This window comes from Symsagittifera roscoffensis, chromosome 9 (genome assembly GCF_963678635.1).
Source record: "Symsagittifera roscoffensis chromosome 9, txSymRosc1.1, whole genome shotgun sequence".
Lineage (NCBI taxonomy): Eukaryota > Metazoa > Xenacoelomorpha > Acoela > Convolutidae > Symsagittifera > Symsagittifera roscoffensis.
In genome coordinates this window covers 31,151,231-31,222,730 of record NC_087070.1, presented here as the reverse complement: position 1 = coordinate 31,222,730, position 71,500 = coordinate 31,151,231, and the positions used below count along the sequence as shown (strand labels likewise).

The window sequence follows — 71,500 nt, the reverse complement described above, 5'->3', positions numbered from 1 at the left end:
GGTTATAAGGGCTTACTATCAAGTTTCAGGACCAAAACCTAGTTTCTGTTTTGCAATTATGAGCAAAAAAATGATGTGCTTTTGTAATTTCTATACAGTGGCGAAGCTGCGCTTCGCAAACACAAGCAAGGAAAATGCAAAAGAGAGCTCGAAGTAGGCAAAACAAAGTGAAATAAGGCAAAAAGAAGAGACTAAAATTACAACTTCAGAAAAACTTTTTGCAGGGATTTCAATCCCTGCAAAAAGTTTTTCTGAAGTTGTAATTTTAGTCTCTTCTTTTTGCCTTATTTCACTTTGTTTTGCCTACTTCGAGCTCTCTTTTGCATTTTCCTTGCTTGTGTTTGCGAAGCGCAGCTTCGCCACTGTGTAGAAATTACAAAAGCACATCATTTTTTTGCTCATAATTGCAAAACAGAAACTAGGTTTTGGTCCTGAAACTTAATAGTAAGCCCTTATAACCGGTTTATTCAGTTGTCTTGAACCTGTTCAGTTTATCGTTACTGTTTCTACTAATTGTAGCATGTGCCTAATCTCACTAACACCTGTGTAGCAAAATGGACCCCCAACTGAGCACACGAAGCAGTAAACAATGAACAGTTTACGAGTTCAGAAGTTACGAGGGTTTTCAGTTTACTGAACACTGAAACCCTAAATCAAGAATTTTCAACGTATATCTATAGTAAAGTTCCACAAAGATGTCTGACTCAATCAATTAAAGCTTGAGAGAATATTTTGGAAAGCGCAACTAGCTCTTCCTTTTTAGCCGTTTTTTAGCTGGTTAGCAAAATGCAGCTTCAAAGAAAATGAATTTTTCTTTGTGGTGTTCCCAGATCCTTTCAGTTGAAAGAATTCTTATTTCTATCCTTTTTCAGCGTTTCAAAGTTGCCACGTTGGTATAATTTTGTATGTTTCGTTACTTTCACTTGTATTGCGTTAGTTGTAAATATTTTAAGCTCAGAAAATCATTTCAAATTCAATTGAAGTAATAGATAAAAACCATTTGGTCATATCAATGTTTGCTTGACAAAAAGCAAATCACTGAGTACTTCAGAAAGCCATAAGGTAAAATTTTTTACTTTTTGAACTTCTTTAGTCTTCGATCAGAATTGAAAGAGTTTTGACAGCTCACAAAAATTCGGTTTCCACAGAGGTTAAGCATCAATTTTTCAACCATAAAAGTCACAATCAGGCGTGTATCGCTTAGGTTTTCACATCGTCACATCGTGTGTAAGGAAAAGAGTCAAGCTTTTAGTGTTCGATTTTGCTTTTTTTTCGGATTTACTGATGATGACTGATTTACCGATTTATTGATGACAAAGGAAGATTCGCCCCGATACGGGCACGCTTTATTTACTGATTTATTGATGACAAAGGTCAGTCGGAAGATTCGCTCCGATACGGGCACACTTTATTTACTGATTTATTGTTGACAAAGGTCAGTCGGAAGATTCGCCCCGATATGAATACAATTCCTCAGTGCCCTAGGAACAAATCATCTACATCTTATATATTAAATGAATGACATGTTTTCAGCATAAAGCTTAATGTTTAAGGGGCTATCGAGCGCAACGTTTAAACATGTGTATATCAGAACGTCTAAGAATCATTCACGGGGCCATCGAATATACTAAAATCTGGAATTTTCTAGAATTCTTTTCGACAAACGTGCGAAACTCTGTAAGCAAAATGAACTTGATTCAACTTCAAGGCTAGGAGGCATCATCTGCCCACTTTTTCTCTAAAATTTTAGCGTTTACAGATTCATCTCAGTCTGAAACGAATAAACTAGGCAGCAGCCTCCATGCTTTGAGAAACTATTTTTCAAAGAATGGATTCGGTCTATGAATTAACTTAGAATATTTCATGGTTTCATAACTTGAATAGCTTGCCTAGAAAAACTTGAACTTTTCACGACTCGATTCGGTCTATGAAAAAACTTGATTTGTTTCACAGATTGAATAGCTCGTTTAAGAAAATCTTAAACTTTTTATGAACCGATTCAGTCTGTGAATTAACTTGAAATTTTTCTAAGTTTCATATCTTGGATAGCTTGCTTACAAAAACTCAGATTTTTTGCGGACCGTTCTGTTCTATGAAGTAACTTGAAATAACTCAAAGTTTCATAGGCTGTGTAGCTTTCTGAGAAAACTTGAAAATTTTGCGAACCGATTCAGTCTATGAATCAACTTGAATTATTTTATAGCTTGAATAGCTCCCTGAAGACATCTCAAACTTTTCATGGACCGATTCGGTCCATGAAATAACTTAAAATAATTAGAATTATCATAGCTTGAATATTTGCGATATATTTCGATATAAGGTTTCGCGAAACACTTTGGTCTATTAAACAATTTGAATTGTATCGAATTTTCATTGCTTGAATGGTTTCGTTACAAAAATTTTTTTACCCTTCGAATCCTTTTCTCCGATAACGTGAAAAATTTTAAAGTATCTTAATTTTCTTTGAAAAAATTCAATTTTGCGAAGTGAGCGCTATAAAATAACTGGAAATATCTTGAATAGCTTGCTTAGAAAATTGTGAACCCGTTCGGTCTGTAAATATCTTTTTTTTGCTAATTTTTAAATTTGATTTGCTTGCTTAAAAAAAACATGAGTTTTTCGCGTACCGATTCGGTCCATGAATTGTTTCTTGAATTGAATGGCTTCAATAGAAAAAAATTTTCAATTTTTTTCGTCATGCGGTGCCTTTTTCTGAAGTAATTTGAAATATACCGAAGTTTCATAGCTTACCTAGAAAATTGTTTTTTGCGAACCGATGTGGATTAAGAAACAACTTGAATTTTTTCTCATTTTTATAGTTTGAACACCTTGCTGCAGAAATTTTTTTAAACAATTTTGTTCGCTCCTTAAATTAACATCAAGTAATTCCTGTTTGATTTATTAAACTGGTATTATGAAAACGTTTTTTTTTCCAGATGAGATCTGGTTTTTGTTTTTTTTTTTTTGAGACGCTTTTTCGAAAATTTCGCTTTCCCAAAAAACTACCAGTCAGATTCTCATAAAAGTGGTACCAATGGATTCAGTAGCGTTTCACCTACCTGCCTGCATGAAATTTAGGGCAATTTTTACCCTACCCACCCCCTACGGTCTTAGAAAAGCTTCACAACTCGGTACTTTTTTCACTTTTTGCCCATTTTTTCGGAAGTTTTCGATTTCCTCAAAAACTACCCGTCCAGATTTGAGATTAAGGGTTTAATCGATAGACCAGGTTGTAGGAAACTCCCATGCACAAGCGGCTGGTCCCTAATTTGCTTAGGGGAAGAGCTATAGACTTAGGAAAAGTCACTTTTTTGATTTTTTTGCCTATTTTTTTCGGAAATTATCGATTTCCTCAAAAACTACCCATCCAGATTTGGAATTAAGGGTTTAATCGATAGACCAGGTTGTAGGAAACTCCCCCGCACAAGCGGCTGGTCCTTAACTTGCCTAGAGAAAGAGCTATAGACTTAGGAAAAGTCACTTTTTTGACTTTTTTGGCCTTTTTTCAAATCTTTCCGATTTCCTCAAAAACTACCCGTCCAGATTTGGGATTAAGGGTTTAATCGATAGACCAGGTTGTAGGAACCCCCACCTACACAATCGGCTCGTCCCTAATTTGTCTAGGGGAAGAGCTATACACTTAGGAATAGTCAATTTTTCGGTTTTTAGGCCATTTTTTCAAACTTTTTCGATTTCTTCAAAAACTACCCATCCAGATTTGGGATTAAGGGTTTAAGCGATAGACCAGGTTGTAGGAAACTCCCCTGCCCAAGCGGCTGGTCCTTAATTTGTCTCGTGGAAGAGCTGTACACTTAGGAAAAGTTTTTTTAAAAGTTTTTTGGCATTGGAACAAAGATTCAATATACTTATTGTGTGTATTTTTTAGACAATGGAATTTGCTTCTCTTTCACTTTTTTTGCGTAGGAAGGGCGCTATCGACTTGAGAAACCTGAAATTTTAAAACAATTTTAAAATAATCAATATTAAAATAATCAAACAGGTCTCAAGGTTTCATCGCATCAATGTCTTGAGAATCGGAAAACTTTAATTTTCAGCATCTGATTTGCTTTGTTTCAGGTTTGTTAGTATAAAAAGCTTGCAAAGAAAAGTTTGAACATTTTTTCATCCACTTCTCTTCATGAAGTATCATGAAATTTTTTCACATTTCATAGCTTGACTAGCTGGCCCCAAAAACCTGACTTTTTTGCAAAACGATTTGGTTTAAGAAACAACATGCATTGTATCGAAGTGTCATTCTTTTAACAACTTGCCGAAGAAAACGTGATTTTTTGCGGACCGATTTGCTCTTTGAAATAGCTTGAAATAGTTTCATCTGTTCATCGCTTGAATGGTTTCGCTCGAACGCTTCCGTTTCTGCCATCCGATTCCCTTCTGATCAAAGTTTAATAGCTAGAGTAGCTTACTGAGAATAATTATAACTTTTCGCGAACCAATTTGGTCTGAAATAACGGTAGTATATAAACCAGCCGAAGTGTGAACAGCCAAAATTACCTGATTGTTTTGGAATAGTTTTGTAACAATTATATAACACTTACGAAAGTTTTGCAAATTTCATTGATATGACGTAACTTTTCGGCTGGCGTAACTAATCCGCGCATTGCTGATTTGTTTGTGCTTCAACTGGTTTATTTACTCTCGAAATAACCTATAGTTTTTCATATTTTCATCACTTGAATAGCTTGCTAAGAAGAATTAACTTTGCGCGAACTGATTTGCTCTATAAACAACCTGAAATATTTCAAAATTTCATAGCTTGAATAGCTTGCTTTGAAAAACTTTCAATTTTTGAGAGGCGATTAGATCTATGAATTGGTTTTTGTTTATTCAAACTTTCACCGCTTGAATGGCTTCAAAACAAAATAGTTCATTTTTTCGCCATCTGATTAGCTTTTTGAAATAACTTCAATTTTTCGAAGGACCAGCTTGCCTAGAAAAATTTAATCTTTTCGCGAACCTATTCGGTCTGAGAAATTTAAAATTGCTCAAACAGATTTGCAACATGGTTTTACTTATAATTTTCAGATGTTTCATAGCTTGACTAGGTGGATCAGACAACAACTAACTTTTTGCGAGTCGATTGATTATTAAAGACGGGCTTACTGGTTCAGAGAAAATTTTGACGATAATTCCGCTCATTATTGTAATTGTCGATCCGTTTTTAGGTAGAACAATGGACGCTCTTCTGAACACTTTGAAAGACTACAAGCCCGCGAGACTTTTAGTGGCGTGTCTGCTTCTGAAAAACACAGAGTTGAGAAAGAGTGGAAAACTTACGTACTGGCCAGACTTCCTCGGCTTCAAGATCCCAGACCACTTTATTGTGGGATATGCCACTGACTATAACGAGTTCTTCAGGGATCTCCACCATATCTGTATCGTAAACGATGCTGGCAAGGAGTACTTCAAACAACTGACAATCGACGAAGAAAAACAGGGAATACCCTTGTAGGTTTCAAATAAAAAGTTTGATAGAATTGATGAGGGCTTTTTTATGAAGTGGAAATGAGCGGACACTAGTGTTTTCACATGTATCAGATTTCAAGTTAAAGTACAGGCCAACTAATCATTTTTCAAGTCTGTTTCCAATGATATTTTCAAATCAGATTTCTCGATTTTGAAAAGTTTTCAATTGCAAGCAAGCGATTTCTTGCGATGATCATGTCTGCTTAATTATGACCTACATTACTGCCCTAGCCCTTTAGTCATAGGATTACTGTTTTGACGTCCAAACTGATAAATATTTGTTGAGCTTTGCAACTGCAGTAACTGATAACGAAAGTGTATTATATACATACATATTGCCTTTGATGAAATTTAACCGCTTACAGTCATGTCATGAAAGTACTGCCCTCCTACTCAAGTGAAGCAATCGAGATTTGCCCTTTTGTCACAATTTGATGTGAGTTGATTTGATAGTTAGCTAGCTTCTGTATATCTATTTTTATTGCATTACTTAAAGATGTAAAATGTCAGTAGCATCCTGGATCCCAGATTTGTTAGAGCTGAACTTTTATCTTGGCAATGCCGAATCATAGTTAGCACTGAGCGAGAAAATTGTATTGATCAAATCGATTCTTAGTGTTGAACCCTCATATAGCATTATAGATCTCTAACCCCTCCCGTTGAAAAAGGAGAAAATGAGCTAATTAGTTACTAGGTGAAATGTTCGCTTATGCTCAGTTTTACATGGGCGGATATTCAAGTTCTTTATATGGGTGATTTTTTAGGTGAAGAAATAAAATACTTGGAGATCCAATTTTACTAAAATGGTTGCTTCTAAGAGTCAAAGCAATTCAACGTTTGATTTAATTGATTTTGATTTATAACACATGTTAATCAAGCTATTGTTGTTGAAAGATGTCTAACTTTGCTTTTTTTGTTTTGCTCAAATTGTCTCTTTCTTTGATGCAATTTGAATTCTGCTTTTGTCACTTTCAGCCATCGAGAATCTAAAGAATAAATATTTTTCTACCGCTGTTGTTTTTCAAAACTAAAAGGGAACATCGGCGAAGTTGGAGAAATGAAGTAGATTTGAATCAAAATGGAACCGGTTTGTTACAGCATGTCAATTCTGGAAAATTATATCACCCCTTCCCCCCATAGAAGTAGTCGATTAAAATTCACAAGATCGTGAAATAGTAGCTAGTTGCTCTTAAGTACAGAAGTTCCCGATCACAGCTATCAATACTTAAAAAAACTGAGGATGGACCCGCGTAGTATTATAGTCCTTTAGATCAGATTTGTTAATTATTTCTTACAATAGAAAAGTACAAAGCTAAGTTTATATGAAGAAAATCAAATTATTCGGACCTGTCTTTTTCGCCGCTATTTGTTTTTTTTTTGGAATCCGAAGCAGAACCGAAAGGGAATTAATGTTTCTGTTCTGGGAGTGGTAGCTCAATAAACATCAAAAAATCTAAACGTTCTTATGAAAATAAGAGCCAATTAAAGTTTGAGCATGAATAGACTCAAGTTTGGGTATCATAAAACTTTTTAATACCCCGTATATTTATTGTCGTTAAATCATACAACTGATACTTTGCCTATTTTGTTTCCTAATCGATTTAAACAAATTTCTATATCAGAATTTTCGGTGTAATCAAATCTTTTTGCGCAATTTTGAAGGATTTTTAATAATTTTGTTGGTTTTCAATACTACGCTTCTTGGGGTTTAGAAGCGTCGTCTTGAATTTTGTTAGCATTTATACCTAGTTTTTTGTTTTCTTATTGAATCTTAGCAACTTATAGGTTCCTTCGCACTTGAGCTAGAGGTAACGCTGTTGTATTTGCAGCGCCTAAGTTCGGGGTTTCGAATCCCGGCCGGACCTTGTTTGTTTTCAGCACGTATGCAATTGAAAAATGTTTTCCGGTAAAAATTGATTTGTCGGACTTTCGTCTATCTGCTCGATTTTTGTCGGTGTAGATGCCACATTATGGATTATTTCTGCGCTGTGAGCAATCATCATATTAGTTGAAATCTTTTTAGTTGTAGTTTCAGGGTGCCTAGAAACTTTTAAAAAATTCTTAAATATATATTTTTTTCGACTAAACTGGTGTCTGCTCAAAGTTTGTCGGCTTTGTTTCCGCTTTATAAGTTTTTTATCCATTGCTAATTTTAAAATTCAATGGTCTTGCGTGGCTGTTTGCCTAGAATTGCTGTAAAATAAGAACAAAAATTATGACAATAAATAGTTTTTTTTCTAAGACCCTTTAAGCCACCGATTTTCAGAAAAGGGGTATCAATGGGAAGACTGCCTACATCCCTATGTGCTTGCATTATTCCTAGTCTCTTTTTATTCCTGTGCGGGCATTAAAACTTTGTTGGGGCAGTATTTGACCCATAATTTTTTTAAAAAAATTTGTTAGTTTTTTTTTCAGAACTACCCTCTCAAATCTGAGATTTTTGTTGCAATGAATAGAACGGGGTTGAAAAGCTCCCTAGCATTAACGGCTACACTCATTTTTTACGCAAGTTATCGCTGTCAGAAAAGTCTAGTTTTTGGTTTTTTAATCGTTTTTTTCATATTTAGGCTGTTTCAACGTAATATTTTTGCATGTTTAACAAAAGAATTCAGTGCCGACGATTCAGTGCAAAATAGTACAACTGTCAAACAGTGGTCTCCAATCTTTCTTTCTCTTTATCCTTTTCTGGATTTTGTATCTTTTTTTTCTGTCTTTTTTATCCTTCTTTTTCGATCTTCTTTCTATCTTTCGTCTATCTTTCTTTTTTTATCATTTTTTTCTATCCTTCTTCTCGATTTTTTTTCTTTTTTTAATTTTTTTCGATCCTTTTTCTATCTTCTTTTTCTATTTGTTGATCCTTCGTTTTGATCTTTTTCTATCTGTTTTTTCGATACTTCTTTTTAAATAACTTTTTTATATCACTTTTCTGATATCACTTTTTATATCACTTTTTTATATCACTTTTCTGATTTTATTTTTCTTATCACTTTTTTCTATCACTTTTTTGCATCACTTTTTTATATCACTTTTCTTATATCACTTTTCTTATATCACTTTTTCTATATCACTTTTTCTATATCACTTATTTATAACAACCTTTATATTACTTTTTTATTATTCTATTATACTTTTAAATACGGGCTTCACTATCTCGCCATGTTTAAGCTTCTTCAACGAAATTTTTTTACATAATTAACGAAAGAATTTTTTCACGTTTAAGCTATATCGTATATTGCAATGGTTAAGATTTTTTTTTTCGATTTTCCAATTTGATTTCAGTGGTTATTCCACCCAGTTTAAAAAAAAGCAGCCCAATGATGGGATGCTGTCAGAGTTCACAAAGTGGCTGCGATTTTGGCGTCCAATTAAGAATGCTCAAATTTTTTTAGTGTACGAGATACGACGATTTTTGATTTTGTTTTCAAAGATTTTCAGAAAACTCAATTTACAAACTTTTTATGAACCGATTCAGTCTGTGAATTAACTTGAAATTTTTCTAAGTTTCATATCTTGGATAGCTTGCTTACAAAAACTCAGACGATTCGGTCCATGAAATAACTTAAAATAATTAGAATTATCATAGCTTGAATATTTGCGATATATTTCGATATAAGTTTTCGCGAAACACTTTGGTCTATTAAACAATTTGAATTGTATCGAATTTTCATTGCTTGAATGGTTTCGTTACAAAAATTTTTTTACCCTTCGAATCCTTTTCTCCGATAACGTGAAAAATTTTAAAGTATCTTAATTTTCTTTGAAAAAATTCAATTTTGCGAAGTGAGCGCTATAAAATAACTGGAAATATCTTGAATAGCTTGCTTAGAAAATTGTGAACCCGTTCGGTCTGTAAATATCTTTTTTTTGCTAATTTTTAAATTTGATTTGCTTGCTTAAAAAAAAACATGAGTTTTTCGCGTACCGATTCGGTCCATGAATTGTTTCTTGAATTGAATGGCTTCAATAGAAAAAAATTTTCAATTTTTTTCGTCATGCGGTGCCTTTTTCTGAAGTAATTTGAAATATACCGAAGTTTCATAGCTTACCTAGAAAATTGTTTTTTGCGAACCGATGTGGATTAAGAAACAACTTGAATTTTTTCTCATTTTTATAGTTTGAACACCTTGCTGCAGAAATTTTTTTAAACAATTTTGTTCGCTCCTTAAATTAACATCAAGTAATTCCTGTTTGATTTATTAAACTGGTATTATGAAAACGTTTTTTTTTCCAGATGAGATCTGGTTTTTTTTTTTTTTTTTGAGACGCTTTTTCGAAAATTTCGCTTTCCCAAAAAACTACCAATCAGATTCTCATAAAAGTGGTACCAATGGATTCAGTAGCGTTTCACCTACCTGCCTGCATGAAATTTAGGGCAATTTTTACCCTACCCCACCCCCTACGGTCTTAGAAAAGCTTCACAACTCGGTACTTTTTTCACTTTTTGCCCATTTTTTCGGAAGTTTTCGATTTCCTCAAAAACTACTCGTCCAGATTTGAGATTAAGGGTTTAATCGATAGACCAGGTTGTAGGAAACTCCCATGCACAAGCGGCTGGTCCCTAATTTGCTTAGGGGAAGAGCTATAGACTTAGGAAAAGTCACTTTTTTGATTTTTTTGCCTATTTTTTTCGGAAATTATCGATTTCCTCAAAAACTACCCATCCAGATTTGGAATTAAGGGTTTAATCGATAGACCAGGTTGTAGGAAACTCCCCCGCACAAGCGGCTGGTCCTTAACTTGCCAAGAGAAAGAGCTATAGACTTAGGAAAAGTCACTTTTTTGACTTTTTTGGCCTTTTTTCAAATCTTTCCGATTTCCTCAAAAACTACCCGTCCAGATTTGGGATTAAGGGTTTAATCGATAGACCAGGTTGTAGGAACCCCCACCTACACAATCGGCTCGTCCCTAATTTGTCTAGGGGAAGAGCTATACACTTAGGAATAGTCAATTTTTCGGTTTTTAGGCCATTTTTTCAAACTTTTTCGATTTCTTCAAAAACTACCCATCCAGATTTGGGATTAAGGGTTTAAGCGATAGACCAGGTTGTAGGAAACTCCCCTGCCCAAGCGGCTGGTCCTTAATTTGTCTCGTGGAAGAGCTGTACACTTAGGAAAAGTTTTTTTAAAAGTTTTTTGGCATTGGAACAAAGATTCAATATACTTATTGTGTGTATTTTTTAGACAATGGAATTTGCTTCTCTTTCACTTTTTTTGCGTAGGAAAGGCGCTATCGACTTGAGAAACCTGAAATTTTAAAACAATTTTAAAATAATCAATATTAAAATAATCAAACAGGTCTCAAGGTTTCATCGCATCAATGTCTTGAGAATCGGAAAACTTTAATTTTCAGCATCTGATTTGCTTTGTTTCAGGTTTGTTAGTATAAAAAGCTTGCAAAGAAAAGTTTGAACATTTTTTCATCCACTTCTCTTCATGAAGTATCATGAAATTTTTTCACATTTCATAGCTTGACTAGCTGGCCCCAAAAACCTGACTTTTTTGCAAAACGATTTGGTTTAAGAAACAACATGCATTGTATCGAAGTGTCATTCTTTTAACAACTTGCCGAAGAAAACGTGATTTTTTGCGGACCGATTTGCTCTTTGAAATAGCTTGAAATAGTTTCATCTGTTCATCGCTTGAATGGTTTCGCTCGAACGCTTCCGTTTCTGCCATCCGATTCCCTTCTGATCAAAGTTTAATAGCTAGAGTAGCTTACTGAGAATAATTATAACTTTTCGCGAACCAATTTGGTCTGAAATAACGGTAGTATATAAACCAGCCGAAGTGTGAACAGCCAAAATTACCTGATTGTTTTGGAATAGTTTTGTAACAATTATATAACACTTACGAAAGTTTTGCAAATTTCATTGATATGACGTAACTTTTCGGCTGGCGTAACTAATCCGCGCATTGCTGATTTGTTTGTGCTTCAACTGGTTTATTTACTCTCGAAATAACCTATAGTTTTTCATATTTTCATCACTTGAATAGCTTGCTAAGAAGAATTAACTTTGCGCGAACTGATTTGCTCTATAAACAACCTGAAATATTTCAAAATTTCATAGCTTGAATAGCTTGCTTTGAAAAACTTTCAATTTTTGAGAGGCGATTAGATCTATGAATTGGTTTTTGTTTATTCAAACTTTCACCGCTTGAATGGCTTCAAAACAAAATAGTTCATTTTTTCGCCATCTGATTAGCTTTTTGAAATAACTTCAATTTTTCGAAGGACCAGCTTGCCTAGAAAAATTTAATCTTTTCGCGAACCTATTCGGTCTGAGAAATTTAAAATTGCTCAAACAGATTTGCAACATGGTTTTACTTATAATTTTCAGATGTTTCATAGCTTGACTAGGTGGATCAGACAACAACTAACTTTTTGCGAGTCGATTGATTATTAAAGACGGGCTTACTGGTTCAGAGAAAATTTTGACGATAATTCCGCTCATTATTGTAATTGTCGATCCGTTTTTAGGTAGAACAATGGACGCTCTTCTGAACACTTTGAAAGACTACAAGCCCGCGAGACTTTTAGTGGCGTGTCTGCTTCTGAAAAACACAGAGTTGAGAAAGAGTGGAAAACTTACGTACTGGCCAGACTTCCTCGGCTTCAAGATCCCAGACCACTTTATTGTGGGATATGCCACTGACTATAACGAGTTCTTCAGGGATCTCCACCATATCTGTATCGTAAACGATGCTGGCAAGGAGTACTTCAAACAACTGACAATCGACGAAGAAAAACAGGGAATACCCTTGTAGGTTTCAAATAAAAAGTTTGATAGAATTGATGAGGGCTTTTTTATGAAGTGGAAATGAGCGGACACTAGTGTTTTCACATGTATCAGATTTCAAGTTAAAGTACAGGCCAACTAATCATTTTTCAAGTCTGTTTCCAATGATATTTTCAAATCAGATTTCTCGATTTTGAAAAGTTTTCAATTGCAAGCAAGCGATTTCTTGCGATGATCATGTCTGCTTAATTATGACCTACATTACTGCCCTAGCCCTTTAGTCATAGGATTACTATTTTGACGTCCAAACTGATAAATATTTGTTGAGCTTTGCAACTGCAGTAACTGATAACGAAAGTGTATTATATACATACATATTGCCTTTGATGAAATTTAACCGCTTACAGTCATGTCATGAAAGTACTGCCCTCCTACTCAAGTGAAGCAATCGAGATTTGCCCTTTTGTCACAATTTGATGTGAGTTGATTTGATAGTTAGCTAGCTTCTGTATATCTATTTTTATTGCATTACTTAAAGATGTAAAATGTCAGTAGCATCCTGGATCCCAGATTTGTTAGAGCTGAACTTTTATCTTGGCACTGCCGAATCATAGTTAGCACTGAGCGAGAAAATTGTATTGATCAAATCGATTCTTAGTGTTGAACCCTCATATAGCATTATAGATCTCTAACCCCTCCCGTTGAAAAAGGAGAAAATGAACCATTAGTTACTAGGTGAAATGTTCGCTTATGCTCAGTTTTACATGGGCGGATATTCAAATTCTTTATATGGGTGATTTTTTAGGTGAAGAAATAAAATACTTGGAGATCCAATTTTACTAAAATGGTTGCTTCTAAGAGTCAAAGCAATTCAACGTTTGATTTAATTGATTTTGATTTATAACACATGTTAATCAAGCTATTGTTGTTGAAAGATGTCTAACTTTGCTTTTTTGTTTTGCTCAAATTGTCTCTTTCTTTGATGCAATTTGAATTCTGCTTTTGTCACTTTCAGCCATCGAGAATCTAAAGAATAAATATTTTTCTACCGCTGTTGTTTTTCAAAACTAAAAGGGAACATCGGCGAACTTGGAGAAATGAAATAGATTTGAATCAAAATGGAACCGGTTTGTTACAGCATGTCAATTCTGGAAAATTATATCACCCCTTCCCCCCATAGAAGTAGCCGATTAAAATTCACAAGATCGTGAAATAGTAGCTAGTTGCTCTTAAGTACAGAAGTTCCCGATCACAGCTATCAATACGTAAAAAAACTGAGGATGGACCCGCGTAGTATTATAGTCCTTTAGATCAGATTTGTTAAATATTTCTTAAAATAGAAAAGTACAAAGCTAAGTTTATATGAAGAAAATCAAATTATTCGGACATGTTTTTTCGCCGCTATTTGTTTTTTTTTGGAATCCGAAGCAGAACCGAAAGGGAATTAATGTTTCTGTTCTGGGAGTGGTAGCTCAATAAACATCAAAAAATCTAAGCGTTCTTATGAAAATAAGAGCCAATTAAAGTTTGAGCATGAATAGACTCAAGTTTGGGTATCATAAAACTTTTTAATACCCCGTATATTTATTGTCGTTAAATCATACAACTGATACTTTGCCTATTTTGTTTCCTAATCGATTTAAACAAATTTCTATACCAGAACTTTCGGTGTAATCAAATCTTTTTGCGCAATTTTGATGGATTTTTAATAATTTTGTTGGTTTTCAATACTACGCTTCTTGGGGTTTAGAAGCGTCGTCTTGAATTTTGTTAGCATTTATACCTAGTTTTTTGTTTTCTTATTGAATCTTAGCAATTTATAGGTTCCTTCGCACTTGAGCTAGAGGTAACGCTGTTGTATTTGCAGCGCCTAAGTTCGGGGTTTCGAATCCCGGCCGGACCTTGTTTGTTTTCAGCACGTATGCAATTGAAAAATGTTTTCCGGTAAAAATTGATTTGTCGGACTTTTGTCTATCTGCTCGATTTTTGTCGGTGTAGATGCCACATTATGGATTATTTCTGCGCTGTGAGCAATCATCATGTTAGTTGAAATCTTTTTAGTTGTAGTTTCAGGGTGCCTAGAAACTTTTAAAAAATTCTTAAATATATATTTTTTTCGACTAAACTGGTGTCTGCTCAAAGGTTGTCGGCTTTGTTTCCGCTTTATAAGTTTTTTATTCATTGCTAATTTTAAAATTCAATGGTCTTGCGTGGCTGTTTTCCTAGAATTGCTGTAAAATAAGAACAAAAATTATGACAATAAATAGAGTTTTTTTCTAAGACCCTTTAAGCCACCGATTTTCAGAAAAGGGGTATCAATGGGAAGACTGCCTACTTCCCTATGTGCTTGCATTATTCCTAGTCTCTTTTTATTCCTGTGCGGGCATTAAAACTTTGTTGGGGCAGTATTTGACCCATAATTTTTTTAAAAAAATTTGTTAGTTTTTTTTTTCAGAACTACCCTCTCAAATCTGAGATTTTTGTTGCAATGAATAGAACGGGGTTGAAAAGCTCCCTAGCATTAACGGCTACACTCATTTTTACGCAAGTTATCGCTGTCAGAAAAGTCTAGTTTTTGGTTTTTTTATCGTTTTTTTCATATTTAGGCTGTTTCAACGTAATATTTTTGCATGTTTAACAAAAGAATTCAGTGCCGACGATTCAGTGCAAAATAGTATAACTGTCAAACAAGTGGTCTCCAATCTTTCTTTCTCTTTATCTTTTTCTGGATTTTGTATCTTTTTTTTCTGTCTTTTTTATCCTTCTTTTTCGATCTTCTATCTTTTTTTTTGTCTTTTCTATCTTTCGTCTATCTTTCTTTTTTTATCATTTTTTTCTATCCTTCTTCTCGATCTTTTTTCTTTTTTTAATTTTTTTTCGATCCTTTTTCTATCTTTTTTTTCTATTTGTCGATCCTTCGTTTTGATCTTTTTCTATATGTTTTTTCGATACTTCTTTTTAAATAACTTTTTTATATCACTTTTTATATCACTTTTCTTATATCACTTTTTATATCACTTTTTTATATCATTTTTCTGATTTTATTTTTCTTATCACTTTTTATATCACTTTTTTGCATCACTTTTTTATATCACTTTTCTTATATCACTTTTCTTATATCACTTTTTTTATCACTTTTTCTATATCACTTATTTATAACAACCTTTATATTACTTTTTTATTATTCTATTATACTTTTAAATACGGGCTTCACTATCTCGCCATGTTTAAGCTTCTTCAACGAAATTTTTTTACATAATTAACGAAAGAATTTTTTCACGTTTAAGCTATATCGTATATTGCAATGGTTAAGATTTTTTTTTTTTCGATTTTCCAAATTGATTTCAGTGGTTATTCCACCCAGTTTAAAAAAAGCAGCCCAATGATGGGATGCTGTCAGAGTTCACAAAGTGGCTGCGATTTTGGCGTCCAATTAAGAATGCTCAAATTTTCTTAGTGTACGAGATACGACGATTTTTGATTTTGTTTTCAAAGATTTTCAGAAAACTCAATTTACAAAATAAAGTACAAAAATTGAAATTCCCAACCCGGTAGTTGGGTGCTGTCAGAGTGCTCTCAAAGATTGCGAACCTTGCCTCCAAATGAGACGATTCAAGTTCTTGTAGTTTTCGAGATATCACGTTTTTAGATTTTTGTAAAACAATTTTCAGAAAACTTGAATTAATTATTGTTTTCAAAATTTGAAATTCTATACCCGTTATTTGGGTGCTCTCAGAGTTCTCTCAAGGATTGCGAACCTTGCCTCCAAATGAGACGACTCAAATCCTTGTAGTTTTCAAGATATGACGTTTTTAGTGATTCAACAAAAAAATTTCAAAAAACTTGAAATAGTTTTTTTAGAAAGTTTGAAATGCCTTACCCTATAATTTGGTGCTTTCAGGGTACTCTCTGAAGTTGCGATTCTTGTCTTCAAATATGCCTGTTCAAGTCCTTGTAGTTTTCGAGAGATGACGTTTTTAGTGATTCTTCAAAAAATTTCTAATTCGCAACCCTGAAGTTGGGGGCTATCAGAGTATTCTAAAGAATTGCAAACCTTGCCTCCAATTGTGACTGCTCAATTTCTTGTAGTTTTCGCGTTATGACGTTTTTTGTGATTTTTTTAAAAAGTTTTCAAAAAATTTAAATTGATCTTTTTTTCAAATTTTGAAGTTCCTTACCCTGTAGTTGGGTGCTGTCAAGGTACTCTCTGGAGTTAAGAATGTTGCCTCCAAATATGACTATTCAAATCCTTGTAGTTTTCGAGATATGACGTTTTTTTTTGATTTTTTTCAAAAAAAGTTTTCAAAAAACTAAAATTAATTATTTTTTCAAAATTTGAAATTCCTTACCCTGTAGTTGGGTACTGTCAGAGTACTTTCTGGAGTTGCGAATCTTGCCTCAAAATATGACCATTCAAATCCTTGTAGTTTTCGAGATATGACTTTTTTTGATTTTTTTTCAAAAAAAAAGATTTCAAAAAACTAAAATTAATTATTTTATCAAAATTTGAAATTCATTACCCTAAAGTTGCGTGCTGTCAGGGTACTCACGGGAGTTGCGAATCATGCCTCCAAGTATGACTGTTCAAATCCTTGGTTTCGAGAAATGATGTTTTTTTTATGATTTTTCCAAAATTTCAGCTAACTAGGCTAGAAAAATTCAAAAGTTTTTAATATCCCAACCCTGTAATTGGGTGCTTCCAGGGTACTCCCAGGAGTTGTAAATCTTGCCTCCAAATATGGCTACTCAAATATTTGTATTTTTCAAGATTTGACGTTTTCGAGATGACGGAAAATAGGAAGTAAAATAATTATCAAGTATGAAATTACCAACCATGTAAATGGGTGCTGTCAGAATACACTAAAAGCCTGCAGATCTGGTTTCCATTATATGCGGTTTTTCATGAGTCGTCAAAAATTCGAAGCACCGGAGTTACACGCTAGTTTTTTCATTAAAACAATTTTTAAACATTTTGCGCAAGATTTTGGAGATTATAGCCTTCTTAAACTTTGCTGGGCTACCTATGTAAGATGCTCACTGTGTCAGTGATTGACCCAGTGTGTTTTGTCAGTAATTGACCCAGTAGTTTTTGAGTAATTTTTGATTTCTAAAAAAGGTACGAATGATTCGTTTTTGTGGTAAAATTTTGGGCCCGACTTTCGTAAAACAAATAGCATCATATTAATTCTGCTTAGATTTTAACGAATTATGTCTTCATCATTTTGCACCTAACGTCAAACCAATTTGAGAAAAATGCCTTTTAAATTTCAAATTTTATGCTTTTCATTAGGATAATTTAAATCAGCACTGTAGATATATCGCTAGTGAACCTTCTATTAGACATATATGATATTTCAGTAAATTTCAATAAATGTTTGCATGAGAAAGCTAGTTTTTCGGACAAATATTGTAATAAAATTGCCTGTAAAAATCAAATTTGCATACAAAATTTGATCCGACTCGGAAGATGCCTCTTCCAATAAATTTAAAATCATTCTACAATAAATGTAGAATGATTATTTAGGCTGATGTTTTGCTTTTGCAGAGTAGGATGGGCGATGAGAGAGAAGAGGTTGTTGATTCAACATGCAACGATGAACAGCGCACAAAGGAGTCTCTCTTGTTAGAAGTCGAACTTCTCAAAATGAAACTGACACTACTGACTGCCACCACGTGCTCAAAGGTATGAAAATTACGAAAGGCCATTTAAATTACGATGTTACTGATATGGTATAGTAGATACCAAAAATGAAAAATTGCGTTTTGTTTGAAAAAGACTTTAAAAGGACCGAATTGCGACTGAGCTCGGCCGAATCGGCTTAAAATGATGTATTACTTGTCGAAGTGTGATTAAATTACCTGAAAGACTGCAAAATTTCTGCACGGCTTCTGTCATGGCTTGTATGAAATGTTGCAAAAGTTCTTCACTTGTATCATAACCCGCTACTAGCAACGGTTATTTCTGATAGAGTCTGTCTTTCCACAATATCCAATTCCTGTCGTCGTTAAGTTCGATTTCGTTGTCCAGTGTTGGTAGAGTGAATGATAATGGGAAAGATATAAGCAGCAGGCTTGGTAAGGAGAATCAAAAAATGAAGCGAAAAGTGTTAAAGGAATTTTACCTTAGCTGGGACAGTAACAAGAAAGCAGAACCAGTCGATTAAGTTGAAAACCAAAATGAAAGATTTTCCCCTCAAACTTTTGAGTAGGTTGTTGCGCATTAAAGTTGCTCATTGAAAGTTCGAATACAAGGTTTCCTCGTTTCTCTAGCTTTGTTGTAGTAACGCTCACTTTTGCTGGTTTTTTTTGTGGAGTTTGTTTTGAAAGATTTAGTTCTTGAAATGAAAATACTCCAATTAAATCAAGATTTGAAACAAGGGTAGCCGGTTACTATGCAAGTAGCACAGAATGTTCCGAACATAGTCTTAAAAATACAACAAAAAAGTTTCTCAAATTAGTATTGTTATTTTAAGCGTAGTGTGATAAAAGGAGGTGAACGTGAAACTAGAGAGTAGGCAAATTCGATTCATTGCAAAATAATGAAATTGAAAAATAAAACACTTAGCAAATTATCAAAAAAAATTCATTTTTTTGCAGTTCTTTGAATTTTCTTATTCAAAAAGCCGCTAAATACTCAAAAAAACTAACGCTACTCGATTAAAACTAAAAACAAGTTTTCACGGTTTAAATTACATTATTTTAAGCTTTTCAGCCATTAAAATTGGCTACTGTATGCCTGTTGGCTCGCTCGCCTTATTCCCCCGAAATAAGACAAAAAAGTAAAAATTTCTAACCATTTTTCCCGACTCTTTTTTTATTTTTAAATTTAGAATTAAGACTAAGAGGGCTTTTACAAGATATATCACTGAAATCTCTCCGATGATTACTTGGTAGCTGATTTTTCGTGAAAAACCAAAAAAGAGAAAAAAAACTAAAACGTATCCGAATACTAATTTCTCCCCATTTTTCAAATGTTCGGAACAATAAGTTGGTAGTTAGTCAACTATTTTTTGTCTTTCTGGCTTGCCTTCTCGCTTAGGTAATACCTCTTTTCTCGGAAGACAGATCAGATCTGTTTTAATTCAAAGGCAATGCACTGAGTTTTTGGAGAATTGTTGTTTTTTTTGCAACCAATACAATACATTCAGAGGCAATCAATTTTTTGAGAATATGCAGATTATTTTGATCATTTCGCGCTGCAGATCTGCTCACTGTAATTATTAAGGAAATGCTCTCAATAATGTTTTTTTTAGACTCTGTAGCCTTGAGAAAATTTGATGGTCTTGAAATTTCGATATGGATATTCTTGCGCAGTTTTGAGTTTTTTAAACAGCAGAGGGAATAACTATTTTAAGTTCGAGTGTATATCTTCATTTTTTGAAATTCATAAATCAATATCAATACTTTTCTTGCAAGATAAGGTGTAGTACTAATGCAGTGATCGATTACAGTTTTTTTGGGTTGAAAGATGTTCATAAATTTTGTGATAGTTTCAATCTGTTTCAGAAAAAAAAAGATTTCAATATAAGATAGAAATTTGCTGAAAAACGCTTCCATCTCTGTCGCCATATGTTAACCCTTCTTTTCTTGGCGCGTGTTTGTTAATGTTGGAGCGATCCTTTCAGGCTAATCCTCAAAAACACTGGACTTTAAGCTGTTCGTTCAATATTTTCTGTTGCAGCTGAAAAGAAATACTTGGTTTATAGTTGTACATACAGCTAAAATAGTTGGTGTATTTTATATCGGTAAGAAATAGTTGCAGTTTCTGATATCTAATTTAAGCCAGATAATTGGGTCTTTTTTCTAATTATCTATAAGGATCCTGACAGGCCAGCAAATTTAGACCAGCGAAAATCATTGCATTTAAGTTTTGGTAAATCGAATGTCAGAAAAGAAGATGAGAAACATTTTTTTTTCAAAGCGTGTTTTTTATTTTCATCCCATTTGAATTATCCCTATTGCCGTTTTGTCGCTGTTGTTTTCAATGTGCAGCTTCGCCTGTGTAAAATTCAACTGTAAATCATCCAATTTCTGAGTACAGTTCAGTTGCTGTTTTAGCGAGAGTTAAGCTATAGCCACCTGATTAAAGCCCATTTTTTGTTACCTGGTGTTGCTAGTCAAGCTTCTATGAAAGAACGCGAAAATTAGGCTCGGTGTAAGTAGTAGTATGGGATTTTTTAAGAAGCCGGAAATTCAAAAAAAAGTGCCTGGTTCCACGGGTAGTGAATTTGAACCAGGCATCAGAGATAGTGAAATCGCCCTAGCTCCGACCACTAGGCACAGCGGAGAGTGGCTTGAGATTTGAGTCCGGAGGGGACGTGCTTTTTTGCTTACTGGAAATTATCTGCTGTTCGAAAATCCAATCGAATATAGTGGTCTGCTTATTTTCGTCAGCTTAGTTCTTGCTGCATGTACGATGTTTTCAGATTTAGCAATTTTTACCATTTGAAGAGTGCTATTTCTATTATTTTTTTTTGGTTCATGTAATTGAGATCAAAGAGTTTACATAATTTGATTTCTGTTTTGCGCTTTTATATTTTCACCGGCTTATATTCTAGTGGCTTAGTTGCGTCATATTGCATTGTTTGAAGGGCATTATTTTTGTAAGCAAGTATCATGGTGTTTCAAGTGTTGTTTATTGTAGTTTCGGGGGGGGGGGGGGGCTTCAAGTTTAATTTAAAAAAAAATTTAAAATCATTTTTTTCCGGCTCAACAGCTGTCTGCTCGACGATTGTCGGCTTTGTTTCCGCTTAAAAAGTTTTTTTTCCGTTGCAAATTAAGTTTACAGTTGTTTTGCTTAGACTTTTTGCCTTGAACTCCTGTTTCATAAAACATGAATCATAAAAATGTATGGGATTGTGTTTTCTTATTTTTTTTTTGAGACCCTTTGGAAAAATTTTTTCACTTTTTGCAAAAAGTATAGTTTTCTTTAAAAACTATTCAACCGATTTTCAAAAAAGGTTTATTAATGGAAAGACCGCCTACTCCCCTTTCTTGCATACTCCTCCAGTCTCGTCGTGCGTAACCCCTCATTTTACATCATTTGCAAAACAAAGGCCGTGGGTTCTAATCCCGCCTCGGTCATGGTTGGAGGGGTCCCAGTGCCATCCGCCTCCTCAATATTTGACTCATATTTTCGATATTTTTTTCGTTATCTCAAAAAATACTCTCCCAAATCTGTGATTTTGTGTTTACTGAATAAAACGGGCTTGAGTATTTCCCCTGCATAAGCTACTACGCCCAATTTTTGTGACTCAAAAAGTTTTGGCACTGGGACCAGTCAAATTTTTGATTTCTTTTTGTAACTTTTTTTCGTTAACCCACCGGTCCAGCTCCCACCTTTCAACCTTAGACCTTTTATTCCGTGGGAGAGAGGGAGATGTCATCCGTTTTACCGTAGCCTGTCGCACCTTGAGGAGGCGGATGGCACTGAGACCCCTCCAACCATGACCGAGGCGGGATTAGAACCCACGGCCTTTGTTTTATAGGCCCCCGCGTCTTATCCACTCGGCCACGGCTGCTGCTCTTTTGAAAATTTTCGACTTCTCTCGAGAACAAGGCTCCCAAATCTGAGTCTTTGGGTTCAATCAAAAATATAGGTTGCGTGAATCTTTTCTGCATCAGTGGCTACTTCCAATCTTAATTACAAAAAAAGCTGTGATTATCGGAAATAACAAATTTTTGATTTGCAGACAGTTTTTGGAGTTTTCTCGATAACTTTTCTGCCAAATCTGATGTCATAAGTTTACTCGAAACAGGAAATTGTTGAAAGCCTATCATTTAAATTGACTACGCCCAATTTCTGTTAGAAAAAAGTTTTGGTCTACAAGCAAGTCAAAATTTTGAAACTCCGACCCTTTTTGGGAACTTTTTGACTTTACTCGAAAACAACCGTACTAATTTTCAGGTTAGCGTGCAATCGAGTAGTTCGATTTTGGGAATGTTTTCTGCTTTACCCGCCACGACCTTATTTTTGCAGAAAAAAACTATAGCTTTCGGAACGTTTTTGAATTTACGACCAAGTTTTAGAAACTTTTTTGTAAACAATTCAATCGAAAGAACCGGTTGCCAGAATTTTTCTTACATAAGCAGCGACTCTTTATGTTTTTGTAATAGAAATGTTGTGTCTTTGAGAAAACTCCAATATCTCAAAAATTTGCACTCTTCTCACCTATTTTAGTAGAAAAACAACTGAGGTTTTCGGCAAAGTTCAGTTTTTGAAATAACGCATTTCGTCCCGCATCAGTATAGCAAATTCTGAGAAATCATACATTTACTTCCAGTTTTAGCTGGGCCTCTAGTTTTTTTATCGAGACATACAAAAGTTTTGGTTTCATTAATTTTAGTTTCAACGTTTTTCGTTTTTTTTCGATTAAAGTTTCGTTTCATATTTGTGTTGTATCGCAAATGGGTATTTTTTACAATATAGGTCTTTTTTACTGTCTTTTTTACAATGTATATTTTTGATCAATCAATCAATCAATCAATTTTTTTTATGGTGCTATGCTTAATATACTCCAGCTGTGAGGGAAAGTGCGCGCTGAAAAATACACGTCAAAATTAAAAACAGTCTAAAAAGACGATATTAATTGTAAGCATGAACTGGCTTAACTCTGTTTGTTTTAGTGTCAGCAGAACTGCGACGGGAGTGATGATAAGGCGGAGTTAGATGTGAGACAAATGGTGGCAGAGGTGTCATCCTCGCCCCTGGATTTCAACTATGTACAGTCCCTGGACATGTACTACCACTACAAGACTGGATACTACTTCCACGATGTCAGTTCTATTTCTAATTTTAAAGTCGAAATATTTCCATGATTTCTTGAAAAGTTTTCGTCAATTAATTTTTCGACTTCTGCACTTTCGGCTTAAGAGTGTGAACCTTTTTTTTGAAGAAAGATACGATTAATTTCAAGTTTATAATTATAATTCATCCATCATGTTAAGCGCAACTGCTAGCGCAACATTGTTTTACTAAAAAATTGTAGCGATTTTTTTTTTCGTTCATCAAAGTTGCTTAATTAAAAGTTTTGTTTTGCTTTCACTATTGATTTCAGTAAATCACTATTATTTAAATGATCAAAGCACCAGCGGATTTCGGGGGGTGGGGGTATATAACAGTATTTAGACAACCGCGTATTTAGACTCCGTATAAACCAATCAGAATCGAGACAAGGAAGAAATGATTTTCATTTCTTCCTTGTCTCGATTCTGATTGGTTAATACAGTGTCTGAATACGCGGTTGTCTAAATACAGACCGCACTCCTAGGGAATTAGGGTCGAGGAGGGGAGCTCCGGGTCAAAATGTGGTTTTTTTTAAGTTGTTTGTGGCATAGGATTCATGTCTTTTCTTCGACCCAATTGCAAAACAATATCTTATGTTCAATCCGAGGACTTCGCAATATCAGCCGAGCAAGGTAAATGATAAGAATGAAGAGTCCAAAGAAGCTGTTGACAGCGTGATGACCGATATTTTAACACGTGAAATGACTGCTAATGATCATGAGCCAAAACACGAAGACGAAAAGGCGGAAGTGGTAAAAACTTCTCCTTCTAAATACGTCTACGACACAAATTCAGGATATTTCTTCAACCCGGTAAGCTTTTTTGGTCTATTATATATAAAACAAACTTGTGGCTTATTGTTCCGACTTTTGAAACAAGTCGCGTAATTCTTAGGCTCATGTGTTTTATCCAGACAAATTTCGAAGTTTTGAGTAGCTATTTTTGAAATATTTATACAGACTGAGAAATACTGATGTTAAAATTGGGATAATTAACGCTCGATATATTTCGTCTTATTAAAGAGTGAGTGAGTGGCAAATCAAATCATTCAAAGTTGAACTAAGGCACGAAATTTGCTCCTGTTAAGAATCGATTAACGTAATTCAGACTCATATAAAGGTCGCGATGATGTTTTTTCAGTAGAAGTCAAGTTTTTTCATGCTCAAATTTGTTTTTTTTTCGCGGTTTGACTTTTGATTTTTTAATTTCAGTTTATGTGACACCCCTAAAGTGGTGTCATTAATAGTCATTGTTTCTTTTCCAATTTTCTGTTTGCTATGTTTCGCTTAGGTTGTTGGGAAAAAGTATCAATTTTTTATCGAATGATTTGAATGAATTCAGCCCGCGAAATTTTCATTTTTTTCTTCAGTTTAGTGTGCTTCAGTTTTTGTTTAATATTTGTAAGCCAGGTTTGTATTAATAGTCAACTCCTTGTTTGATTTTGTTTGCAGCATTTCATGACACTTGTGAAGCAAAGTGTTTTAGTATGAACTTTCTTTTTTTCCAACCGAAGTCGCAAATATTGTTGCGACTTAAAATAACAATTTTTGCTGCATCGAATTGGAAATACAAAATGAAACACAATTAGTTGCACCTTTACAGCTTATTGATAACATGTGCTTTGACATTCGAATAGTTATAAGTTTACACAGTTAATGCATTTTTAATTCATCAAGTGAACCGAAGAAAGCTATTTGTTTCAAATAACATAACAATAGTAAAGTTTGATTTCAGAAACTTTCTAACTCAATATATCTCAAATTTTTCGAATTGCTTGTTCTTAGGCTTGTTTTTACTTTTCCTTGTGTCTCTTGATAGAGCTGCTTTTTGGTCGTGTTCTCGGAAGTGTTTGTGAAGCGCAAGTTCGCCTCTGTGTAACAACTGTGAAAGTTTTCATCGCCTGTGTTGAAAAAAGAGATTGCTGTTTTGAGAATTTTAGTTTACTGACAGGTTATACTGCGTGTGAAAAAAAACCTTTGTCTTCCAGAATGATGTAAGCTGCCCTGAAAGTTATTAAAACATTTTTCACGTTTCCGAATTTAGAGAAGGGAAGGGAATTAAACAAGAAGGGAAGGGAAAACAAGAAGGGAAGGGAAATTGTTTGAATTCTCAATTAAACAAGAAGGGAATAGAATTCTCAGGTAAACAGTCGGAGCTTAGTAAGATGTTACAAGGCTGCTTTAATTTGTTTTCAACCTAAGTGCTTTTTGGTGACATTTTTAAAGTAGGCGGCTGAATTGGCAATTCAATAGCATTTAATTTCAAATTTAGTTATACAGTGGTTGGTTCAGAGAAAGCTATTTATTTCATACAACAGTACAATTGTGCAGGGCAGCAACTGAAGAACATGAATGTTCGAGTACAGGTGCAATTGCCCTGGAGGACTTGTTTTTAAACTCATTACTTTTTTCTTTTGACCCCAGTTAAGCTACTTTTTGGCGTTTTTTCGCTTGTCTTTGCAAAGTGCAGCTTCGGTTTTGTGTTGATTCATCAAATGAAGGGAAGAAAGCTACTTGTTTCTCACAACTGTAGAATAAAAAAAACTCCTTTTCGGAAAATTTCGAGCTCAGTTTACTTCGTTAAAATTTGATAGGCACAAATTATACTCAATTTTGCATGATATTTTCCAATTTATTACATGCAAAGGTGGGTTGTTGCCTTCAGTTTATTGCAGTCCAATTTACTACATGCTAAAATGGTGTTTTTGTGTATTTTGCAGCTTTCTATAAGCGTCAGTGACAAAATTGAGTAATAATGTCAACTAGAAAACTTCAATGTTCGAGGAATGAATTTCAATTTCCGTTGAGGGCAGGCATTTATTTTTCAAAACTGATTAGCTTTTAGTTTTCTTTTCTCTCTTTTTTCACCCGTTTAAAACTACTTCTTAAAGTTTCTTACCCTTTTTGCGAAGTGCAGCATCGCCTCTGCGTTAACAGCATAAAATATGTTTTTAAATATATTGTGTAGTGCACAAGTCCTTATATTATATTTGTCGATATGAGTTTATTCCAGGTTTCGGGGATGTTTTTCGAGCCCATATCTCGCCGCTACTTCAAATACGACCCAGATTCAAACAGTCATTACGAAGTGCTGGAAACAGGCGAACGGGTTGAATCTCAAAACGGATCTCATCATACAAGTGGTAATTTTATAGCAATGATCTTCGAGACCTATTATTTGAAAATTGAGGTTTCTGTGTCTTCATTTCGAGAATTGGAGTTAGAAGCGAATTTTTGTTATTACGTGCTGATCTCATCACAAATGTCTAGGAGTTGTTTAATGATAGTGTCGCCTGAATACAACTTAAATCCTTTCCCTCTCATTACACTAGCAAGAGCAAGTGTCTGGTAATCGGGGACTAAAGTGTTTTCCCGTAAACTACTTTTCTTAAAAATTCGTAAGAAATTGATGCTGCTTTTCTTATCGAACCTAAGCACCCCCAAGGCCACCACATCCTGCTTGGGCTGGAGGACGCTATGTTCTAGGGTTGAGTTGACTCCCTGACCGACCTTGTTTTTTTTTCAGTGTCTGAAATTGAATTTTTTTTCCGGGAAAATATGATTAGTCGGCCTAAATTTTTTGTCTGCTTTTGTTTTTTGGCTTAGTTGCCACACCGCAATATCTTTTTTTTTGCGCAGGTAGTTTTTTTGTAGTCTCAAGTGTCGTTGATTAGCTCCTGTAGTTTGTAAATTTACTAACCCTTACTGGACTGGTGTGCTTTTCGTTCTTTTTTTTTCGATTAGAAAGTTTATTCGGCCTAAAAGATTTCGGTTTAAGTTTTGTCTGTTTAATTAATTTATTTAGCATCGCTTTAAGGGAAAAAGAATCTTTATTGTTTAAATCAGGTCGGTTGTAGTATAAAAGTTGTCGGTTTAGTGAACGCTCGGAAATTACTAAAAGCTCGTTTCATGCTAGTGATTGTGTTTCTCAAATGTTTTTCTGAAACTGTTGATTTTTCAAGTTTTTTTGACTTTTTTTTCCATCTCAATTTCAATTTGGTAGCTTCCAATGCTACGCTTTTGTCATTTGTAAAATGTGTAGCTTTATTTATCCCAATGTGTTGCGGAAAAAGAGTTTTTAAAACGTAGTATACAATCCACCTATAAGAAGGCTAACAATTTAATTGGGGAACATAAAGTTTGTCTCTTTTCAACAGATATATGGTAGAGTCGAACTGTTTTTGATGAAGTTAATGTACTTTAGAATTTACGTTGGAAACCAGCAGCATCAGACTTGTTGTGTTGGACTCACAAAGTCTCAATCTGGGAACTCTTTTCTTTGCATCTCCAACTTCAAACGAAAGTGATATTTTAATAGGAAAAAACAAGCGATGCAACATTTACTTGCCCTCATATTGCGTAGATAGCGTCGAGCAATTCCATTGCAAATTGCGACCGGATAAGGATGATAATGTGTGGACCATAAGAACCGTGAATGAAAAGTGTCGAGCTGTTCTGAACGGGAAAAAATTGGAGCCATTTTGGACCAAATTAACCCATGGGGTCAACTTGGAATTGGGCTCTTTGAAACTAGCTGTGCATATACATTGCGGGTACAATGTAACTTGTGATGGATGTGAACCAGCTTTGGTAGAAGCTTTCTTTGCGAAAAAGAAAAGACTCGAAACCACAAATTCGGAAACTAATGGTGCTGTGAATATGAACGGAGAGAGTGTAGGAATCGAAACACAGCGCAGACGGACAACCCATTTGATTAAAGAATCGCTAGGGTTGAATGTGAGTTTTCGGATCTTATGATTTTGTGATTATCAAATATGCGAATGCATGTCTAGTAGTTGCAAGCACGATACCTAGAGATTTCAATATCATTCTAAAATTGTTTTTAAGAAGTCAACTTTTGATCATCTCAATATCAATATCGAGTAGCAAAAGTTTTTTGAAAGTTTGGCCAGAAACTTTTAGAAACAAAAGTTTTCGGCTAGGCAAGGCTTAGCATGATTTATTTATCTTCTGTTTTGTGCCATTGTTCTAATTCTAGACTGGGAGGCGGAAACTTCCAGTGGGCTACGAAGACAGAGCCGAGACTCGTCGTCAGGTAGTCGGCTCCGAACCCAGCATCGGCTACAGCAAAGAAACAAAAAACTACTCAATGACTCTAGACGAGATCTGTGCCCAGCATCCATCCAGCACAGACAAGCCACTGGATAGTAACAATGTTGGTTTTAAACTCCTGAAAAGTATGGGTTACAAGGAGGGAAAAGGGCTGGGAAAAGAGGGAAAAGGCATCAGTGAACCAATTAAAGTGCAATTGAGGGAACCCAGAGCTGGTTTATCATCTGCGTCTGTTAAATTTTCTCTCGATGACCAAGAAAAGGCAAGCAAGTATCACAAACAGTGGGGAAAGGCCCTCAAACGCTTTGCAGAGCTCGAGAAAAATTGAAAAAGGTGCTATTTTTAATCTCGGAAGTTCAGTTTATTGTCAGCTGATAAATTAAATTTTAAATCAATATCTGGTTTTGGCCCAATCTATCAGAAGCAGGGGCGGATTTCGTGGGAGGTCCCCCTTTCTCCCTCGGGCCAGGGATTCGCCCCCCCTCAGCAACCAAAGGTTTCCCGTTTGGTATTATTTTCTGACTTCCATGTTTGGCCGACCAACTCTAAAATTTTTCTAAAGGCGAGCGCGCGACCAAAAAAATGCAATTTTTTGGGTCAAAATTGGGTCTTTATAGTATTCTGGGAGCGCTCAGAAAGACAATTTATTCGAGTTAAAGAAAAAAATATAACAAAAAATCCACCCCTTCTCCTCGAGAAAATACTAGATCCACCCCTGACCCGAAAGATAGCCGGCTCCGACTAAAGTATTCTAAGTGTAACTAAAACTAAATTATAGTTCATTAATTTTTTCATAATTTTTTTCCAAATACTCCGTAATTGTTCCGACAATTGAAAATGGATAGCAACTTTGAATTTGGGTTTTTTTAGTTTTTTTCCTCTTGCTATCCACGCAAAATCAACTACTACAAATACTCATGGGACTTTTAAGCAAGTGAAACTCGTTTTTGGAGTTTTTATCTCCATTTTGAAAAAAAAAACTTCATTATTTTTTTTTTATTTTTTGTCATTTTTCTACAAAAATTTTTGGCCAATTTGACTACTTAACTATGATTGTCGAATATGCCTAAATTATTAATTTAGCTCAGTTTCTTTTATCACAGCAAGCAGAAAAATTGCACTAATTTGGAAAAAAAACTTTTTAAACCGAATTTTTTTTTATAGACTGGTCGGAATATTCTGTGCTAATTGCACACTAACCGGCTATCGTTGCTTTTAAGTGTAAACAACTTTAGAAGTGCATTCATACACATTTGCACAAGTTTTATTCGAATGTTGAAACTATTAAAAACAAGTCAGTTCTGTTTCCTTGCGTTCATTACTCTTTTCCAATTGCTATTTGGCAATGTTCTCCTTTTTCCTTTTTAGGTAGTGGGAGCGCATTTAACTCTTTAATTAGTTTTCAAGAGTTAGTTAAAATGATGTGAAAAAAATATATACTTTTTCTTTTTCCGATCCACTTGCCTCCGTGTAATTAAGGCTGAAAAACGGATAAATTCTACTTTTTTCCGACACTGATAGAAAGTTTCGATCTAAGCAGTTATATTTATGCAAGTACCTACAAAACTGTGTTAAAACAATTTTCCAAATAAGCAAAAAGTGGTCGATTTTTGATTCAACTATTTTCTGCCTTCTTTATGCGCGGGAAAAATTTTGGCTTCAGCCAGTTGACGTTGAAAAATATCTTGTTTCAACGAAAGAATAGAAACATATGTTGAGACAATAATTATTCTTCTAATTTTTCTCACAGATAGTAATGTTACTCATTCTAGTAGTTATGGTAACATTTCTATCTGCGTGAAAAGTTAGAAGAATAGTTATTCGATAAACAAGCAATGGTTGATTCCTTTTTAATTTGCGATACAGATACTTAATGATTAAATTTATCAATCAATTTGGGCAAAATTGGTTATGCAACCTGAGCATTTTTTTCACAACAGTTTTTTCGCCCATTTTTTTTCTGTGTTGCCGCTCTTGCTGTTTTAAGAGTTTTGCTGAACAAAATGTTTAAAGCATCGACTGCAATAGAGCAAAATAACAAATTGTTGGTTTTGAGGTATTTTTAAAATACTAGTAAAAAATTTTCGGTTTCGTCTTTCACGATTTTACTTTCCCTAAAAGTTTTTCTTTGAAAATTCACGTCCCTTAAGTGAGGACGCTTGATAAAAATAGAATAATCATCCCTGAAAATCTGGTGCTCTTGTTTTTGTATCTCTAATATGCGGGATCTATGCAAAGATCGATGCATGACTCTGGCAAATCTGATACTCGTGTATCTTCTTTTATTGTAAATTCGAAGGGGTGTTTGATTCATTAACAGTCAGATATTTCAAGCTTCATGTTTAGTTTAACATTGATAATAGGCGATGAATGGCGAAAATGAAATTCAGATTAAAGCATGCCAACCAAACTTTGGAAAGAAAGTGAAAATCTCAAAGAAAGAAAACATTTCCTGGGAATTATTATGAATATTAGAATCAATTTCTCATATTTTTGTAAGATCAATTTAGCTTAGATGTTATACTAAATCAACTAATGAGACTCCGAGAGGTAGACAAGGGGACCGTCAGGTCCTCTAACCTCTACCTTATTGAATGATTAAAATTTTATAGAAATCATAATAAAAACTATATATTTTTTTATTTTTACGAAATTGATTTCACACAAATTTCCAAATTGTAAAAAAAGAGTGTTTAGTTGCAGAAAAATAAATGATTTACATTGACAAATTTTTGCAATGGAAGAACATGCTGCCGATCAGGTATCAAAATAATGCAGGTAAAAATCACAATATTCTAATTTTTTCTTTTCCTCTGTTCGCTCATTTTTGTTCCTTGAATGCTCTTTCTTATTTCTTGTAAAACATCTTTTGCTAAAATGGTGCACGCTTGTCTTCCTTTTAAAGACTTAGTTGAAAAGGGGATAGACTTTTTTGTTTTTTGAAAAATTCTTTCATGTGTTTTTGTGAAAAATCGAAAAATGGCCATATATCCTAAACTACACCACAAATTTTTTTTTCAATTAAGAACGCGTTGAATCCGGCCATTTAAATGAGATTCAAACCACTCTACACAATTTCCTCGGATACCATTGGCTTCCAGTTTAATCAGAAGTAATTTATGACCAAGGGTATCAAAAGCTTTCTTAAGATCCTGAAAAAGTATATATTTCATATCGAGAGTCATTTACGCTTAATTGCCTAGTTAATTCAGCTACAGCATCTATCGCGCGAAGTTTTTTTCACCAGCCAAACTGTTGATTGTATAGCAATAAGGAATTTTCACGGAAACAATAAACTCTATAATACATTATTCGTTCGTAATTTTTGCTCCAGAAAATTAAAAAAAGAAATTGACCTGTAATTGTTTTCATCTTGACTAGACTTTTCTCTGTGAATGGTAATGGTTTTTGCTTTTGAAAGTTCGGTTAGAAATTTTTTCTTTGAAAATTAGATATTAATAAGATAGGCTAAGATAAGTGCAACTAAATTTTTTGAAGATTTAACTATTTTATTACTGATGTCGTCAACCCCCGATGTTGATTTGTCATCAAGCTGCGAGTTAAAAAAATATCAGCTTTGATTACCCTATACAGAAACATGGAATGATTTACTTTGGGTAAGCTCGGCGGAGAAAGGGTAGGTAAACCTTGTTTTAGTTTTTCTCCAATGTTCAGAAAGAAATCATGGAATTTATCACCAATATTGGAGGCACTTAGCACAGTGGTAAGGCGTTCACTTTGAATTCGTCAGATTGTGTATTCGATCCCATGCCATGGCAATGATAGTGTGTGAGGACAAGCTCTCACTTGACCTCCAGCTTCAGGTCTACCACAACCTGACCAAATTTGGCTGCAATAGTGGTACCACGTAAAAGTTCTAGACGCAAAAAAAACGGCCTTGAGCCGCAAAAAACAGCTTCGCTCAGCAAAATAACACTGTCTGGAATGTGGGGAGATAATACAAATGGACTATCCTCGACAGGACTGTTAAGGCCTACTGATAGCTCCTCTGTGATATTAATTAATATCTTTATTTGAGGGTTTTTCTTTGACTTGCATTCATGAGTCTAAAACTGGTACTTGCATTCGTGATGGATTTTTACCATTTATATTATTAAGTAATTTATTTATTTGACTTGAGTCTCCAATACAGTTTTTAATTTTATTCCTTACATAAGTTTTCTTCGTTTTTTTTTATCGCGAGCTCGAATTTTTCCCTTGAGTTTTTGAAACTAATCAATAACATGTTATTGTTGGGCTTTGTTTCATTTTCTATGGGTACATTTTGCTTGCTTCTGTGATTTTTCAATCCATTATTTAACCAGGGCAGCTGATTATTATTTTGGGATGAAGATTCTTTTAGGAGGAGCCAACTTGTTAGAACTTGTATATGAAGAGTCTTTTTTGATATTCTTTATTGGCCATTCTATTATCATTGAATAATGATCTGAGAGTGTTTCGTGTTTCAAAACTACTGCACTGGGACTACTTATATGCTGGTATAGGAAATGATTGACACATTTTGATGATGTTAATGTTTCACGTTTTGGCTCTGATCCAAAACATTCGAAACCATTAGACATTATAGCGTTAAGATAATTCTTTTTGAGTTGGTTGTCTTGAGGTGTATTTTTATTTAAATCTCCGCGTACAGTAAATGGTTCAGTGGATGCAGTATTTAAGTCAAGAAACTCATCGAGTTGCGCCGTGAAAAGAAACTTATTTGTTCTAGGTGATATATTACCGCAATTTTAAGCTTAAAATTGCCTTTTTCGACCTCCATGAAAAGTGCCTCTTCAAATGAGATAGCGCGCTGCTTTAGCATATTGCAGTTTTCATGTAATTGGATCATCACTCCTCCTTCTCCTGATGCCCTTTCGATTTTGCAAAACATGTTGATTGTAACGGTTTATCAGATAAGTTGAATCGTCTTTTTCATTTAGCCATGTTTCATTAAAACATTATATCTGACTCAAGACTAAGAAAACGTGCTTCCAATTATTCAAAGTGATGTTTTAAAGATAGTATTTTAAGGTGCAGAACAGAAAATTTTTTATGACATATTCATAACTGTAAAATAAATAATTTTTTCTGCCTTTTTCGATGGGAGATTTTACCGAAGTTGATGGGTTTTCAACGTTAGTCGCGAAAACAACTCATGATATCATTCATATTGTAGTTGATGTTTGAAGCCTCGTTGAATATATTTTGAGTTTTATAGATTTGGTCATCGGTTGAAACAAGGCGAAAATTGCACCCTCTCTAGTCCAGGTTGAGCCAATTCGTTTTTCAGTTTTCATTTACTTTAAAAATTTCACCCTTCCTCTGCTGATATCTTGGAATACTTTGATGTTTTGTTTTTCTCGCAAGATACGCTTCTTTCTCTTGTTTTCAACTTTATCAATGCGTCTGGAGAATTTCAAATTGATTGGTCTGATCGATACATTATATGTTGGCAGACGATGGGCAATTAAAATGTCATTTTCCTCGACCTTTGCGTTAATTTGTTTATAAATCGATACGCTCTTCTGAATAGTATCCTCGGGTTTTTCTGGTCAACTTGTGTTATTGCTGGTTGCTTTACTTATGTCCAAAAGTTGTCCCTTCTATATTTCAAGTTCTATAAACCCTTCTGCATTTCAAGTTGCTCTACCTCGCATAATGTTCGTAAAGTGTCTTTAGCTTAGCTTGCTGCTTTTCATATCTATTATCTATTATATATTTAAATGCGGGCTTCACTATCTCGCCATGTTTAAGCTTTTTCAACGTATTATTTTTTGCATGTTTAAGCTATATCGTATATTGCAATGCTTAAGATTTTTTTTCGAGTTTCCAATTTTATTTTAGTGGTTATTTTACCGAATCTTTATATATTTAAATGCGGGCTTCACTATCTCGCCATGTTTAAGCTTTTTCAACGTATTATTTTTGCATGTTTAAGCTATATCGTGTATTGCAATGGTTAAGAATTTTTTTCGATTTTCCAATTTGATTTTAGTGGTTATTTTACCGAGTTTAAATTAAGCAGCCCAATATCGAATTAGGGGTTGCAAATTTGGCCTCCAATTTTGAATGCCCGAATCATTTTAGTTAACGAGATAAGACGATTTTTGAGATTTTTTCAAAAATTTTCAGAAATTTCAAATAACAATAAAGTACAAAAATTTAAATTCCCAACCCTGTAGTTGGGCGCTGTCAGAGTTCTCTCAAGGATTGCGAATCTCGCCTCCAAATATGACTGCTCAAATCCTTGTAGTTTTCGAGATATGACGTTTTTTATTGTTATTTTTTCAAAAGTTTTCAGAAAATTTAAATTAATTTTTTCTCAAAATTTGAAATTCCCAATCTTGTAGTTGGGTGCTGTCAGAGTAATCTCGAAGATTGAGAATCTTGCCTCCGACTATGACTTCTCAATTCTTTGTAGTTTTCGAGATATGACGTTTTTGGTGATCTGAATTTCCAACGCTATAGTTCGGTATTGTCAGGGTACTCTAAAGAGTTGCAAATCTTGCCACATGCGACTGCTAAACGCGAGCGACTGCTCAAATGCTTTTAGTTTCCGAGATGTGACCTTTTTTGATTTTTTCAAAATTTTTCAAAGAACTTATCTACAAAGAAATTCAAACAATTTGAAACTAGTAACTTGATGAAAATACAACCTTATTGTCAGCGTACACCCAGGCGTCTCAAATCTTGCTTCATAATTTGAATGCACAATCCTTTTAGTTTCCGACATAAGAAGTTTTTTTTTCTATTTTTTTTTCGGGAAACAGGTTTAAAAAAAATTAACAAAATCTAAGATTCCTAACCCAATAGTAGGGTGCTCTCAGGGAATCTCAGTAATTGCAAATCTGGCCTCCAAATTTCTCCAGAGGCCCATTAAGTTTTCCTGACGACGCTTTTAAAATGGGAATTAAAAAAGTTTAAAAGTTTGAAATTACCAACCCTGTAATTGGCTGCAGTCTGAGTACACTAAAAGTTTGCAGATGTTGTTTCCATTATATGCGGTTTTTCATGAGCTGTCGAAAAATTTCGAAGCACCGAAGGTGCGTTAAACGCTAGTCTAATTTTTTTTTGAGGTTTTCATATTCGACTCGTATTGCTATAACTGCTTGTAAGGTGTTCTATAAGTCAAATTTCAGTTTTTCCATGATTTTAGGGAGCGCTTTGTTAATAGCTTTTCAACTGCCTCTTCGATGTTAGTGCTCGACTTCTTACTTTCATTTTCATTGATTATACTTAGGACAGCACCTGACCTTTTCGAACTGGAACTCGCTTTTGGTAACGGAGTCTGATCTTGGAATCGCAGGCTCGGTGGATTTTCTTCAACTTGATTTGCCTCGTTGGATACTTTCAACTGCTCCTGGTTTCAAATGAATCATTTGAACTAGACATCTCTGTCTCTGAATTTATTTACTAAGTTTATCACCACAATTAGACTAGTTAGGCTTCCTCAATAGCATTGAACCTATTTATCGTTGAAATCTTAACCCTGCGGTTTCTAGAACTTCGAGCACTATTATTACCGTTTACTTACAGCAATAGGGATCATCTTGATGCGATAACCATAATTCAGTAAGACATGATATTGAACTGGAGGGGGTTCAATTAAGATACGGAAGACTGGAAAAGTTCTGTTCCTTATCAGCATTTTTTCCGCAGTTTTACATAAAGATGAAGACGACTGATAAAGTTATTGTTCATTGTTTGCGAATCTAGTTCAGTATAACCTGGTGTTGTAGTCTCCGTTAGTTGAAAAATATCTTAGCGCTCACACTCAACACTGAGTTTGTTTAGTAGATCTTGAAGTTCGATTTGATGTAGTTGGGTTTTTTTTCCAGAACCTTGCGTGTTTATCAAACAGTTTATCACTCGCTAATTCTGAAATAGCTGATATTAGAAAATCTTAAACGTTGGTAGCTATTGATTTTTTCTTCGTTTTTTTTGGAAGTACTAACTGCTTTGTTTTGGCTCCTACGGTTGGCTATTTAACCACGAGCTAAGATGTTTATGGCTACCAGAACTTAGTGCACCTGATCGCCTTGCTCCCAGCTTCTTCGATCGCTTTTCTGTTTCGAAAAAGCGCTGATTTTATCAATTGATCAACAATCTGGGAATCTTTTAAAAATTGTTTTATTAAAGCATGACACATCTAAATTTATTTTAATTGACTTGATGCCCAGAAAACAAAGTGGCCGCTTCGTTTAACCTTATTCGGGAAGATATTCGATCCATTCTTGCTGTTACGCATGCTCTTTGGCCAAGAACTCTTTCACGTAACATGTTTTTCCATGTGACTGTCCTTGCGATAAGCAAGAGTATTGCAATCGGGTACCAGACTTTTTTCGCGCAAATAAATTTGTACACAGGACTCATCTCTAGTGGTACCTTATTTAATAATTAATTCTCAGCCCACTTAGCTTGGAGATTATGAATACGGGAAATATTCTGTTTCAAATGAAATTTTTGGCCAACTATTTTTCTGCCTATCTTATGTCGGCGTTTCTGCCACATCTTGGAATCGTTTTTTTTTTGCGGCGGGCATTTTTTAAATGTTGTTTTTAGTGTTTGATTTACTACTGCAATTCGTAATTTTACTGACCTTGACTTCTTTTTTTTTGGTTTTTTGTTTCGCTGAAACCTTTTATTCGGCCCAAATTGTTTCGGCCTATTTTTTATTGGCATAGTGACCTAATTTTGGGTCGTTTCAAGGGAAACACAATTTTTACGCTCCCCTCCGCACTTTTTTACTTAAAATTTTTACATAGTGCAATTTTTTGTTGTTGTTTCTATACGTTTGCAATTATCAAGTGTTATCATATTGGAAAATTCAGTTTTTTTTAAGATAAGCAACGTGTTTTAAAAAATCTTTTGATTCATATATTATCCAATTTACAAAAAAAAAATCAAATTTTTTGTCTTTATTGGCGTTCAAATTGGACGACTCTACCTGGGACGGTGAAGGTCCGAGTATTGAATCCACTCAAGACTTTTGTTTTTCAAATTGTATTTATTGCGTTTCAAAATATTTAGACCTATCGTTCGTCAGATCTTTTCGGCTTTATTGCCATATCACAGAATTTTCTTGTTCTTTAAGATTTCTCTTTGTAGGCGTTATTGGTTTGCTCCCGTAAATTGTCGATTACCTTACCCTTCAAATTTTCTTTTTTGTTAGTTTTATGTTCTCGTAAAAGCTATATTCGGCGTAAATTGTTTAGGCTTGTTTTGTCGGCCCAGTGGCCTAATTGGCGATTCCTCGAAAAAGAACGTCCTCGAATTTCAGAACTTATCTCACTTTTTCACGATAGTTTAGTTTTTAGCTCAACTGCAGTTTACCCAAGTTCTGTTGGCTTTTATGCCCCGGTCAGTAAAGGTTTTCGAATACCTATTTTATTGGCGATTATTATACTGGATGTATTAAATTCTAATTGAACGTTATTTGAGGCAAAATTATTAATTGTTTTTTTAATTTTTGCAGAGTTTTATGTAGGTCACGATGATTTTTTGTTTCTTTTCAGGAAAAGTCTTAAAGTTTGTCCAGGCTCAATCTTACTTTTTCGCCGTTTGACTTTCGATTGTTTTTTAAGTTCAGTTCATATTCTTTGTTAAAAGGAAGGCAAAATCCACTATCTAATAGCAAAAGTGTAAAGATCACGAACAACGTGATTGACTACTAGTTTTGAAAGTGGAAATTGGTTTTCAGATTTCCCAGCGAAATAAAAAATAATTACCTATTTATCCTGTTTTCTCAAATTGGATTTATTTTATAAAAAAAGTGCTTGTCATAAATTGTTCAAGAAATTCAAAGGGGTTTAAGGGTTTAAGTAAAGGGATAGTTTACTTGCGTTTATAGACTCTTTTCCAACTTTGTTGGCTGTTTCGATTTTTTTCGTTTAAGGTGTTTTTTTTCTATCCTAGCTTGCTATGGTCACCTTTGTCTGAAAAAAATGAAGATTTACTACCGGTATCCCATTTTAGGTGTTCGCATATGAATGAAATGTTTTGACAAAGCGAAGTCCCGCAAATCGAGGGTGGGCCCCAGTGCTGAGCGCAGTGCCAATTATGACGTCATAGAAGCCAGACCCAAGAGATTCATAAGAGTTCATCACGAGAACGTTCGAAAAGCTGAAGTTGCCACTACGGATATTGATTCGGGTGATACTACTTTGCTCCAGCCGGAACGGAGCCTAGATTACGCAGCGCCATCTCTCAAACAGCCTAATGGGTCTCGTAATCCAAAGGATTGGGTTTTGTTTTTTGTTCACGGAGTTGGCAGCTCGTCACGTGACTGGTCCGCTCAGGTAACTTAATGTTATTCAGCTTTAATTTGATTTTATTCATATTTTGTTTTCAGTTGAGAAACAACATTATTCATCAAAGCAGTGCTAGAAACAGGTGTCGTTCCTCCTAAACATCGCCCAGCCCGCCTTTTCATGGGTTTTAATAGTGTTTTACTCGATCTCAAAAAAGGTCGAGAAAATTTATCAAATTTGAATTTTTTATGAGAATCCGCTGCCACAAGAAGATCTTAGATTCGCCCATGGTACCACAGAAAGTTTACAAACTTCCAGGGTTGGGGAAAACAGCGATCTTTATTGAAAAAATCAATTAAACAGCGTTTTTTCAATAAAAAACATGTTTTATTGTTTTTTTTACAGCTTGTTCAGTTCTAACTTTCTGCCCTCATACCCAGAGGTGGATCTAGGATTTTCTCGAAGGGGGGAGGGGGCGGATTTTCAAAAATTTGTCGAAAATTTTGTCCTTTTTTTTGGTCGACCAAATTGATTTTCTGAGCTCTCCCAAACCACAATACCAACATTTTGAAAAAACAGGTCAAAAAGACGTTTTTAGGCCTTTTGAAAATTTTGGCCCAAAAATTGCGCTTTTTCGGCGCGCGCTCCTCCCATTAAATTAGTATATATTGGCGCCAAAGGCGCCTTTAGAAAAAATTCAGGATCAGTCGGCGCAAATGGATATCTCAAAATAGCACAGGCAGGCTCATAAATGGAAGGCGGCTCATACCTCTATCGCAGCGGTTCGACTCCCAGACAATGCTAGTTTTTTGCCATAAAAGTTTTAAAATAAAAAACACTTGTTTTTTATATTGTTTTAAAACGTGTTTTTTTGCCTTTTTTAAAACATGTTTCAAAACATTCCCAACCCAGTAAACTTCGATTAGATTAAAAATGAGATTTTTATCACGAAAAAACATGGATTTGTAAAAGCTTATATTGTCCTTTATGGACAGGTAATTGTATTTGACTAGTAATTATTTTTTCGCTTTTCAATGATTGATTTTTGTAGAAAACTTGAAGTTCCTAAATTTTAGTTTGACGCTGGGCATAATGTAAAAAATATTAAGGTAGTGTTTGGGTTTAGATCGATCATTTTAAAAAACTCGGGTATCGTATAGTGGCAGTGGACCTGATCGGGCACGGTGGCAGCAGACCCCTTCCATCCTCCCCCTCATCTCCAGCTAGCTTAGTGGAGGAGGACTTCAGCTTCAAACAGATGGCGTCTGATGTGCTTGCTGTGTTTGATCATTATGCAGATGGGAGAGGCAATGTACTCATTGGTCATTCACTGGGGTAATGATGTTTTTAGGTAACCGGTCAGAGGCCTAACCCGAAGATTAATTACTTAAGGTTACGTAAGCTATTTATTATCTTACAAGAGCTCACCTTGTAAATTGCAGCGCACGTGCGGTTTGAACCCGCAATCATGTGATTGCTAGGCACCATCACTACCGATGCACCACAACGCCAATATCACACCTCTCCGATCTTTCACGTAGCAAAAAAGTAATTAAAAAAATTGACTCACTGTCGAGTTGATTCAGCTTTAATTTGTGGCTTCATTTTGCCCCCTTTTTCAGTCATTCGTGTAGCGAAGAGTGTATGAAAAGGATAGCGAAACTATTTATATATAACTATTATATTTACTATTTTCACAACCTATATAAACTGCTCTCTTATCTATTTTCAATGCAAGTTTACTCGAGCGATAGCAAGTGTTTTATGATCGGGTTATATGCTTTTTTTTCCAGCTAAGAACTGTCTACGGACGTATTTATGCTCGCACTTATGATAATTTTTATAGTATTACGTCTTATATTACTATTGAGCTTGCGTGCTTTGTGTTATATTACGATTTCGCTTTTTTCCAATTAAACTCGCATAAAATAGTGCTCATTTTGGTGTCTTTTATTGTTCCGACTTTCGATACGAAAGTAACGGAATATTTGTGCTCGGGGTGGGTTTTTTTTTCTTCAGACAAATTTCGACTTTTTAACTGGCCATTTTTGACGGAATTTTTTTTATATCATTCGAAAGGTATTGTTGTCCTGAGCTTGAATTTGAAAAGATATTTCACCTGTGATCATTTTTCGTAAAGTTACGGGGGTTTAAAGATTGCCATTTTGGCCAATTTGGGACAATTAACGCGCGATATATTTCGCGCTTTTAACGCGTAAGCGGAAAGTTAATCCGTCTTAGAAATCGTTCCAAATTGGGTGGAAGAAGCTTATTTGCCATAATTGATTTGTTACAAGGAGCGAAATTTATCCTTTTGTACTTAATATGGCGTGTGGGGGGATGATTTTCATAAAAACAATTCAAATTTTAAAAAAAAAATTTCATTTTGTTTTATTTCATTTAATTTCTTAAATGTTATTACTGCTCCATAAACATTAAAAGGCGGTCGGAACATTCAAGGCTTCGCACTGGTACGAGCAGTCTTGTTGGCTGTTTAAAATAATCTTTTCGCCGCTTCATAAGTGGCTAGTGTTTTGGTGCTTTAAGCGTCAGTAGCACCTTGACAGTTTTTTCTCATTATTTGTTTTTCCGTTTTTCTTGTTTTTTTTTGTGAAGCTAGTTTTTGTAGTTAAAATTATTTTTCTTGATCGCTGGCTGTCTCTATCCGCATTAGTTTTGCGCTATTTTTCTTTGAACGGGTGCATTGTTTTCTTTTAAAAAATAAGCGCTACTTACACTAGCTTATTTCTCTGTGCTTTGTGCAGCAAATTCATTTTCATTAAATGGAATAGATTGACTCCAGAGTTATCGGAAAAATGGTTTTGCTCCATGATAACATTTCACGTTTTCGATTCAATAATTCAAATTTTGAAAGTTAGTTTTTTGGTCGAAGATACTAAAATCGTTCACGAAATTCCGGAATTTTCCGGTATTTTTTTAACTGGATTCCGGAATTAACTGTGAAGTTTGCCGGCTGTGAAGTTTGCCGGAGTCCGGTGCATCTCTATTATAAATTCTATCTGATGATTTAGATGCTCCATTTGCACGTATGTGGCATCCAAGAGACCGTATGCAGTGTCCAAGATGAGTCTATTGTGTGGAGGGGGTCCTGATGTTCTGAATGCGAGGACTGATGGAAGGGGAGGGGGAGGAGGGTGTGGGTGTGGTTGTTGTGACTGTTGCTGTGATATTCTCTCCCTTCCAAATTGTTTCTTTTCACTCTTCAGGCCCTGCTGCTATTCATACGTCAAGAAGTTAGAGCAACGATGGCATCCTTCTTTGTTTTTTTCTTAAGCTAGCCCAGTTAAATCGAACCAATACCCATGCAACAATCGGAGAGGGGGTTCACTATGATGGGGATGGAGTTTTTTAGTGGGAATGGAGGCTACAATTGTTGGTAGAAGTGGGGACTATTAGGAAAAAGATATTTTTTCTTAAAGATACAGGGACTATAATTTTTAATGTATAAAATTTGAGACTAATGAATATCTGGACAAAAAGAATATATCATTGTGAATTTTCGTTTACTTCCAGCAGTGTGATAGCGGAGTTTTTATTTAGTATTATATATTATTCACAGCAGTAGAACTCCTGTTGTTTCTAGGCAGATGTTTTCGCAGAGCCATCTCAAGTCAACTCAACATCTGCATACCAGCTTAGACGATGTGTCTCCTGATGTCATCAAATACACGCTAAAGGTAATTTATCAATCAGAAACTCACTGCTGTCGTTTTTCGAGTTTTCTTTGAAGATTTTTTTTTAACTACAGCTGTTAGCATTTGACTTATGAGCTGAACTCATGTGACATGTATGAAGTTAAATACAATATTAAGTACAACATAAGATGTACTCAGTTTTTACTTTAAGAATCGGTGATAAGAACCGTCTGCGGTTGAGCGGAAAATTCTGATCATTTCCATCGGCGATGTTTTTAGTGGAGTGTTTTAGCGGCTGATCGCGGGCGACGGTCGTTTCTGAAAGCGTAGAAGTGGGTTGGGGTTAATGCAGGTAGTTCGATGCTTGAGCTGCCTGGTTTCTCAGCGACTTGATTTGGAAGAGACGTCGGCGATATCTCTTTGAAGGCGTGCTTTACTGGTCTGCCGAAAAGTGCCGTTTGTTTTTTCCTCATTTGAAGCACCCGAAGAGTAATAGTTGTCGCCATCTGCGCCGACTGAGGGGCCCTGATCTAGCCCGATCTAGCAGGTACAAATGAAATAGGGATAGGATATTTCGCTGCTAGCTGAATGTCCTCATCTCAGTAGATCAGTATATGATCTTGACACGGTTGCTGAGTCGCCATTTTCGGCGAAGGAACATTGATGGGTGTCGAAGCGGGACAGTTGTGCCGCCTGATATGGACGTTGAAAGTGTAAGGTCCACCACTGGATTGACCTGCTATACTCTGGGCAAATGCTCGGGGCATCAAACGACGGTTCATCAATCGTCATTCTTTTCTTGGCCGAAGATGCCCTCGATGAAGTTGACAACAACTCGTGAAGTTGAGCAGTTTATAACGTTTGACACTAATACCGTCTTTGCGCGTATTTTGTTCCGAGATGTAGCCGATTGGCTAAGAGGACGTCCATCCTCAGACGATGGAGATGAGCTTATGAGGCTTGGCGCCGTTGGTCGTTTGCGAGCTCTTTTTGCTGTCGAGGTCTGTTTGCCGTAACAACTAGGGACATTTGATTTCAGTCTTCTGGGCATAAAATTTTTCCGAATAACTTTATTGTTAGAGTTACTATACGGATTCCAAGTAACTTAATCAATTTTGCCCTTAAATGGCTTGAAAATTGCACGCTCCATTTTTCAAACTAGTATTGTCCGGAACATTTCGATCTTTTCTGGATTGTTTATAATCATAAATAAAACCAAATTACGACAGATGAAAATTTTTCAACAAAATGCAATGACACATCCGGACTGGACTGACCTTACGAAACCCTTTGATCCTGTGGCATTGCTCCCTCCTCTGTTCTGCTGTGAGCAAATCCCTCTCCAAGTGCAGGTTATCTAAGTCAAAACGATATGCTGTCAGCTGAAAAAGAGAGTTGGGTGTTCGGTTTGCGACTGAATTGTAATTCAAACGGAGAATACCATGTGACCGAGTTTTCGGTGACCTTGATATCCTCGATGATAGGGCGAAAAAAATTTTACTGGTATTTTTTCTAAAAGGCCTCAACTTATTTGTTTTTGAAACCCGAGTACTGATCGGTTTTGATGATTTTAGGAATGCGTATTGTTGTTTTCATGAACAACTTTCTTACCACCTGTTGACCGGTTCAACATTGCCAAAGGTTTTTTGAAAACCGGTCAATTGCGATCGATGCACATTTCATTTCCCGAATTTTCCTGTAGGAGTAAGCGTAATCGAGCTGGTCCTCATCATTGGGCAAGTGCAAAAAAGGTGCGGGTTGTGTGACCTAGAAGGTAGTCGGGTTTTCAATTTCTTGCCAAATTTAGGGCAAAAAGGACAATCTTTGCACATTTAGATATTGTTGCGATGCAATCGGACCACCATATGTACAGATCCCCTTAAGTTAGGGTTTTTTTTTCAGTGAGCTCTGTTAAAACAGCCTAATTCCAGATGCTTAACAATTCTGGTAGAGACTTCCTGTCTGATACGATTGGCTTTCTCATAGATCCCAAACTGAGTACTTCTGCACGACCGGGATGGTAGCGTACTGAATCTAGCTTCCTCGCCATCCCCCTTTGAAGTCTTTGATTGGCAAGCAGTTGGGCGTTCGTGCCCTTTACAGCCTTCTTTCTATCAGCTGATGACTGGCGCCTTGGTCGGACTGCACCTGATCTCTGCTATCGGCGGTATCTGCCTCCTTTGCCGAATAGTGGCCTTTCGATTGGTACAAACTGGTTCAGGAGTCTCTCAAAGATATTGTCCCGAAAACCAGAATCATGAAACTTTGAAAGGCTAGAGAATTTTTGGTCAACAAGAAATTGTGATAGATCTGAGACGTGATAATCTGGCGACAGAAGTACGAAAGTTGTAAAACTAGTCAGTTGTCTCAGAATTATGACTGAGAATAGCATTTTGAGAACATGCTGAGAAAGTGGAAAATTTGCATACTTTGGTAGCGGTGCAAGCCGATTGGAAGAAGGTTTGTGCATAAAGTACGTCGTCCCTGAGCGAATGCTAGCTCTTGTTGCATTTAATTGGCCCAGTGAATTGGCGAAAATATTGACACCCTCTAGCGATCTCTTGTCGGCCAAAAAAGTGGCAGACTACTGACGTGGCAGGGCTGCCAGCTCTTGATTTGATCCTGAATTTGGCGATTGAGATGATTTCATTCAGCTGTCTACGAAATCACACGATTGAGAACTTTTGCGATGCACTCGATCACGTATTTTAAATCAAATTCGCTCAGAGTTAGGGCCTTAAAGGTAGGATCACGAGATAGGATATGTACTATGCCTAATTTGATACCGGGAATCTGTACAGTAATAAAATCGAATGTGAGCAAGCGGTCGGTTCAGCGTAATAATCTTCACTGGTTGGTTTTTTTCCTCTGTTAATTTTCAACGCGGATATGAATACCTTGTAATCGGTTTGGATCTCGAATTTGTTTTCCAGAAGGTATTTACGGAAATACTCACGAGATCAGACAATTTCAACTAACTCCAATTCTTTGTTACTTTATTTTTGTTCTTGTGTGGTCAAGAATTGCGACGCAATCTGAACCCACTCGTCTTTATCTATTTCTTGCTCCAGGGCAGCCCCCAGACCATTATGGCTAGCGTCACATCTCATTGCTAGCTCGTGATTGATCCTATTGGTTCATTGTCGTAATTATGATTTTAAGAATATTTTTGATTTATGATTTTAAGAATATTTTTGAATGTCAGTTGTTGAGTATCCACCAGTCGAACTGTTGTTTTTTGCTTACTTTTATTGAAGAGAGCAGATGGTCGCAATGGACCTGACTATTCGGCAAGAACCTTGGTAAAGGTTGTTTTGGTTGAGGTTGCCTATAAACTATCTGAGTGACTTGAGTGTCTCAGGCGGATCCAAGGCTAATAAAGCTTCTATTTTAGACTGTTTAGAGGTAATAAAAACTTGCATCAATGTCGAATCCTAAGCAAGAGAAGGGAGAACTAGCGCTCTGACAGTTTGAGAGCAAAGTTTTCTTCCAAAAGTCTTTGAACACTTATTCTACTTGACAATAGTGGCCATCGGCTGAGCGTTTAGTAGCAATTAAATTATCATCTAGGAACGAGAATACGCTCGAAAGTCCTTGCAACCCATAGAAAGTCGTTTTAAATCTATGCGTTCCAGCATTTTACTACAGACGATATTGAAATTGACGTTGCTACTGACTTGCTTGCTAAGTTTGATGATTTGATTGAATGCATTTTTCAGTTCTAGCGGCGTGAACCTCTCTCTCATTTTTTTTTATTTTGAAGAGATGATCTGTGCGGTCGAGTCCAAAAGTTCCAAAAGATGTTGTATTTGTTTTTCAAGATCTGGTCGTTAATGGGCTTGGTGTCCATAGCCAATTTAACAGATCCATCGTTCTTTGCTGTAATAACGATCGGAGCAACAAAGTGATCACTTGCGCAACAAAGTGATCACTTTTCTGAAGAAGTTATTCAATTTTTCCCCACTTTTGACTGAATATGAACCGGGACTCTTTGTCCCTTTTCTCGGATGAAGGTTAATGGCGACTTAGAAGTTGAAAACAACTTGTGGTTTTTAGCATGTCCCACCCTCGTTAAATTTTTCCGTTTTTCTTTTTATAATACACTGTTCACCATTCCTAATTTGTATTTTGTTCAAATTAAGCAATTACTGCCAGCTTTGATTATAAACTGAGACCAAAAAAATTCTAATACGATTTTCATGATGAAGGAAATGGGCGGCCTCCACTTATCACTCCAGGGATGAGATATCCACCACCAGTGTGCCGAACAGGTCTATTTTTCGACGATTGTAATTGACATAGACTATCTATTAGACATACTCGGTCTGACAGAATCTTAGAAGAAGATTTTGAATTCACTATACGGTCTGCTGTTCCTCTGGCGACGAAAGAAGAAGGGCTGCCCATGTCCATACTTGCCTTGAAAAATGTATTGGAACATCTGATGATGATTTGGATACTCTGAATTTTCCCTGTGACTGCATTGACGACCTACCGTTTTTTCACTGAAGTAACTTCTGTGCTCGGTTATGTATAGATCATGGTCAGATAGGCTAGGATTTTCCAGACAATGGTACCTTACGGGTAAGTTGCCGTCTATTGCTGCAAATTCTGATTCTCTATCGGAGATAATGAAGTTGCAACCTTCCCCTTTTGTTTTGTCCGATTCAGCATCCATATTTGCCACCCTGCTAGGCTTATAGCATTTGGCAAAATGCCCATGGTGGTCATCAATTCAACACGTAACATTTCGGGCGAAACAGGGCTGTTAATAATTGGACGAAAGTTTGTCGCCGCAAAAATAGCATGGCTTGGAGTCTATTGGCGGACCCTTCAAACGAATTGTGATCGATTGTGCGCGAGTGATCCGATCTGATAATTTTATGTTCTGCGCCGAGAATACCGGCTCCTGTTTGATTGCGAAGGTTTGAGACGAATTGTTTCCAGACTGGGCTTGCGAGTGGAAGAAAGAAGCTTATTGGAGGTGTTTTTGCAGAGTAGATGCTGTTTGGGTTCTCTTTGTCGCACCTGGACGAATACACAATTCTGTCTGGATATCCTTGAACCTCATCTTGGCGATGAAATTATCTCTTACCACTTTAATGCCCGAAACCAACCTCACAGCGCGGCCTCGTCTGTCAGGTTAAGGAGAAATGACTCGGTCGGTATGTAACGTGTTATAGAATTATCGATAACAAAGTTTATCGATAACAAAGTTCTTCTCTTTCTTGAACAGGCGTTCGTCGCGCCTTTCAAAGCAGGCCTTGATCGCAATTGCGCTACGATCGGCGTGTTAATATTTTTGTGATAATCTTTGTCCCTCGGTACGCGATGAGAAACTTGTTCTTGTTTTGTCTTTTGGTCTGCTGCAAAGAAATATTCGCCGGGAGCTACCCTTGGCTCTTTTGCTCACCTTTCATTATTCGCTTCTTTCGTTTTCCTCGCTGCTGCAGCGCCACGGGCTATCCTATTAGTTGTTTTTGTATCACCTTCATCACTCCCGAGAGTTTCAGGTCTGGGAGAGAATCATCATGAAATGTGCCCGGAGTCTTGAGTAATTCCTTAAGTTCGATTTTCTCCCGAATAGTAATCTCTTAATTGAATCCTTCTGGTACGGTAACTGTTGGCTGAGCCATTTGATACCTTCATGATGTGATACTCGTGCCAAGTGATAACATTCGTTTTTGTAAATAAGTTGATTAAATAGAATAGATTAGATATTAGTGTCATGACAATTACATAACTAGAATTCAACTTAAATCTGCTATAAGCGGGAGAGTGAGAGTAGTTTCTAGCACCAAAGTTTTAATTGAGAATGGTGATGGCTGATTTTTTGTGCTGGTGCTTCGCTACGAGGCCAAACTGTGTATTTTGAGAATTCTAAGCGAATTCCGCTATAATACCGCTCGTTTTGGTCTCTTTGATCTCGGTTTGCTTTGATTGTGCCGACAAAAATTTTTTATGTTCAGAGACTCGTCACCTACACACACCAAATAGTGCGCATATCCAGTGCGCAGGTTGGTCTCGTAATGTTATTTGTTTGGTACCGCGACAAATCGCTACAAAGGACAACTAGCAAAACTTTAGGAACATGAAAACCCACGTTTAAAATTAATTAAATTAAAGAATTTCAGCTAACATCATCAATTTTGGGTATAAATTCCTTGCCTCTGTTGGTAAGCTCGCAACTCGCTGGTGTGACTGCAGCATTGCGAATTTTGCCAGTTGTCTTCTATTGCGAGTTGTTTTCGTCGGGAGTTGCCGTATTACGTATTTGCTTAATCGGTGTACTGATATCTTTAGGGTCAGGTGTGGATGGAGGCAAATGAGGCGTTCCACGAGGCACTGAGGATCCACTGTCAGTTGATTGGAGGAACCGAGGACCAATTGGTAGATGGTGACGACGAAGTTCGCATGTTCCAGGTTAGATGCATAACATATCTACGTCATCATAATTGATAGTTGTGATCATTTGATTATCAATGATAATTTACGCAGTTTTCGTGTAACCTGAGGGACATAATGAAAACAAAAAGAAAAAAAGAGGACAAAAAAAGACAAAGAAAAAAAGATAATGAAAAAAAGATAATAGCTCAATCAAATGGCAAATAAAATGTAATTCAAGCTGCGAAACCTGGATCAATTGCTGTTACTGACACGTATGGGGTAGCAACAGTGTCCTTCACTTAGAGAGATGCAAGCAAATCATTTTAACATTGATAACATTAGAAGTACGCCTAATAAAACAGAAATTATTATCTAGCCATATCAACAATGATGAGCTGCAATGACACCATTAGCTCATGGTCGGTCTATATTTTCTCTCGAATTAAAAAAACGTGCGTTCATTGTTCCTCGTTTCAGACGTTGAGGCTGTGTAGGCTGGACATGATAATAGGTGGATCCCATATGTTGATGATAGAGAATGCAGCCATAGTCAACTCTCTTCTCCAACAGTTCATACTGGAGCCCATACTAGGTTTGCGTTTCTGATAGAAAGATTTACAGTTAACCGTACAATCTCCCCCCATAAGTGACCTACCGTAGAATCTCCCCCCCCCCCTAGCCACGTATTAAATTTGAAAAATGATTTCGTATAAAATATTCATTTCAAACAAAAAGCGCAGAATAGACTGCTTGAGAAAACTTTTCAAAAGAAATACCTATTTTATACTGTTATTAACCAAATTATTATTCAGTTGTTTTTGAAATAAATTTTTTGGTTCTTAGATCAATTTAGTTGCCCTAAAAGTTGATTTTTGAAAAACGAGTATTTTATCCCCCCTAAACTAATAAGGGGGGGGAGGGGGGATTGTACGGTTGATCGCATTTTCATGTGCAATCACTTTTCAGTTAAGTTATTGGTGTTACTGAGTGTTTTTGTATGTTATAGTGTGAATTCGGTAACTGGTTCCAAATTGTGCGTGGGTAGTCAAAAAAGGGTCTGCTTTAGATGAGAAATGGTATGCACTAAGGCTTTCAAGTTTATTGGAAATGATGCATGTTTTTACATTTGCGAGCTTAGCGTATTAGTACGAACCTTCTTTTTCCCCAAGCTAACTCACAAACAAAAGTGTTCTTTGAAAGTGTTTATTTAAGGCTAGTGTTTCTGGTTTATTACGCGTCCGTGGCTGAGTGGTTATTGCGTGAAAATTAAAATATTTAGGTCGCAGATAGCATACGAGACGTAGCCGAATTATTACTACAGTCACGAGACATAAAGTTTGCCACTTTTTGAATTCAATAAGCAAATGAACGTTTTATGCCATTTTGTCTGCAACTATTCAAGATATAAAATTGAAATTTTGACATATGCTAGATGCAGTTAGTCGGAAGGGCTTAGACCTGCCAATATATCAAACGTAGTTTTTAGAGGTATTCTTGTTGTGGAAATATCCTCACAAACAATATAAGGAATTTTAGTTAACGGGCTCAAACTAGTTATTTGAGAAGCTTTTGAGCTAGGCTTATTATTCAGGCCGCCATTATTTGACAGTTAAGTGAATTTGAATTGAAAGAGCTATTTGGTCCGGCGTAACAAAACGGCCAAAAGTTTCGTGAATGGTTTTGCGCTGATGATCGAAAAAAGTCAACAAAAGAATTGTTCCAGCGAGTAATTTGGAAAAATTACTGCTCCAATCGATGCTCGGGTTTCTAATTAGCAGTTCTGTTGAGCGTAATTTTTGTCCAATGTTCTGGTATAAATTCTCCAGAGCTAACAAACAGCTCTTTCAATTCTCTTAACTGTCAATTTTTGGCGGCTTAAGAAGTATCTAGAATATGTAAAGTTTTCAATCTTATTTCCTAAAAGGATGCAGCGAAAATGGCAAGAACATAAAGAAAATTTTCGTTCATTTGCTCGTTGAAATCAAAAAAATTGCAGCTTCTATGTCCCGTGGCTGTAAGTCGAGGCTTATTAGTAATTTTTCTTATTGCACTTTATAAAGCTGATTTTATTGTGTTCTCGCTTGTGTTAGCGAAGCACAACTTCGCCTCTGTGTAAGAGTTTTGTGGGGATATATATATTGTTACATCAGTTCAACGAACGCTTTTATACACAAGCAATGCTTGTGTTATAGTATGAACTCTTTTTTTTCCAACCTAAGACGCAAATATTGTTGCGATAAAATATGTTCATTTTGAAAGTGTTCATTTTGATCAATAACCAGCTATTACGTACAGCCAATGCTAAGGATTTTAACAGAAACTTTTTTGTTCCGACTTTCGTAACGAAAAAAAAAAACGGAATATTTGTGATCGGGGTCGTTTTATTTCTTCGGACAAATTTCGACTTTTTAACTAGCAATTTTTGACGGTATTTTTTATATCATTCAAAAAGTATTGTTGTAATGAGCTTAAATTTGGAAAGATATTTCACCTGTGATCATTTTTTGTAAATTTATGGGGGTATAAAATTGCCAATTTGGGACAATTAACGCGCGATATATTTCGCGCTATTAACGAATAAGCGGAGATTTAATCCGTCAAAGAAATCGTTCCAAATTGGTTGAAGGAAGTTTATTTACCATAATTGATATATTACCAGGAGCAAAATTTATCACTTTGTACTTAATATGGCGTGCGGGGGGGGGGGGTGATTTTCTCAAAAAGTTTCAATAAAAATTTTCTTTTTTTAATTACATTAAAGTTTTTCATGTTACTACTGCTCCATAGACTGCTCTATTACTTGAGGCATGTTTGTTGGTAATTTTTTTTTTCAAATTAACTCGTACTGCTTATGCGTAATATTTGGTGTGCGAAATTTTGTAGACGCAAAGTTTTATTCATTCAGTTTTTCCCAGTAGCGTTATCGGGCATATTTTTGCATGTGTATGCGAAGTGCAACTTCGCCTCTGTGTCAAACATTTGATTAAGCCAATTGTTAAACAAATGGTGATATCGGGCATCAATGTCACGTATCAAAAATTTAGCTGTTTACGTTAAACCAAAAAAAAACCATAATATATTTTCGTAGGGCGTCGTTATGATATCAGTATTTTCGTAGGGCGTCGTTATGATATCAGTCGTTATGATGTCAGTATTAGGTTATGAGCTTTTTAAGTATTTTTAAGTTAATTTATGAGTTGTGTTCAGACGAAGCAGATTTCGCCAAGTTCAACTTCCCCTCAGATTCTAAAGACGTGCAGTTGGAAGAACAGGTCAAAAAGGCGAATTCGGAAATTGTTCGGAAATCAGTGCTGTTCCACAAAGATAGATAACGCCCATATCACTCAAATAATAAAATGACAAGTATGCCCCAACACAACATATCTCCAGAGCTGCCATCCCGTCTCTGCTGGCAGAGCAAATATATCGTCACACCGTTTTGTTTTGTAGAAGCTATTGAAGTTACAAATTTTAGAAGCTTTTTGGATTTAGAATTTTTATTTTCAGTTATATTAGTTAAACGTATCTTCTGATCTGAACTTTTTGAACCTCATTTAGAAATCTGATATTGCTGCGTTAGTCATTTTTCCCCTAAGAAAAGACGCATTTTTGTAGCAAAGCTTCTGTTGGGCTTAATCTTCAGGAGCTGCATCTGGCTAATACAGGCATCTGTGGCTTAGTTGAAGTTTGGCAATATGCTAAGCAGAAGGATCGTTTATTGTGGTGCCGTTATTGTTCCGACCATTGAAAATGGGGATGAACTTTGTATTCGGGTGTGATTTTTTTAAGAATGAATTAGAAGTGGTAGATAACTCTCTCGCTCATTCATCCATGTAAAGTAAATTACAGGCTAGCAGCAAGACCAGGTATAATCAACAGTTTAATTAGAGAGCGATAAAAGTGAAGTAAATCAACGTCTATTTATACGGAAAGTTAACCGCGTGTTGAGATCTGATCTCATGGTATGATATCGCGTGACATCGTGCGATATCCAATCATCTTCTTATTTTGAACTAAAAAGTGGGAAGTGACTTCTCTAAAAAGTGAGAAGCCATTTCTCCCAAACTTAACACTCCTCCTTTCAAAATAAGTACTGATCATAGCCGACACTAGTCTGGAGGTTCAGTTTTACCATGTCCCTTACGATGTTTGTTGAGAGCTATTTGTTGACAGTTTTTTTTCTGTCCTAGCTCAAATACCCTGATCAATTTGCCTGCTCTTTCTACTCACCACTATCTTTGAACCTAACTTCATGTCCAGACTCTGAAACTTCTTAACCTCGCATAAGTTTCTCGACTCCTTACCTCGTTCGTCGATTGACATTTTAGTTTTTGGATGGGCTCTAGGCTCATTTTTCAACTCTACCTCCTTCATTTTATCATCGTCCTTTATCATCAAGTTCTCATTTTGCACACTAAAATTCTCAATCTTCTCTTCTGTCTCTCTGGAAAAATAAGTCCTATTGACTCTGAACTCTGAAGAGTTATTTTCCGCTTTATCAACACTTAATTTTTCGTGATTTCCAAATCCTATTTTTTTCTAAATATAAAGATTTCCTCGCCCACTTAGCGGGTAAATGGTCCCATTTCCTTGCTCATTACATGATTTTTCTACAAAAACTACCTAAGCTCCTCCTCTAGTAAGTTGTGAGACAGACACTAATTTTTCTGAGTTTTCTGGTACAAGAAACAATCACTCATTGAATTTTTTTTTTCAAATTTCCTTGATTCTCTCACAATAAACAACTCATCCTTTACCTAAAATATTAGACCCCATTTTCTTAGCGTTTTCAACAGTTTCGCTAAAACTCTGGTCCAGCTCAACAAATAAGTTCCTATACTTTATAATACTGCAAGTTGCCCCTGAATCTGTAACAAGGTCACAGTGGAATCGGCTGAGTTGTAAAAGCTAAAATAACTTTCTTTTGTTTCAGCCAACTGCTACTCTTCTCTCACGCTTTTTCTCTCGATGACCTTTTTATAATCCCTAGCTGTTTCCTCTTCTAAGCACTTGAAAAATTCAACAGGAGGTCTATCACTGGATAACTGGTTAATTTTCTTCACTAACTTAGATCTACAATGAGCTGCCATGTGACATGTCTCCTACACCTAAACATGTTTATGTACTTGAAATAAACAAATGTTTAGTCTCCTTCTCATTTCTATGTTCACTTTCATAGTTTAACACGTCTTTCTTAATTTCGTTCAATTTCTTATCATCTTCGCTAAATTTAATGAAAGTACAAAACGTATTGAACTTTCTTGGTAGGCCTTTAAGAATGATTGACAAAATTATCTCTTCTCTTAAACCATCGTCTACTTATCTAATTTATACTGCAACTCTCCAGCTCTAGTGATATTGCCGACTACACTCTCATTAGCTTTCATTCTTTTCGAAGTAAAATCTGAAATCAATTGCACAAAATTTCCCAAGCCTTTCTTGCCTTGCCTTCATAAGGTCTTAAAAACACAACCAAATTTTTTTCTGAACTTTGAACGAACTCATATCAAACCTAGATTTCTTTTTCACCTAAAATTTCTCTCTCTTTTCTTAAAGATGTCTCCCTCTGTTCTACAGTAGCATTATTTCAAGCACTTGATGCAAAATCTTTCTCATCTACTTCTCATGATAACTTTATTCAGTTTAAGATGAAAAATTCTAGCCTCATATTGCTCTGCAAAATACAAAAAATCTTCTTTTCCTGAAACACTATTCTCCCTGACTTAGACATTTTTAACCTAAACCCTATTGCTCTGAACAATTACCTCATGTTCCACGTACTTTTCAATGACAAAAATTCAGTCTATATGATATCAGCAAACATATCACAGCGCATAATATAAGTAAGTATGTATCTCATTACCTAAATCTGATCCAAAACCTAACGGTAAGCGTACTGAATAACTCATCAGTGATTCAGCAAAGCTAAGTTGACTTCACAGACTTCATACATAGCAGTATATATTAACAAAACAGAAATTTTGGAGTGTTTTTTGTGGAAATTCTATTCTTCAAAGCAGGATCGAGTTCAGATCTCGCAGCGATGGATTACGATTCCCCAAGCAACAACAATTTTATAAAATACCACATCAATTGAGTGTATCAAATTGAACAGTTTGTCAGTTTCTATCTATCACCTTTTTTTCTCTCTCTCTCTCTCTCTCTCTGTATCTCTTTCTCTCGTGTGCTTCGTAAAGCTTTCCTTGTGACTCCAGATTTCACTGATCACTGAATTGTCTCAAGCCCTGTCTCAATGACTCTTCGTTTTGCTCTGTTGTCAATCTGCCAGTTCACTATCTTTTTTGTGACTTTTTTCCTCAGTTGTCGTTCGTGTGACTTCTGACACGTCTCTTGGCAGCTGAGCCCATAAACTTTCACAGGTTGGCAGCAAAACTGAGTATAATCAACAGTTTAATTAGGGAGCGATGAAAGTGTAGTAAACCAACTTCTATATAAATTCGGGTGTTTTTTTTAGATTGAAGTAGAAGTGGCAGATTACTCTCTCGTTCACTTATCCATGTAAATTACTCTGAACTTTGTCGGGTGTGCTTTATTTGTTTTTGTTTTTCACGCAAAATATGTACCGCAAATAACCATCGAAGTGGGTTGAATGATTTATCATATTGAAACCCTTTCTGTCGTTATTTGAACCACATTAAAAGTTGTCCAACATTTTTTTTTAGTTTTGAGAAAAACCGGTTTGAACTTTTCGATTTCTTGTCTTAATTAGAGTCAATAAAGCAAGCGAACAGGCTTACAACAGCTGAATTATGCCAAATTCAAGACCTTAAAATTAAATTTAAGTAAGTAAAACTAGTTATTGGAGCTTCATTTTGTGAACCAAAAAGTTTTGAAATTATTCTTTATAAAGTTTTTCTAAGTCATTTTTCTTTATAAGGTCTAAAAAGCCTAATTTTGATTTTTACTTCAGATCCTTTTATCACACCAAGCCGAAAAAACTACACTCATTTGGAATTTTTTTCTAAACCGTAGTTTTCTAAAGATTATGGTCGGAACATTCTGTACTATTTGCAGAGTAACCGGCTATCCTTGTTTTCAAATATTGAATCATTTGAAATAATACAAAGCTTTTTTACTTAACTTTATTAATGTTTTTTTTAAAAATACTTTTTAAAGCTAAATAAAAACTTTTTTTTTACTTAAGGATTTTACTTAGCTTTTTCCGGAGTTTACTTATTTCATTAATAATTAGTTATGAGAAACGCCATCGCAAATTGGAGTTGTCTCTAATAACCAGTGAAAAAATATAGGTTGAATAAATATTGCCATCTAAGTAAGTTATAAAAGGGATTTTGTTTCGATTGCACAAGCAAAGCTTGTGTGATAGTATGAACTTTCTTTTTTCCAAGCTAAGTCGCAAATATAAGTCTTCATTTTGAAAGTGCTCATTTTGATCAGTAACCAACTATTAAGTTTAGCCAATGCTAAGAATATCAACACAGACTATTATATTACATAGCAATTTAGCTTCAAGGCATCATGGATCTGTACCGTAGAGGTAGGGAAGGAGACCAGCAGCAAAATAAGAGGGTTCGAACCTGGGCAGGGTCGGATGTTTTTAATGAACTTTTTCGTATGCTATTTTAAATGCGTACGATCTATAAAATGAGGCATGTTAGATGCTAGATTTTTTTCTTCAAATTGACTGGTACTGCTAATGCGTCTTAATTGGCTTGCGTCCCTTAGCAATTGTATAGACTAATAATTGGCGTGAGTCACTTATGTAATATTGTAGACTCAAAGTTTCACTCATTCAGTTGTTCCGAGTAGTGTTATCGGTCCTACTTTTGCTTCTGTATGCGAAGTGCAACTTCGCCTCTGTGTTAAAATTTTGTAATGCCTTTCTGAATATGAATAAATAAAAGTATTTCTTGCTTGTTTTTTTGCTAATATATGCATAAAGCAACTCGGATCTGATTGCATGGAGCTGACGCTTGGCTGAAGTTTAAATTTTCTAGACATGTATCTAAGACAAATTGATCCAAGACAACTATCGCCAAAAGAAAATTTTGGAACTAAATGTCTGGGGATGTTTTTTGGGGCATTTTGCCGTCTTAAGAAAACTTTGTCGAAAATTCAAAAATCTGCAGAACTTGAAAAAAAATTTCGAAATTTTTTTTTTGATTTTTTCTTTTTAAGTAATTTTTCAACAAAAATTGTTTTTCAATTTGCTGATTTTACTATGACTGTCGAATATACGTGATCTCCAGTTTTTTTGTTCAGTTCCTTTTTTTACACCACGCCAAAAAAAATGGCAATAATTTGAAAAATCTCTGTTGTATTTTTTAAGATTATGGTCGGAACATTTTGTGCTACTTGCACTTTAACCGGCTATCCTTGTTTGCTTATGTAATTGTTTTACATAGATTACTGTTGTTGAAACTTTCAGTGTAACTAGCATAGCGATGGGGTATCCTTGTTTAGCAGTGAGAAGCCTTTATAGTGAAAGTTGTTCTCCTATTTGTAAATTTACCAACTCTACATTTAAATAATTTCCTTTTTTTTTCCGTTTTTTCCCTCTTGAATGGTTTCGGATGAGGTTATAGCGGCTCAGTCACCTTATTTTGCGTCGTAGGGAAATACAGTGCTGATTTAAATTAACCGGACAAAACGCGTTAAACTTGAAATTTAAAACGCATTTTTCTCAAAATGGGTTGAGTTTAGGTGAAAACTTATGAAGACAAAACTTGCTTAAAATTTTAGCAGAATTAATATGGTGTAATTTGTTTTGCGAAATTCGGGCCCAAAATTTTACCCCAAAAATGGGTCATTTTGGCGTTTCTTAGTTAATCAAAAATTACGCCGAAAATACCCAGTCGATCGCAGACATAATTATATCAAAGTGAGCATCTTACGTAGCCCAACAAACTTTAAGAAGGTTATTTTCTCCAAAGAAAATTGCATATTGTTTAATAATTGTTTTTAAATGAAAAGTTGGTATTTTATATAGTAAAAATGACCTTTTTTGTCTATCAAACAAAAATAAATTAACTGATACAATATTTTGGAGATTATACCCTCCTTTAAGTTTGTTGGGCTACGTAAGGGGCTCACTTTGATATAATTATGTCTGTGATCGACTGGGTATTTTTTGAGTAATTTTTGATTAACTAAGAAAAGCCAAAATGACCGGTTTTTGGGGTAAAATTTCGGGCCCGAATTTCGCAAAACAAATTACACCATATTAATTCTGCCAAAATTTTAAGCAAGTTTTGTCTTCATAAGTTTTCACCTAAACTCAACCCATTTTGAGAAAAATGCGTTTTAAATTTCAAGGTTAACGCGTTTTGTCCGGTTAGTTTAAATCAGCACTGTAGAAGAGAAGTGTGTTTTAGGTGAAGGGCGTAGAAACTTCGTGTTTTGAAACTTCATAGCTCAAACTTTTGTCTGACAACAATTTTGTTTTGGCTCAATGGTCGTTTACCCAAATGCTTTCGGTTAAGTTGCAGCCCGCTGAATTGATCTGTGTGCCTATACTTTTGCTGATGATTGCGTTTCTGACAGGTTTCTCAAATTTGTCATAATTCGAGGTAAATGTTAAAATGTTTTTAGTTTTTTGACATTTTTTCAGTGGCAACCATCGTATTTTTATCCGCTAGCTTACAACGAATGCTAGATTTGTGTTTTAGCGGAGCGTTGCAAAGCCCTGCTTCGCCCGTATAAAAAACTCAATCTTCAAAGATTCGTGCGTGTAAAAGATTCATAGGCCTGTAGCGTATTCTTATTATAAATCGAAGCTTCACTTTGTTTTCAGATTTGATAGCATTTTTGTTCAAATCAGACAAAATGATCAAACAACCTCTGACTGAAATAAAACTTGAAATGGAACACGTTGAAAAGTTCAAAGCATATTTAGCCCAAAGTGAGCATCAAAGCAGCATTGGCAGTGGTACGAGACAAAACTCAGCAACAGGGCCGCCAAAACCAACTGTGAAAACTTCGCTTTTCGGAGGAGGAGGAGGTAATTCATCAAGAGCAGCTAACAGAAATCTGGATTCGTCTTTTGGGCCATTTACTGATACTCCTGGAACTAGAATGCGATCTCAAATGAACATCGACAGTCCAGGTGCAGTTGCTGGATCCCGAAGAACAACCGGAGCATCTTCGTCTCTATCTCCGGCTCCTTTACCAATTGATACAGATCACCCCTCTAGCAGTTTCATCGAGAGACTCAGAAGGGAAACTTATCCAGATGTTCCAGCTTTCACTCCTGGCGGTGCTGTATCAAGTAATCGTGGAGTGGCTGCGTCACGTGAATTCAGGCTTGGTATTTTGGCATTCACACCTGAAGTCATGGGACAAGGGGCAAATACGACTCCGGGAACAGGGGGCGTTTCTCTTTACAGATAGAAGTAGGGATTGATTCAATATACAAATTGAGACCACGAGAACATTGTCATGATGCCGAAGTTTCTGTCTAGAATAGTTGAGACGTGCTCGACTTTAAAACTGAATGAGGATCCAAAAAACACTTGTGTAGTGGTGTGTCTTTTGCTAAGAGATACTTTTTGAGAACTGTTAACTATAAACTCGTCAAATATATTTTATAGGTGGCCTTTTTTTTAGCCCTGATGCATTCATGTTGCTTGTTTGTACCGGAGTCGCTTGTTTGCCGACATTTGATGGGCGCTACATGCTGCTTCCTTTTTTCTTTCCTAACATGTTTTAGCCATATGAATTTATAGGAGTAATTTCAGTTATTTCTAGCTAAATTTTTGGTCTGTCCATTTTTCTTTTTTTTTGAAGCAAGTCGTCTTTTGAAGTTATGACATCAGATAAATAAATATCAATATTTTTTATTTAAATATCGATTAGATAAATAAATATCTATAATATTGAGGATAATAAGATAATCAAGAGTGCTTGCACAAGAATGAATTCCTTCACTTTGTCTGTTTTTTTTTTGATAAAGCATATTTTTATGAAGTATTAAATATGTTTACGATTGCGATTAGCAAGCGTTATCAAACTGGAATATAGACTTTTTTTAGTTAACAACTAGTTTAACAAAATCAATTGAATCACTTGCTGACTATGCAGCTCACTTCTTTTCACTTCTCTTAAAACCTTCCAGGTAGCTTCCCTCTTGATTTGGAGGTAAATCAGTTGCTTCTGTACCCTGAGGTCGGGGGTTCGATTGGTGGCCGGACCTTGTTTTTTTCAGTATCAAGGAAATAGAAAAATAAAATCCGAGACAAATGAATTGTTGGTTTTCGGCTCTTTTCCAGTTCCCCCCTTGATATTTTCTGAAATTTAATATATGAAAGTCTATTAATAATGACTATTCATATTATAGACTGCGTTAAAACGTGTCAACGTGAACAGGGGAACACATTTGTACAGCATTTTAACATGCAAAACACCGTAGACCAATTTTTGAACAGTTTTATTTTGTCATTTTACGGGGGGGGGGGGGGGGGTGCTGGGAAACTGGAAATGGAAAAGAGCTGGTTTTTGTTTGTTTGCTCAAGTTTTGTCGGCTAAATTGCCACAACGGATTTTGCTTGTGTTTTAGACAATTTTGATTATTGTTACAAGTGCAAGTGTTGTTCATTCTAATTTCAGGGGGGAGTTGAAGATTTCTAAAAAAATATTTGATATAATCTTTTGATGTTTAAGTTGGGACTTGAAACTTTTTTTTTTTCTATAAAATCATATTTTCTTCGGCTCAACTTATGTCTGCTCGAAGATTGTCGGCTTTGTTTCTATTCGTAAGTTTTGTTCCGTTGTTGCTGTTTTAAAATTCAAGAGTCTGGCTTGTTTGCCTGCAATGAACTTCTATCGAGACATATGAAAGTTTGTGACCTATTTTTTTCGATAATTTTCGTTTTTTTTTTTCGGCTTTTTATGTTTTTATATTTGTGTTGTATTGCAGTTGGTGCGAAGCTCAGCTTCGCCTGTGTTTGAAAATGAAAAATTTTGATTGCTGCGAATTACTGTTGACTTCAGTCTGTGTAACATCAGAGCTTTTTTCTGAAACCACATCAGTAACCAAAGAGGGTCGTTTAGGCTCTGAAGGGTTCAGATTCGAAACATTAAGCATTCGATTCTTGTTACATCACTCTTAAAAATGGGACGATTGTCATCTTTCCTTTTATCAGATTGCATGGTACTCGATTTTTATCTGGTACGCAACTATTCTAACAAAATCATTCGTTAATGCTTATGAGGGAAATATAACAAAGCCTAATTGGTTAAGGCCTAAATGGAAGTTTTTCTTTGCGTATTTGTTGACTACCTTAAAATTGAAAATTGAATTTAGTAAGAGTCGTTGAACGTTGTTTAGGTTCTTGCGAGGCCGCGATGTTTTTTTCTGGAAAAGTCTTTAAATTTTGACTTCTTTTAAGTTCAGTTCATTTTCTTTCTTAAAACGAAGGCAAACTGCACTGTCAAACTGAACACTGTAAAGGCCACAAAAAACATGATCGACTTCTAATTTCGAAAATACATTTTAATTATCAGATTTTCCAGCGAACTTTAAAATTTATTTGTTGATGCAATTTTCTATACACTAATTTGGATTTTTTTTTCTAAACCGTAGTTTTCTATAGATTATGGTCGGAACATTCTGTGCTATTTGCACAGTAACCGGCTTTTCTTGTTTTCAAATATTGAATCATTTGGAATAATACAAAGCTTTTTTACTTAACATTATTAAAGTTTTTTTAATACTTTTTAAGCTAAATAAAAGCTTCTTTTACTTAACGATTTTACTTAGCTTTTTCCGGAGTTTACTTATTTGATTAATAATTAGTTATGAGAAACGCCATCGCAAATTGGAGTTGTCTCTAATAACCAGTGAAAAAATATTGCCATCTAAGTAAGTTTATAGAAGGGTTTTTGTTTTGATTGCACAAGCAAAGCTTGTGTGATAGTATGAACTCTCTTTTCTCCAAGCTAAGTCGCAAATTTTAGTCTTCATTTTGAACGTGCTCATTTTGATCACTAACTAACTATTAAGTTAAGCCAATGCTAAGGATATCAACACAGACTATTATATTACAAATAGCAATTTAGCTTCAAGGCATCATGGATCTGTACCGTAGAGGTAGGGAAGAAGACCAGCAGCAAAATAAGAGGGTTCGAACCTGGGCAGGGTCGGATGTTTTTAATGAACTTTTTCGTATGCTATTTTAAATGCGTGCGATCTATAAATTGAGGCATGTTAGATCCTAAATTTTCTTCAAATTGACTGGTACTGCTAATGCGTCTTAATTGGCTTGCGTCACTTAGCAAGTATGTAGACTAATAATTGGCGTGAGTCACTAATGCAATATTGTAGACTCAAAGTTTTACTCATTCAGTTTTTCCGAGTAGTGTTATCGGTCCTATTTTTGCTTGTGTATGCGAAGTGCAACTTCGCCTCTGTGTTAAAATTTTGTAATGCCCTTTTGAATATGAATAATTAAATGTATTTTTTGCTTGTTTTTTTAGCTAATATATGCATAAAGCAACTCGGATCTGATTACATGAGCTGACGCTTGGCTGAAGTTTAAATTCTTCTAGACATGTGTCTAAGACAAATTGAACCAAGACAACTATCGCCAAAAGAAAATTTTGTAACCAAATGTCTGGGGATGTTTTTCAGGGCATTTTTGCCGTCTTAAGAAAACTTTGTCATGGACACAATGTCTGCTACCCAAATTTCCGGACTGATCAATTTCAGTATCTATCTGCTGCTCAAATTGCTATTTGGCCATTTAATCGCGGTTTTTGTGTTAGCTTTTTTACGTAATAAGACAACTCACGTCAAGTAATTTGCTGCAACAGACAACACAAAATATTAATCTAGCAAGTTTTAGAAATGCGAAAACTCGCAATAAAATAGAATTATTTGAAAGACTAATTTCAGAGTAATTTACATTGATGAGTGGTCTACAGTGAGTGATCTACCACTTTTACTTCATTCTAACATGTTTTTCAATAAAGTCAACTCCTAGCAGTTTTATCTTGTAAAGCCTATTAGAGATATTGCTAGCAGTCTTATCTAATTAAATTTTTTAGATATATATATTGAAACATTTTTGTTCCGGTCATTGAAAATGGGGAGGAACTTTGTATTCGGGTCTGATTTAGTTTTTTCTTTGTTTTCCACGCAAAATCAGGTTCCACAAATAATCATCAGACTGGGTTTATTAAACCCTTTTCTGTCGTGATTCGAATCACAAAAAAAAATTCAAAAAACTGCAGAACTTGAAAAAAAATTTCGAATTTTTTTTTTCATTTTTTTCATTTCAAGTAATTTTTCAACAAAAATTGTTTTTCAATTTGCTGATTTTACTATGGCTGTCGAATATACGTGATCTCCAGTTTTTTTGTTCAGCTCCTTTTTTTTCAGACCACGCCAAAAAAATGACAAAAATTTGAAAAATCTTTGTATTTTTTAAGATTATGGTCGGAACATTTTGTGCTACTTGCACTTTAACCGGCTATCCTTGTTTGTTTATGTAATTGTTTTACATAGATTACTGTTGTTGAAACTTTCAGTGTAACTAGCATAGCGATGGGGTATCCTTGTTTAGCAGTGAGAAGCCTTTATAGTGAAAGTTGTTCTCCTATTTGTAAATTTACCAACTCTACATTTAAATAATTTCCTTTTTTTTTCCGTTTTTTCCCTCTTGAATGGTTTCGGATGAGGTTATAGCGGCTCAGTCACCTTATTTTGCGTCGTAGGGAAATAGAAGAGAAGTGTGTTTTAGGTGAAGGGCGTAGAAACTTCGTGTTTTAAAGCTTCTTAGCTCAAACTTTTCTCTGACAACAATTTTGTTTTGGCTCAACGGTCGTTTACCCAAATGTTTTCGGTTAAGTTGCAGCCCGCTGATTTGCTCTGTATGCCTATTTTTTTGCTGATGATTGCGTTTCTGACAGGTTTCTCAAATGTGTCATAATTCGAGGTAAATGTTACAATTGTTTTCAGTTTTTTGACATTTTTCAGTGGCAACCATTGTATTTTTATCCGCTAGTTTACAAAGAATTCTAGATTTGTGTTTTAGCGGAGCGTTGCAAAGCTCTGCTTCGCCCGTATAAAAAAGTCAAGCTTCAAAGATTCATGCGTGTGAAAGATTCATAGGCCTGTAGCGTATTCTTAATATAAATAGAAGCTTCACTTTGTTTTCAGATTTGATAGCATTTTTGTTCAAATCAGACAAAATGATCAAACAACCTCTGACTGAAATAAAACTTGAAATGGAACACGTTGAAAAGTTCAAAGCATATTTAGCCCAAAGTGAGCATCAAAGCAGCATTGGCAGTGGTACGAGACAAAACTCAGCAACAGGGCCGCCAAAACCAACTGTGAAAACTTCGCTTTTCGGAGGAGGAGGAGGAGGTAATTCATCAAGAGCAGCTAACAGAAATCTGGATTCGTCTTTTGGCCCATTTACCGATACTCCTGGAACTAGAATGCGATCTCAAATGAACATCGACAGTCCAGGTGCAGTTGCTGGATCCCGAAGAACAACCGGAGCATCTTCGTCTCTATCTCCGGCTCCTTTACCAATTGATACAGATCACCCCTCAAGCAGTTTCATCGAGAGACTCAGAAGGGAAACTTATCCAGATGTTCCAGCTTTCACTCCTGGCGGTGCTGTATCAAGTAATCGTGGAGTGGCTGCGTCACGTGAATTCAGACTAGGTATTTTGGCATTCACTCCTGAAGTCATGGGACAAGGGGCAAATACGACTCCGGGAACAGGGGGCGTTTCTCTTTACAGATAGAAGCAGGGATTAATTCAATATACAAATTGAGACCACGAGAACATTGTCATGCTGCCGGTTGAGACGTGCTCGACATTAAAACTGAATGAGGATCCAAAAACACCTGTGTAGTGGTGTGTCTTTTGCTAAGAGATACTTTTGAGAACTGTTAACTATAAACTCAACAAATATATTTTATAGGTGGCCTTTTGTTAGCCTTGATGCATTCATGTGGCTTGTTTGTACCGGAGTCGCTTGTTTGCCGACATTTGATGGGCGCTACATGCTGCTTCCTTTTTTCTTTCCTAACATGTTTTAGCCATATGAATTTATAGGAGTAATTTCAGTTATTTCTAGCTAAATTTTTGGTCTGTCCATTTTTCTTTTTTTTTGAAGCAAGTCGTCTTTTGAAGTTATGACATCAGATAAATAAATATCAATATTTTTTATTTAAATATCGATTAGATAAATAAATATCTATAATATTGAGGATAATAAGATAATCAAGAGTGCTTGCACAAGAATGAATTCCTTCACTTTGTCTGTTTTTTTTTTGATAAAGCATATTTTTATGAAGTATTAAATATGTTTACGATTGCGATTAGCAAGCGTTATCAAACTGGAATATAGACTTTTTTTAGTTAACAACTAGTTTAACAAAATCAATTGAATCACTTGCTGACTATGCAGCTCACTTCTTTTCACTTCTCTTAAAACCTTCCAGGTAGCTTCCCTCTTGACTTGGAGGTAAATCAGTTGCTTCTGTACCCTGAGGTCGGGGGTTCGATTGGTGGCCGGACCTTGTTTTTTTCAGTATCAAGGAAATAGAAAAATAAAATCCGAGACAAATGAATTGTTGGTTTTCGGCTCTTTTCCAGTTCCCCCCTTGATATTTTCTGAAATTTAATATATGAAAGTCTATTAATAATGACTATTCATATTATAAACTGCGTTAAAACGTGTCAACGTGAGCAGGGGAACACATTTGTACAGCATTTTAACATGCAAAACACCGTAGACCAATTTTTGAACAGTTTTATTCTGTCATTTTACGGGGGGGGGGGGTGGGGGTGCTGGGAAACTGGAAATGGAAAAGAGCTGGTTTTTGTTTGTTTGCTCAAGTTTTGTCGGATAAATTGCCACAACGGATTTTGCTTGTGGTTTAGACAATTTTGATTATTGTTACAAGTGCAAGTGTTGTTCATTCTAATTTCAGGGGGGAGTTGAAGATGTCTAAAAAAATATTTGATGTAATCTTTTGATGTTTAAGTTGGGACTTGAAACTTTTTTTTTCTATAAAATCATATTTTCTTCGGCTCAACTTATGTCTGCTCGAAGATTGTCGGCTTTGTTTCTATTCGTAAGTTTTGTTCCGTTGTTGCTGTTTTAAAATTCAAGAGTCTGGCTTGTTTGCCTGCAATGAACTTCTATCGAGACATATGAAAGTTTATGTGACCTATTTTTTTCGATAATTTTCGTTTTTTTTCGGCTTTTTATGTTTTTATATTTGTGTTGTATTGCAGTTGGTGCGAAGCTCAGCTTCGCCTGTGTTTAAAAATGAAAAATTTTGATTGCTGCGAATTACTGTTGACTTCAGTCTGTGTAACATCAGAGCTTTTTTCTGAAACCACATCAGTAACCAAAGGGGGTCGTTTAGGCTCTGAAGGGTTCAGATTCGAAACATTAAGCATTCGATTCTTGTTACATCACTCTTAAAAATGGGACGATTGTCATCTTTCCTTTTATCAGATTGCATGGTACTCGATTTTTATCTGGTACGCAACTATTCTAACAAAATCATTCGTTAATGCTTATAAGAGGAAATATAACAAAGCCTAATTGGTTAAGGCCTAAATGGAAGTTTTTCTTTGCGTATTTGTTGACTACCTTAAAATTGAAAATTGAATTTATTAAGAGTCGTTAAACGTTGTTTAGGTTCTTGCGAGGCCGCGATGTTTTTTTTCTGGAAAAGTCTTTAAATTTTGACTTCTTTTAAGTTCAGTTCATTTTCTTTCTTAAAACGAAGGCAAACTGCACTGTCAAACTGAACACTGTAAAGGCCACAAAAAACATGATCGACTTCTAATTTCGAAAATACATTTTAATTATCAGATTTTCCAGCGAACTTTAAAATTTATTTGTTGATGCAATTTTCTCAAATTGGGTTTATTAAATCAAAAATAGTGTCAACATAAATTGTTCTAGAAATTCAAAGAGATTTACGGAATTTAATTTTTTCTTTGAAATTCGAACACTGAAATTAAAGTCAATTTTTTTTTTCTGTTTACTGGCGTTCATTGATTTTTTCCAACTGTCTGTGGGCTATGTTCTTAATGATTGTTGGGTTTTATTGGTCGATTTCAGATTGGTTCATTAATCTGACTTAGCATGACTTATTTCTTGGAAGCAGCTTACTCATGTTTGTGCAGCCTATTTCGGCATCTTTTTTTCGGGAAAATCTTAATTAGAGGGAACCGGCATGCGGTTCAGTACTTAATCTATGAATATGCTGGTGGTAGCTGTTCATTACTTCTAAGGAAGGTTCTTAAGATTTTTGGGTTTTTGTCTCGTCCAAAGCCAACACTGTACCGTCTTGGGGTCCCCTGGTTGCTGTATCTGGTCCGCCGGGGTTTTCGCTGTTGTCGCCCGTTTTGGTGAAGCACCAATCTTTCAAAAAGAGATTCATTTTGATGACAGTGCTATGCTGAGTTTCGTTTCTTCTGCACGAGTGGACAGCACAGTGAGTGATGGTAAAGAGGAATACACTAATTAGTATCAGTTCATATTTCTTGCATAAAATTTGATAAAATTTAATTTTGGCTTCGTTGTCGCTGGAAATTTACGCTTTTGATTTTTTTGTTTATCTCATTTTAGTAAATTTACTTGCCTGTCTTTTTTACTGATTTAAAAAATATATTTTTAGATTTTTTTTTGTTCACAACTTAACTTGTCTAACAGAATCATTGATTCGCTTTCTCAAACATCAACTTAATCGATTAAGCTTGTCCGCGTTTCGAATTATCGTTCTATTTTTACTAAAAAAACGTGGGTTTGATTGATAGATCCCTTTGTTTAAATTAGTAACTAACATTATAAGGTTAAATTATATCATAGATCATAGTCGATCTGAGTTAAAATGATAGTTATATAAACAGGTAAATTAAAAAAGCTTGATTAACATCAACCTAACAACTGTTCATCTATTGTTAAATTTTACCAATAGGAGATGTTAATTTTATTAACTTATCGCTTTTATTTCTTACAATTTTGGTTCGAAAGTAGCGGAGAGAAAGTGGGAAAAGCTGTTGTCCCAAATCTTGCCGGGAAAAGGTACACTGTCTAATGTTCACTGTCCGTTGAGGTATTGTCCGTTACTAGGGTGGTTGCACTTCGTTTTCGTTTCGGTCTGTTGAATTTAACTTGAGAAATTTCTTTATTTAAACTTGTTTAAGTTTTGAGTGACTCTGCTAAAAGTGAAAATTTACTGTAAAAGAATTTAAAATTTATTTTGTGACAGGAAATAAAAGAAAATTGAAAATATTTTAGCTGTCTTTGCGAACGTTAGAAATTAGAGTCTCTTAAAAAATCCAGGCAAGCTCATCCGAAACAATTTAAGTTTGGTTTTCCCTGCACCTGCTATTAGACTAAAGTCCTATTTTAATCTCGTTTGATCAGGAGACTGACATTTGCATTTTGTTGCTTTTTTGTATGAAAAAATAAATTTTTAGTTTAACTGAGGGAACTTACAATATTTCCACCTGCTTTAGTTAGGGTGGTTGCACTTTAAAATTCAGAGCAGCGGGGGATTCATCTATTTTCAAAGCCAAAACAAAAGACACACTCCGCCTGACTGGCGTCGTGGATAAATATTCAGTTCCTTTGATCATCGTTAAATTTTATTAAAATTTTTTTTCCAAGGTTAATAAAGCTGAAAGATTTAAAAAAAGACTCCGTTCAGAATTCGAAAAGTTAGATATTTGGATTTGACTTTTAAAGTTTTGAGTTAAGTTGAAATCTGAATCAAATGTTAAGTTAGAAAAGGCATTCTTATCTTGAGATGTGAACGAATTTAGAATAGAAAAGATTCCACTTGAATCTTATCTAAACAATTAAAACTATAGCCTTTTATATTAGTGTAGCATTTCCAATACTAGATGTTCGAAGATTATTTTTTTGGGGCTTGTAAATTTACTTCAATTTTGTATAACTGCTTTTTTCTTCTGACTTTCGAAGAAAAAGGAATATTTATGCTTGGTATTTTTTATCCAGTCAATTTTTGTTGATCGAAATAATAGTTTCTGACAAAAAATATAACCATTGAAGATATTGACTCCTTGAAATCAAATATAAAAAGACATTTTACCTCCGTTTGTTTTTGCAAAGTTCTGGGAGTTTGGAAATTTCCAATTTGGCCATGCTCTGGATTAATTTATGCGCGTTCTGAAGATTTTATGCATAATGCTGAATGCTTAACGCGAATTATTTATGCGTGGCAAATTATCTCGCACTTCAAAATCGTTCCAACTTAAATGGAGGCTAGCTAATCGGTCGTATTAATTTCTTACGACTCAAATTTTTACACCTGATCTTTGATTTTGCCCAAAAGTTTTGCTATTTTTTCTTTTCCCAAAAACGATTCGATATAGTTTATGGGGTATTCGAAACGTTCAGGGCTCTGCTCTGATATACGAGCGGTCTTGCTTTTTGTTGTTGATTTTTTTTTTTCACTTCATTAGGCGTACTATTTTTTCGATCATATTCAATTGGCTTAGTCAACTCTTGTTACATTGTTTAATAGGCAAAAAAGCTTTCACGTGTTTTTTTTGCGGTAGAGGAGGGAGCGGTTCAAAAACATTTCAAGGTATATAAGAATTTAAACTGTTGCATAGCTCTAAGTTTTTTTAAGAAAACAGTTTTGTTTCGGCTCAAAAGGCTTCTTCCCGAGTGTTGTCGGCACAGTTTCCTAAATTTTGTTTCGATGCTTATTTAACATAATTGACAGATTGTTGACCGAGCCCAAAATAACAAAAACCACAAAGCACAGCCTTAATTTTTAATCAGTTGTGACAGTTTTTAGCAAGTAATAGACACAAAAAGTATCTACAACTTTTGTTGTTTTCAACTCATTGATTTGGCTCAGTACCGGAAATTTCAATGAAACAGGTTACTTGTATCAAGCTAAAGCACTGAAAGTTCCGACTGTCCTTTATTAGGCCTGATGTAGTTTGGCAAAAAATGAAACTTTCAAAAAATTTCTTTTTTAGAAATGATTACCATTATGTTTACATTGTTATTCCCGAAAGGCGCAATGTTCACAAGAAAATGATATAATTTGCGTCTGTTACTACAATGTTTGAACCTAATGGCATGGCTTAATTCAATTCCGAGTTCTTTCGAAGCTGGATTTATTTGCCTCTTATGATACGCGTTATGAGATAATTGCAAATTTTGCCCGCAGATGATTAATCACAAATCGGTAATTTTGAAACCTTTTGAATGGATGTTAAATAGTCTGGTCAAAAATGCCATGGTTAAAAAATTTAGTACGAAAATTTCCCAGCACAAATTCCCTTGCTTCCTTCGAATGTCGGAACAATTATCACGCAGGCAACTAGAAATTGTGTTTTTTTTTAGATAAAACGTATAAATTTTATCTTCCGATATTATTACTGTCTCTTAGAAAATCGCGCTCCCGCTTCTGTTTTATTGGTTTGATTGAATCGCGTTTTTCATTTGACATTCTCGGAAACTTCGTTCAAATTTGTGCGTTCACTTGTGGATCCAACTTTTCAACCACGATTGGATACAAAAACATACCAAATACCCATTGATCATATTTTAATGAATTGAGACAATGTTGATTAATTGTTTTGATAAATATGAAATATTTTTGGTGCATGAAGCCTAACACTAACAGATTTTCTCGACAGACTTCGTGTGGTAAAAGACATGAAATAAATCTGTTAATTTGTAATCGCACAATTTATTAGTACATATCAGAAATTTAACATTCTCTAGTTAGTAAATATTAAACTGCTAAACTAGCTAAAGACAGACAGATTTTATAGACTATCTATCTGTATAACGCATAGACAGATTATAAAATAGACAGATTATAAAATGCAGAAATAAAACATAACTATTTGTACAACTATTCCGACTACTAAGAGCAAACACTCGCACGCCATTTCATTTTCACCTTTTTTCAAAATATTTCATCAATTCACAAACTTGTTCAAGATATTGATACTGATATCAGAATACCTCAATCCCAAAACTAAATGCTTACTTGCCCGATAGCATGAGCATCGGGGACTAAAAAAGATAACGCATCTAATTTTTACAGATCTAAAAAGCGATTGTTTGTCTGCGTTTAAAAAATATTCATTTTCACTAATAGTTGCTCTCTCGTCACACCAAAAATCTGCAAAGTTTAAAAATTTTTGCAAAATTTAAAAATCGGTATAGTTATCACTACTTCTTATAGTGATTGTTGTATTTAATTGAGATTCACATCGCCGGCACAAAGGTGGTTGGCTCAAAATAGTTTTTATTAGGAATAGAAACAATACGAAATGCCATCAAGTTGCTTGAGCAGACCAGACATGTTTCATGCACAATATAGAAAACGCACTAATAAACCAAATTGAAAATGAGATTTTTTTGACTCGAAATTTGTTTTAAATTTAAACAATCGCCCTAAATATATGTTAAAATGACAGTAAGAAATTGGATTTGATGGGCGCCGGGAACAGTAAATAACTCAATAAACAGGGCAAATTCCCACGTGGAACTGACTGAATGGAGGAAGTGTCATGCAGTTGTTGGAATACAGAGGCAGCGGTTTTGTGGTACAAACAACGGTTTTAATGCAGCAGCAGTCTGGATTTAATTTGAGAGTGTTAACTTAAATAGAAGACTCCTCCTCAGGAGTCCCTGGGTCAATTTTGCAGTCTGGAATAATGGTGGGGGGCTTTTGTTTCTCTACCCCGTTAGTCTTCGGTACCTTGCAGTCATTCTGTGCATCTTTGTGGTTGATGGGAGGGTGCGCCTTCGAGGTGTCACTTTCTGCTGGTGATTGAGTGAAGTCATTGTTTTTCAACTGCTCCTGTTCAAACGCAAAACAGTGTTTAAGGGTTGGCTGACCAAAAATGGATTTCTTAAAAAGTACCAAAGGGGGGACCCTTAGGGTCGGCAGGGGGTCGAATCCCTGAGAAGGAGGCTTCCGCCCCCCCCCCCCCCAAATCCGCCCCCCCCCCCCAAATCCGCCCCTGCATTCGAATCTCAACTGAAAGGTCTCTAATATGATATACCACTCGGCCCATTCCGATGATTGTTTGTGGTACCGGGTTTTGCCGGAAAGCTAAAAAAAACCGGAATTCTAAGTTCTTCCCCATTTTTAATGGTTG

At 35.4% G+C, this 71,500-nt stretch overlaps 4 protein-coding genes across 16 annotated transcripts in view; 3 read left to right on the top strand and 1 right to left on the bottom strand.

The window, feature by feature from the left end:
* The window catches only part of LOC134854228 (hypoxanthine-guanine phosphoribosyltransferase-like), a 449,675-nt gene extending 443,480 nt beyond the window's left edge, over positions 1-6,195 (top strand). The window contains exon 5 of the mRNA XM_063870399.1: positions 5,184-6,195. Coding sequence (XP_063726469.1) covers positions 5,184-5,470 — 287 coding nt within the window. The 3' untranslated portion in view covers positions 5,471-6,195. The remainder of the gene's footprint in view (positions 1-5,183) is intronic.
* Positions 6,196-17,769: 11,574 nt separating this feature from the next.
* LOC134854127 (angiogenic factor with G patch and FHA domains 1-like) lies at positions 17,770-28,473 on the top strand. Its single transcript, XM_063870246.1, has 6 exons — positions 17,770-17,903; positions 22,847-22,996; positions 23,558-23,818; positions 26,019-26,148; positions 27,210-27,742; positions 28,005-28,473. The coding sequence occupies exons 1-6, from the start codon at positions 17,772-17,774 to the stop codon at positions 28,404-28,406; spliced, it is 1,608 nt and encodes a 535-aa protein (XP_063726316.1). The 5' UTR covers positions 17,770-17,771; the 3' UTR covers positions 28,407-28,473.
* A 9,586-nt stretch (positions 28,474-38,059) lies between these two features.
* LOC134854213 (protein ABHD8-like) lies at positions 38,060-51,907 on the top strand. 2 transcript variants are annotated; one of them, XR_010164398.1, is made up of 8 exons: positions 38,060-38,379; positions 39,458-39,666; positions 41,364-41,585; positions 41,936-42,029; positions 48,291-48,410; positions 48,852-48,966; positions 49,381-49,450; positions 51,582-51,691. XR_010164398.1 is itself a non-coding variant. In XM_063870379.1 (7 exons), exons 1-7 carry the CDS (start codon positions 38,071-38,073, stop codon positions 51,704-51,706), a joined length of 1,194 nt encoding a protein of 397 aa, XP_063726449.1. In that variant the 5' UTR covers positions 38,060-38,070; the 3' UTR covers positions 51,707-51,907. The 2 variants fall into 2 exon arrangements, 1 of the variants encoding a protein (XP_063726449.1); XM_063870379.1 differs by lacking the exon at positions 49,381-49,450 and having other exon boundaries at positions 51,582-51,907.
* Positions 51,908-70,041: 18,134 nt separating this feature from the next.
* The window catches only part of LOC134854087 (organic cation transporter protein-like), an 83,173-nt gene continuing 81,714 nt past the window's right edge, over positions 70,042-71,500 (bottom strand). For all 12 annotated transcript variants that reach the window (XM_063870175.1, XM_063870182.1, XM_063870177.1 and 9 more), the window contains one exon: positions 70,042-71,199. In XM_063870175.1, coding sequence (XP_063726245.1) covers positions 70,999-71,199 — 201 coding nt within the window. In that variant the 3' untranslated portion in view covers positions 70,042-70,998. The remainder of the gene's footprint in view (positions 71,200-71,500) is intronic.

Excerpts from the sequence above, each read along its gene's own strand:
- LOC134854127 (XM_063870246.1), top strand. The coding sequence starts at position 17,772 with ATGGGCGATGAGAGAGAAGAGGTTGTTGATTCAACATGCAACGATGAA. Across the intron at positions 17,904-22,846 it reads CTGCCACCACGTGCTCAAAG|TGTCAGCAGAACTGCGACGG; the intron begins GTATGAAAATTA and ends TGTTTGTTTTAG. Across the intron at positions 23,819-26,018 it reads CAGGATATTTCTTCAACCCG|GTTTCGGGGATGTTTTTCGA; the intron begins GTAAGCTTTTTT and ends AGTTTATTCCAG.
- LOC134854213 (XM_063870379.1), top strand. The coding sequence starts at position 38,071 with ATGAAATGTTTTGACAAAGCGAAGTCCCGCAAATCGAGGGTGGGCCCC. Across the intron at positions 38,380-39,457 it reads CACGTGACTGGTCCGCTCAG|ATCGATCATTTTAAAAAACT; the intron begins GTAACTTAATGT and ends GTTTGGGTTTAG. Across the intron at positions 48,967-51,581 it reads CATACTGGAGCCCATACTAG|ACGAAGCAGATTTCGCCAAG; the intron begins GTTTGCGTTTCT and ends AGTTGTGTTCAG.